At 35.8% G+C, this 72,089-nt stretch overlaps 2 protein-coding genes across 2 annotated transcripts in view; both read right to left on the bottom strand.

Annotated features, from left to right (window-relative positions):
- The window catches only part of LOC122292176 (linoleate 13S-lipoxygenase 2-1, chloroplastic-like), an 8,592-nt gene extending 7,140 nt beyond the window's left edge, over positions 1 to 1,452 (bottom strand). The window contains exon 1 of the mRNA XM_043100408.1: positions 1,021 to 1,452. Within this exon, the coding sequence (XP_042956342.1) occupies positions 1,021 to 1,390 (370 nt within the window). The 5' untranslated portion in view covers positions 1,391 to 1,452. The remainder of the gene's footprint in view (positions 1 to 1,020) is intronic.
- Positions 1,453 to 57,373: 55,921 nt separating this feature from the next.
- On the bottom strand, positions 57,374 to 66,289 carry LOC122291546 (linoleate 13S-lipoxygenase 2-1, chloroplastic-like). The gene is made up of 9 exons (XM_043099320.1): positions 66,009 to 66,289; positions 64,560 to 64,828; positions 63,029 to 63,266; positions 60,250 to 60,579; positions 60,079 to 60,164; positions 59,325 to 59,435; positions 58,879 to 59,180; positions 58,391 to 58,657; positions 57,374 to 58,245 (listed from the first exon to the last, which is right to left on the bottom strand). The coding sequence occupies exons 1-9, from the start codon at positions 66,229 to 66,231 to the stop codon at positions 57,486 to 57,488; spliced, it is 2,586 nt and encodes an 861-aa protein (XP_042955254.1). The 5' UTR covers positions 66,232 to 66,289; the 3' UTR covers positions 57,374 to 57,485.
- Between the last annotated feature and the right edge of the window lie 5,800 nt (positions 66,290 to 72,089).

Genomic DNA, 72,089 nt, shown 5'->3' with positions numbered 1-72,089 from the left:
TCGATCGCAGTAAATTTTGCCTTCTCTCTTTCTTTCTCTCCGGCCTGTATATATAATATAATAAAAGACACACCCTTTCGCTTTAAGGGGGACCATACATATATGTGAAGTGCCACCAGCTAGCTGCCAGCTTGATTGTTCTGATCTCGTTTTAGAGTCTGATACGTCACATTACATAATTTGAAAATTCACAAGCTTGATTAATGCTATATATGTCCAGCTCGCCCGTATGATATCTATTAACTTGGATACAAATAGTCATACATGCAGACACATGCATCAGTACTTAACTTACAAACATTTAGTCAGTATATATACAGTAGGATTCTGTCCCCCGGCCTGAGGTTGGTTAAGGAAATCATGTCAAGAATACAATTAGACACATATGTTGGAGATAATAATTAAAAGAAAATATATAAATTTATATAAATAAAATATCATATAAAAATGAGTAATGTTACATATAATCATAAAGTGTACAAGTGCAAGAGTTAGAGTAGGTCAACTATTAAAATATTAGTTTTTTTATATGAATTCCTATTTACTCACTCTTTTAAAAGAGATTGTATAGCGCTTACGCACTCCATGATTGCAAATATAATTTCTTCTCATAAAAATGATGAGGTAAAAACTGTTACTCAGTTAGCCAAATATTCAAAACAAATACAATTAACAAACCAATGCAAGAAGTTCTTCTCACATGAACCGACGAACTAGCCTTCAAATATATATTATTATACGTAGAACTTGCACAAAAATGAGTTGAAAATTTATGGATAATGGATACATGAGAATAAATCATTGGAGATGGAAACAAAGTTCCATTTCAAGCAGGAAAAGCATGTATAATTAAATTGAATAATGATGAACCAATTACAAATTATAAAAGAATAAATATATATTTTCATACATTAAAATGGAGGGGATCAGGGTGGAAACTAAAAAGTCGTTCTTCCAATTTACTTTATATATAATAATTAATTTGTTCGGGTGTGATTAATATTAATCATGAGTACTTACTAGGATCAAGCTGGGCGCTAACAAGCTCCAAGAGGAGTGTTTTACCAAGCCAGTCTATTATATCATCTTTGTTTAGAACAAGGACGTCGGAGAGGAAGCCACCAACAGTAAGTTTCACAGTTACAATGGCTTTGACAGAGGTTGGCTTCTCGGTAGAGCTGGTTGCTACGGCTTTAATATTGCCAGGCACGAAGGCGATTCGAACATTTTTGTTTTTCTTGTGGAATGAGTTCTGCATCGAAAATATGGGAAGGGAGGTAAACCTATTGCCGTTTCCATGGAGGAATGGCTTGTGCAAAAGGAAGCTGGAGGTTTGGGTGGAGGAGGTGGAGGAGAACTGCGACCGGAGACTTAGCTGTGGTTTCAACATGTCTGCGCAATTTTGTGGGAGAAATATTTGGCTTATGGTTAAGATGAAGCAAGCTGTTTATCAATGCTTCGTAAATATAAGAGTTGGGGGCATTTGGTTATTGCAGCAATAATGCTTACAGAAATATGTTTACCTACCATTCTAAGTCGTTTCCACGTGAAAAGTGAGTGGAAATCATGAGGCTGCTGGAATATGTTTCTTCCTAGCTACGAAATTCTGTACTTTTATGGCGGGGTAGGGATCGAGAAAATTCTAAAGACAATATATACATGGAAAAAACGAGGCAATATACATGATATTATGTGGGCCCTTGTTTTTTACTTTTCTTTTCTTTTCTTTTTTCCTCTTGCCCACGGCCTCTAGCTGGGTTTAGGAGGATAGCAAGATGGTTTAGGGTATTGGTCATGCATATAATTGATCAACTTCAAATAGTTGTGGATCGACGCTAGCTCTTGCTAATTAAGACAAGAATAATCTTCTAACCAAATTTCCTTTTCGTTTATAGTCAGAAGGAGAAATTTCTAAACCTTGGTACGTACGTAGGTGCAAGTGGGAAGAAAATTCAAAAGGCATTTGTCAAAGTATCCTTAATTATCCAGAGAATATATCTGGAGAGACAGAATGAGGCTATTTTTCAAAGTATCCTTCATTATCAGAGAATTGCGCCAGTACCACTGTAATTTAATAGGCATAAATTAGGTGGAGTACTTAGGCATGCATTGCATGCAGGTGTTCGATCAATTTAACTTTCGCCTCACGAAAAACATTTTGGCGACGTCTTTTTGTTGGAGAAAATAAAAGATTGATAAGGGTGGGAAAAAATGACACTAAAATTTAGTAGGGCTTTTATAAAGAATAATTGCATGCATTGGTGACAATTAATTTTTGGATGTACGATTTTGTTTAGTTGAATTCCTCTGCTCATATTTTATGAGATTTTGCCTTCTTCGTTGAGGATATTAGAAGGTTAATGCAAGGCTTTCAAGAGGTGCAATTTCTGCATGTTAATAGACAAGGAAACAGTGCATGTGGCTCACCTATTGGCGAGAAATGCTTGTAATTCTTCAGATATAGTGTTATATATGGTTTGATTGTCCTTCTTTTGTATCTCAAGCTGTTTGGCTTGATAAGCAATTTCTTATAAGGACTTAATTGATTATTAATGAAATGTGGTCTGTTCATCAAAAAATTTAAAAAAAGTTTGCGTGAGCAAAACACAATCTCAATGATAAATTTTTTCATTGGTACTAGTCAATTTTGCAACAATTTCAACCTCATGTTAATGTCTCATGGCTAATGTCTCTCTGACAATACGATCACACGGTTGTTTTTATGAAAGGGGAGAAAAAAGGTGAATTGACCTTATAATTACGTACAAGTTAGACAATAAAGTATTTGACTTACAGATCAGAAACTAATTTTATATTTAATATTATAATTTGTTAATTTTGACTTAAAAATATATCTACGTCAAACTAATTAAATCTCCATGAGTAATTTTGTCCATCTGCATGTTCTTGACTCGCTAAATCTAGCTAGCCCAAATTGATGATCAAATTATTTTTTTACCATAAAAATAATCTTCTGCTTGTAGGAGGCATTGCGCGCGAAGTCCCTAATTATTCAGTGAATATATAAGGCTACGAGTATATATTTAATATCCATGTTTTGCCATTTCGCTGACAATGGGCTAAGGGTAAATACTATACTACTAGCAGTAGCTTGGTGGTATATCCAAACTTGGTGGTGCAGAATGCAATATAGGAAATGGAAGATAACACCAACAGCAGTAAATATTTACTTCTTTAATTTTTTACTTTTAAAAATAAAATTTGCTTGTTCTTCTAATACAACGAATGGATGTTTATTTAAATGCCATTAACAATTTGGGAAGGCCACACATATGCTTGAAGTCGGCGTATATATAGTATTGGCAGCAATAAAAAAAAAAAGGACTGTAAAAAAATTTTCTTCGTTAGAATAATATGAATGTTAGAAAACTAATGTACATTTTTTTAATGATGAATAAATATTTCAATAACCATTAGAATTAGAATAAATGAAAATGTCAAAATTAATATTTTAATAACATAGTGATAGATTTAGAAAGTTTATTATTTGGTGTTATGGAAAAGTGACTAACTAAATTTAAAAAAGTGAATTTCCTACTAATGCTCTAAGGTGATCAGATCATCTGAAATAGTTTCGTACGGATGGATATTTTTTTATTCAAACACACACAACTTATTTCATTTAAAATGACTTCACTATTATCATCTTAAATCATCACTGTTTATTGATGAAACTTTTATTATTATTCCATCACTATAGCAACAAACCAATTATTAATGAGATCCACTATTTTTTCAAATTCTTATAAAAAAATCATATCTCAAACTTATCTTATACATCAAAACACATCTCAATGGGATCTATAAAATCCACTTAAACATCTTAACTCACCCCTAGCCTATTCACACATAAACTCAAATAATTTAAGATACTCTTAACATCATAACAGTACCTAAGTTGCTTTAATTGTGAGATCACCCTTATTATAATTAGAGTAGGCTTAACTCTGCCTCATCAATCTAATAAGTTTAATATTTAATTAATAAAATAAAATATAGAGTATTCAAAGTTCGAATTCACAATCTTTATTTTAATACTATCATGTGAAATTACGATCATCATTTATATAAAAAAATTAAAATAATAGGAAGAGGCAAATTTTATTCATTAGTTGTTATATATATATATATATATTAGCAATATTTATTTACACTAAACTATATAAGCTTCATGAATACAGGTCGATCTAGAGCCCTTTGTTAGCTAGGCTTTTCCATGCACTTCGATCTTCCGCAAGCCTTAGAAGATGGGTATATATGGAAGATTCTTACGTCCACAAATTATGTGAGTGACTTGATTTCTCTATTAATTGGTCTTATATATCGACGATCAATAGTAGATCGATGATCAGGCCGATGAACTTTAAATATACTATTAAGATCGTGATCATAGTTTTAGATTGAGACCCATCTTTATCCATTTTTTTTTTTACTCTCATATATATATAGCCATAGGCAAGTCATCTAATTTATGAATGAAGCTAAAGATCATTGCCCGACTGTACTGATATTGATGCTTATAAGAGATTTCACACGCTTAGGTTAGGGTCTAGGAAATAGGGATACTTCGTAAAAAATTTGGTATAAAACATGTAGTATACGTACAAATACTAATCCTGAATTGAGTTGCTCAAAAAAATAAAGGGATGATTTTGGGGATTACTATATATGTTGAGTTAATTTGCTTCAAAGAATTTGGTGATCAAGTGAATTAGCACTGGATTACAACGTGCTTAATGAAGCTACCTACCAGATATATATAGCGTTGGTGGCTATATAAACTGGGGATTTTAGCACCCGATTGTTGTTCCAAATGGCAAAATCTAAACTGTACAGGCCGTGGAAATTCTGCAACCGAGCCATATATTATGACACAACACCAGCTTCTTGCACATGCAGCCACAGTTAAAGTGATCTACAAGCTAGCAAAAATATATGGTTCCACACACGCACATTATATATAATTTAATATGAAAAATCAACAAGAAAAGATAGAAAATTTCATAATATCAGCCTGAATACAGAATGCTGAATGAATATGTGAGTGTAGGGAAGACATGAGAAAGGAATCATTTGAATATATAGCGCTCGGGTGAAACTGGATGGTTCCATGCATGCATACTCCAATTATTAGATTAATGATCGATCGTGACTCTGTGCCTCAATCTATGAGCCCCTTGATTTCATGTTTGGATGGTAAATTCAAAATTGTTAGCGAAGTTATTGCCATCGATGAAGATCATGAATATATACAAGATTGATTGATAGTAATTAGTATATGAGATCTTATGATTTTGATCGAACGACATATACTAATGCATGCAAATTCATGGACCCATAGACAAATATTGGTCATGACTATATATCCACATGATACTATGCGATCCCTAGTCGGAAACTGATTATATCCAAAGTGTTTGTTATTATCCACATGATATATATGAATTCATGATAAACAGTACTTGATGTTAGCTAGGTTTCCATCGGTACTCCAAGCTGCATATGGTCATATGTACCAAATATATAATAATATTCACTTTGGGTTTTTCATTGAATGATCGATTGATACACATTAATGGCAGGCTGCTAATTCTGATCACTAGCTCTGTGTCTATCCAAGAGCAATACGAGACCTTTTGCTCTCTAGAGATGAAATACTATAATCCGCTGATCGATTTACGTCGATCATGAAAGGCATGACATCACTTTCATAATAATTGATGTGTCATTAATTACTGACTCAAAAACTTATATGGTCATATTTTATGCACTTTAATACGTACCTGTGAACTTCACTGTTAAGAAACAGATTGTAGAAAATATTTTCCTTGTCTATTTATTGATTTCATACACGTATATATAAACTTGAATAGGATAATGTATACATGGAAAGAAGAATAATTTGCTATACAAAGATTGTGTAACGGCTAACTAGCTAAAAGTGTGGGATTGCTGAAACTGTGGAATCTTGCTATGATGGGAGAATTTTGATTCTGTAAAACTCCCCCTCAAGTTGGCCCATGGAGATCCATAATGCTCAACTTGTGAGATAGATTATGAAAGATATCCCTACCCAAAGCTTTGGTGAAGATGTCACTGAGTTGCTTGGAAGAGGGTAAGTGAGCAGTGGTGAGAAGATCAGAGTGGAGTTTATCATGGACAATGTAGCAATCGATCTTTATATGTTTGGTGTGTTCATGGAAGATAGGGTTGTGAGCAATGTAGAGAGAAAATTGGCTATCGCAATAGAGAGTCATGGGACCTTTGTGTGAGATGCAAAGATCATAAAGAAGTTGTTGCAACCCTACTAGTTCATAGGTGGTGACAGCCATGGCACGGTATTCTACTTTTGTAAAGGAGCAGGCGGCTGTAGTCTATTTCTTTGTGTGCCATGAAATAGAACTAGAGCCAAGAGTGATGAAAAAACCAATGGTAGAGCATCTGGTAGTAGGGCAGCTGGCCCAATCAGAATCTGTGTAGGCACAAACATGAAGATCATTTGAAGAGGAGAAAAAAATGCCTTAGCCTAAGGTGCCTTTGATGTAGTAGAGAATACAAGTGTTAGCTATCATGTGAGAAATTATGGGAGCATGCATGAACTGGCTGAGGATATTGATGACAAAGACTATATCAGGTAGGGCTGTACAGAAAACTAAGAAACTGGCCGGAACCGATCAAATCAGCTGCCGAAGCAGGGAACTAGCCGAAATCATCAGAGAACCGATCAGCCGGCGATAGGATTTAAGCCAAACCGACGTTGACTGGTTTAGTTCGCAGTTCGACCCAATGAAAACCGCTGAATAGACTGACATATGAAATCCTTATTTTTTTCAAATATATTTAAATGAAACGACGCCATTTCACTTACGCCGTTTCAGTTCACTTAAGTGAAACGGCATTGTTTTGATGACGCAGGATACAAAAAATAAATAAATGCAAATGGCACCGTTTAGTCTAGGGTTAGCCGGACTGCTTCTTCTCTTTTCTTCTTTGCGTCGTCGCCGTCACCTTTGCTCTCTCGCACCTCTGCTCTCTCTCTCTCTCTCTCTCTCTCTCTCTCTCTCTCTTCTCTACTCTGCCATCAAACCACAACCTCACATGCAACATGAGCCACCGCATCCTCCTCCCTCGCCGTTGAAGTCCCACTACACTTGGAAAGTGGAAACCGATCCCCAAACCTTCGAACCGATCGGTGCTGACTAATCAAACTCCGGCCAGTTCTCTTCTTTCCTATCGATCGGTTTCGGTCAAGATCTTTGGAGATTTAATGTGTCGGTGGTGTATCGGTTTACCACCGAAACCGACGCCGACACTTCGGTTTATAGGACTAATATCAGGTCGGGTGATGGTGAGATAAATGAGACGTCCAACTAGTCGTCAGTATGGAGCAGGATCAAGAAGTAAATCACCATCAATGTCATTGAGATTCAGGTTCTGTTCCATGGGAGATGGAGCAGGGCAAGAGCCAAGCAAACCACTATCGGCAAGGACATCCAGGGCATATTTTCGCTGATTGAGAACAATGCCTTAAGGTGATCGAGCGACTTCAAGATCAAAAAAATATTTGAGAGGTCCAAGGTTCCTGCTTTTGAACTGAGTAGAAATAATAGTCTTGAAGAAAGTGACTTGAGAGAGATCATTGTCGACAACCAAGATGCCGTCAACATATACCAAGATAATAGTGAGACTATTAGCGGTAAGCAAGGTAAATAGAGAGTAATCTGTCTGAGATTGAATAAAACTACATTAAAATGAATGAATGTTAGTTTACAATACCAATTCCAAGATACTTGCTCGAGGCTATAGAGGGACTTCTGAAGGTGATAGATGCATGTCTCCACCTTAATATAGTAGCTTGGTGAGGGTTGCATGTAAACTTTCTCGTCAAGTTCACTGTGCAAAAAGGCATTGTGAATGTCTATTTGGTGAATGATCCAATTATTGGTGGTAGCAATAACTAGAACACAGCGGACTGTTGTCATTTTGGGCACTGGAGTAAAATTTTCATGGTAGTCTATACCTTCCACCTGAGTGTAGCCTTTGGCTACAAGTCAGGTCATGTATCGCTCAATGTTACCGTCTGCAGTGAGTTTGATCTTGAAAATCCATTTGCAACCGATGGGTCTTTTACCAGGAGGGAGATGTTCAAGTGTCCAAGTGGAGTTTTTCTCAAGGGCACAGAGTTTGGAGGCCATGGCTTCACACCAGCGAGAGTGGCAATTGGCTTCAGAGTAACAAATAGTCTTAATAAATGCAGTAAGAGCAGTTAAGAATGAATGATGAGCATGTGAAAAATGAGAGTATGAAAGGAAAGCATATAAGGGATGAGAAGTACCTAAGGACTGTGCAGTGGTTGAAGAAGCAATGGACTCCGTGGAAATGGTAGGACAAACATAATCACAAAGGTAAGCAAGATAGGTGATAATGCGGTGAGGGCTAGAGGGAATAGGAGAAGTGGGGTTTGGAGAGGGAAGAGGAGAAGTCGGGTTTGGGTATGTATGTATGGCTAGTGTGGGAGTAGAAGAGGGAATAGGTTCTGGAATAGGTAAAGATGAAATTGTGGAATGACTGGTATGTGAAGTGGCAAAGTGCTGGAAAGGAAACTTGTCTTCATGAAAAGTGACATCACACGAGTAAACAATTGTGTCAGTGTCAAGGCTGTATAATTTGTAAGATTTACGGTGGCTAGGATAACTAATAAAGATACAACGAGATGCTTGGGAAGAAACTTTGTTGCGATGAGCAATAAGGGTCTGAGCATAATAGAGACAACCAGAAACACATAGATGGGTGTATGTGGGTGTAGTATTGAGAAGAATTTAAAAATGAGTTTGATTTTGAAGAGATTGACTAGGTGTCCTATTGATAAGATAAGTAGCAGTAAGAATACATTCTCCCCAAAATTTAAAAGGTAAATATGCTTGAAAACGAAGACTCTGAACAATATTCAAGAAGTGCCAATGTTTACGCTACGTAACACCATTTGTTGAGGAGTTTCAACAGTACAGGTACATTCATGAATGATGCCATAAGCATGAAAATATGTTTGAAGATTTTTTGAAAGAAATTATTGACCATTATCGGTGTGAATAATCTTAACTGTGGAGTTATATTGATTTTTGATAAGAGCGAAGAAATGCATTAAATTACTAAAATTTTATTATTTAAAACGCCTTAAAATAAATCCATGTGGTGCGAGAAAAATCAACAAATAGTCATAAAATAATGACCTCCACAAATAGAGGCGGTATGATAACCTCTCCAAATATCATAATGTAGTCGATGAAAAGGAATTAAACTTTTATTCACATGAACTGGAAAAAGTAAACGGGTGTGCTTAGAACAAGCATGGGTATCACAATGAAAAAGAGTACATGGACTATACAAAATAGTAGGAATAGTAAAGCTTGAAGGGTGACCTGGACAGCAATGCCATAAGGTCTTATTGTCAATATTTTGAACGAAGAAAGCAGTGCATTTTTGGGGCCGAAAAATGTAGAGTCTATTGCAAGCTTCACCCGCTCCAATTAGCCTCTTTAATTGAAGGTCCTGAAAAATACAATGAGAAGAAGAGAAGGTAGCAACACAAGATAAGTTAGTAGTGAGATGAGATTAAGGCAAAAATTAGGGACATAAAAGACATTGTGTATTGTGAGGGTTTCAAATAGAAAAACAGAGCCAATCCCTTCAATGGGAATGATCTCTCCCGTGGGTAACCGAATTGACCGAGCCATGGGTGGCAGTTAGAGGTGCGAGAAGGCAGATCGACAGTGGCTCATGTGGTCTGTCGCGCTAAAGTCAATAATCCAATCTTGCTGGGGGTTAAAGGTGGAGTTTGGTGTGATGGATTTACCCACGAACTATTCAGCCGAAGAAGAAGGTTGAGGAATGGCCATAAGTTGTTGGTAGTTTTTCGGTGAGAGGCCTGGTACTGGACTCGAGCTAGCACCTACAAGATTGGTAGCAGCAGGAGGCTTTCCAAGAAGAGAAGGCATGCAAGTGTTTCGAGGTTCTTAGCCAGGAGGGTAGTCGATGACGCGCCAGCAACAATGATGGAGATGGCCATCTTTGCCACACATAGTGCATTTGTGAGGTGGTTTATCAGGATGAGATGCCCAAGTAGCAAGGGCAATGTTTTCAAATGGTAGATGGGTAATATGAAGGAGTCATTGTTTTCTTCTTGGAAGAAGAGGATGGAAAAAAAACTTTGTTGAGGGGAGGGAGGGGGTCGATGGCGAGGATTTGGGTGCGAAGGGCAGTAAATGAGTCATTGAGTCCCAATAAAAACTGGAACACACGCTCGTCCTCAGCCCTCTTCTCTAAGGTATTTGCATCTGTGAGGGGTTGAAGGCTGCCAAGTTCATCCTATAATTATTTGATGCTATTATAATAATTTGGGATGGAAAGTTGATTTTGGTGAAGGTTTGATATTTCTCGTTTGAGCTGGAAGAGACAAGCATTGTTGCCATGACAAAAGAAAGACTCAAGGTCGAGCCAAACAGTGCGAGGATCATCATGGTAGTCCAAAGAGTTGGCAAGGGAAGAATTTATGGTGTTTAAAATCCAAGTGAGGATCATGTCTTTGTTCCTACTCCATTGAGCATATTCGGTGAAGGTGTTGGCTGGTGGTTTGAGAATGCCATCAACAAAACAAAGTTTGTTTTGGGCATTGAGGGCTCCGTGAAGAGCACGTTTCCATTTGGAAAAATTATCTCAAATGAGATGACATAAAACAAGTCTTAAGGCTGGAAAACTCGGAGGGATGAAGGAGATATAGTGAGGAAGAAGAGGAATCGTCAGAAGAGGAAGCTGTACAAAGGTATGGCAGGGTTGATATTTGGCTGATACCATGTTAAGAAACAGATTGTAGAAAATATTTTCTTTGTCTATTTATTGATTTCATACACATATATATAAACTTGAATAGGATAATGTATACATGGAAAGAAGAATAATTTGCTGTATAAAGATTCTGAAACGGCTAAGTAAGTGTGGGATTGCTAAAATTGTGAAATCTTGCTGGATGGGGGAATTTTGATTCGGTAATATTCACGGCCCAGATTTTCCAATGTGGTGGCAATAAGCAGTGATGATTGGTTGTAAAAGGGAAAACTAAATAAGAAAAAGCAGGCAATTATAATGTTCTCCAGGTCAATATTATTAATGCTACGAAACAAGTTGTGTTACAGCTAGCTCCTCTTTCAAATCTAGAGAAGAGTCAACATGCTCTCGCTTTCCTTTTTATTTCTTTATTGGAGCATATATCAATTTAATTGGCTTTAAAAAAAAGAACATTACACAAAAGCTAAATTGCAACGCCATGTGCCGACAGCATGACCTCATCGTCTAAAATGCACTTTAAGGCAGGTTTGGAATCAACATGAAAATTTTGAATTTGTGATAAAAATTTAAAATATTATATTATAATATTATTATTATTTTAAAATTTTAAAAAATTAAATTATTTATTATATTTTATATACAAATTTAAAAAAATTATAATAATAAAATAAAATAAAATGAAACGAAACAAAACTGATAAAAAAATTCATGTACCCTACCGGTTCTCGGCTTATCTGGGTAAATAAATTTGTGAGGCTCTGTAAGGGGCCCAGCCCTGGTAAAAAATAGAGCCTGGAAACCCTTAGGAGCCCAAACCTTCGGGCCAAGGCCTTGGATGTGCAGCCCCTTTCATTGAACTGTTTGATACACGAAAATACGTTAGGTTGTTCTCTCTTGATTTCATTTCAACTTCTCACGATTCCTCACCTCAAAATTGTCTTCCATCTAGGTATACCATATTATGTCTACATGTAGTGTGTGTCGTTGATATTATCCACTCAACTCTGATTCTACATTGTGGATTACCATTCAAATTTTATTATCTTGTCCATACTATTAGAATGAAAAATTCTACTTAATATCATTCTCACATCAAACACTATACATAAATTTTTAAATTTTTATCTTATCAAATATATATATATATAGTCTATAAATTATGAGTAAAAAAATTCAATTAATTTGCAAACGGAGCTCGATAGTAATATTGATCCATCTCCTATATTTTTCTTTCCATGCTCTTAAAATTGATGTTACTAACATCCTTTCCACACTTCCAGTTTCGACGAAAATCAACAGTGGGCTTCCCGGCCATTTTATTTTAAATGAATTGTTCTTTATTTGTCTTGTTGCCATTTGGACATCATGCATGTCATCGAACCAATTCATTCTAAATTCTTCTTTAATTGTTTGGCAGTATGCAATGCATTCAGGGATTTGCCTAAATTAAAGTACGAACCCAAAATTAATCAATTGCCGGCTTTGACCAGCTTCCGGACTTATTTATAGCACAACAGACGGGATGCATGTCCAGTACTAGTTATGCATCATGATGACGCTGAGAATATTATATATATATATATATATATATATATTTATATGACTCCAGTTACGGAGAAGCCACTATAGTGGTGCACACATTGCACTCACTACGTGATGGTTCTGTTTTATTTTTTTTATTTTTTCCTTCCTAACCAAAACGTGTGTTTTGATTCCATTTGAAAATCGATTTCTGATTTATCCCCATTCGAATTCATCCTGCGAATACCTTCATCCCTCGACAGCAATCGGCGTGCACTTCCTCTACCCAGAGCCTTCCTACAATGCCGAGTCTCTCGTTAGTGCCACCGAGGGGCACTGCTTCGTCAGCCCAGCAACGGCCGCCACAACCCGCAAGCTATATTTCAGAGTAAACGCAAATTGAATCCCGCGTAAACCCAACATCACGAACCTGCGTCGGGGTTCCTCTTCCCAAGGCCACCTCACAACAGCGTCTCTATGTTGAACGCCACCTCCCAACGCTCCTACATCCAAAACCTGCTGCAACTTCTAGCAAGTTGATTGAACGGACCAAACCAGTGAGAACTGCCCCAATAGCTACTCTGTTTCGCCAATGGTTTGCTGAGCTTCGTAGGTAAATATTTTTCATTTTCAAATCAATACTATTATGTTATTCATGTGTACATCAAGATGTGATGCTTTGTGTTTTCTGAGATGGGTAATGTGGCTTAAGGCATGGAGAAAAAAATTTCATCTTTGTGAGCATACGTGGAAGAAACCCATCTAGTTTCAGAGTGTTTATTCTCCTCTGATTTTATTATGGAAATGCTCTATTTGATGAGAAAAAAAAATCTCCGCTGCTTTTAGTATATATATCATTCTCTTTTTTAGGTAAAAGTTTTATGGCTGGGGCTTCATTTTTGATTGGTACAGCAAAATCTAAGAGTTTAAGTGTGTTGATACAGCAAAATATAAGAGGAAATGCGAATTGATACACCAAAATCTTTAGCAACATTGGGTGTAAAAATTCGTAAAAATTATTGTGAGAGTGGAGATCAGTTAGGCTTAGAAGTCTGAACTCCTTATTTATGTTTGGTAGCAGACATATTACCTCATGATCTTGGTAAAAGCCTATGTATGTTCAGCTTGGTTTGATTAAAAATATAAAAATTAAATGGTAAAAAATAATAACCCAACACGTTCAATATACATCATTTACTTACGTATTACCTCATGATCTAGGTAAAAGCCTACGTATGTTCAGCTTGGTTTGGTTAAAAATATAAAAAATAATTATTAAAAAAAATAATAACCCAACACGTTCAATATACATCATTTATTTATTAAATTAGATGGTTCAATTTTAATACTGCCCGTGAAGGATTTTCAAGCAGTGTGAACATTAACAACTTCAACCTTTTTTGATCCAACTCGATATGTTTTTAGGCATAACTGGTCATGTTAGACAGATAAGTTGCATAACAAAATGGGTATTGAATTCGATACGCAACTTTATCTTTGAGGTTGGGTAACCATATCTTTGCATGATAATGGTCTCTATCAAAGTCATGCACAATCCTTGGTCATCATTAAATGCCTTCTAATTAACTGGCCACTTCATCCTTGACAATGCAGGAAAGAAATGCGATCCTACGATAAAAAGCTTGGCTAAACTTCTATTAAACCACTGAGAGTTGCACAAAGAAATACAAGGACTTTGAGACTCTCCTTCTGCTCAATTTTAGAGCTCAAAATTTGAAGTTCTAAGAGAAACCGAGAAAATACAATCCTCATCTACTTCTTCAAACACAATCAATCAGTTGAGTTCATCAAATATGATCATTTCTTTACAAAGTGCTTATCTTTTCATATTATGCATTACGTATGAGACTTTAATCTTCCTTTTTCTTCTTTTGCCATCATGTTCTTCATCTATAAAGTCTCGGAAGACATTTGTAGTCTTAGTGCGATGGGGGAAGATGAAGATGGAATGCCACATAGTTGCTCGACGTCGACTTCGCATTCATTAATGACACCTTCAGATATTGTTTATGGCAATCCGATCGTCTACCAAGTGAGTATAGTTCTTGATGTCTTTTATTTTTTAACAAAAGTTTGATGAGGCAAGCTCATGAATAAGTGAAAATTGCATTATTGTAGCGTTATTTTGATGTAAATATGCCATACCCTCCGACAAGTAATCCGGTAGACAATCGCCCATTTGATGCTTCATTTCAAGTATGAAATCTTTGAATTTTTAAATTTCAGAAATTAACATGTGAATTTGTTTAGAGTCATTCCATTTTGCCTAACAACATACTGTTTGAATAGATGCCACATTATATGCCCTACTAGCTGAGTAATTTGGAGGACCTGAGACAAGAGGCGCCCTCATCGTCAACTGTGGCAGCTGCTGCAGAATTTGAACAAAATGTGGGCAGTACATCACCGATGATTGATGCACATTTTCATGATGCCGATGGTATTATATATCAACCTACCTTGATTATAGTTTGTGTAATATTGTTTTTATGCTAATCCATCCATATGTGAATAAATGTAGAAATGGGTTTCGATTTAAATGAAGATTTAGAGGGTACCACTATTGTCCAAGATGATGAGGGCAAAGTTGAGGTGCCAAGATCCGGGATGGAATTTGAAAGTGTGAAAGAGCTGACAACCTACTACAAGCAATATGCGAAGCAAGAGAGTTTTGGTGTACAGACATAGAGAACTAGACAAGATGATGATTGGAGACACGTGTATGTGACCATTGGTTGTGCCCGTGGTGGAAAGTACCAACCTAAGAATAGTAATATCTCAAAGCCACGGCCAACAACTAGAACAGATTGTAAAGCGAGAGTAAATGCAACGTTGAGCAAAAATGACAAATGGGTTTTCACAACTGTTGAAAATGTACACAACCACGTAACTATGAGCCCCAAGAAGACAAGACTCTTGCGATCTCACAAGTTTCTAGATGAATACAGTCAGAGGATCCTGGACCTGAATGATCGAGCAGTATAAGAATGAACAAAAATTATTATTCTCTTGTCGTTGATGCAGGGGGTTTTGAGAATCTAACCTTTCAAGAGAAAGATTGTCGGAATTTCATTGACAAGGCTAGACATTTGAGGTTGGGTTAAGGAGGTGGCGAAGCCCTTAATCAATATTTTCAAAGAATAATAGATCAAAATGATGGTTTCGTTTCTAACATGGACATGGATGATGAGGGAAGGTTACGAAATAATTTTGGGCTTACGCTCAGAGTTGAGCGTCCTATAAATATTTTGGAGATGTAACTTTCGATACAATATACCTAACAAATATGTGCGATATGCCTTTTACACCATTTGTTGGTGTTGATCATCATGGGCAGTCCATATTATTAGGGGCGGGATTGATTTCAAATGAGGACACATATACTTTTGTGTGGTTGTTTCAAATGTGGTTGGATTGCATGAATGGTCAGGCGCCCAAAGTCATCATAACCGACCAAGATCGAGCAATGAAGAGTACTATTGCTATTGTATTCCTCGAAACTCATCATAAATATTGTCTATGGCCTATCATGCACAAACTTCCATAGAAGTTGGGATCTGATGCTAAATTCAATGCGAGGTTGAAGACTGACATTGAGATTTCAGTATATGACTCACAGACCACAACAGAATTTGATGAGAGTTTGGGTGAACTACTTGCCAAGTATGATTTGATTGGCAATAAATGGTTTCAGACCTTATACGAGGAAAGGCATTTTTGGGTTCCAGCTTACAAGAAAACTATATTTTGGACTAGTATGAGTACGACTCAAAGGTCGGAGAGAATGAATGCATTTTTCGACGGGTATGTCCATTCCAAAACCACGTTGAAGGAATTCGTCGACCAATTTGATAATTCTCTTAGAAAGGAGGTCGAGGTAGAGACCATTGCTGACTTCAATTCAATCAACCAAACAGATCCTTGCATGTCTCACTTTAACATTGAGAAACAGTTTCAAAAGTTTTATACAAATACAAAGTTCAAAGAGGTCCAAAAAGAGTTACTCGGCCTAATGTGTTGTAATTGTTCATTGGTAAGCACACAAGGGTGCATTTTAAATTACAATGTGTTGGATGAAATATCTACTGAAGAGCACAACAAAACAGTCAGTTTCTCAATTTACTTTAACAAGGACGAGGTGTAGGTAAAATGCACGTGTGCACTGTTTGAGACGAGAGGGATTTTATGTAGGCATGCACTTAGAGTTTGTCAGTTGAAGAAAATAAACATGCTACCATCAGTATATGTCTTGGATCGTTGGAGAAAGGACTTAAAGACATGTTACTCAGAAGTAGTTACGATAACTAGCGGGACAGACCAGACGCACGGAATTATGAGCTTGTGGTCAAAAGATGTTCTAAATTAGCAACCAAAATATCCTCAAATAATGCAAAGTTAGTGCATTCTTACGTGTTGTTGATGAGTTTGACTCAAAATGTGAGAATTCAACGCTAGAGCCGGAGTGCGAACAAATGATTACAAAAACAAATGTGGACTTGTGTAAAAGGAAGAAGAAGATATTAAGGCCCAGCATGGTCCGAGGGAAAGGGAGACCCCCAAGTAAGAGGAAGGTTCCACCCATAGAAAAGATTGCAAGAAACAGAAAGAAACCGATAATAAATCCCTGAATTTGTATGAATTTCAATAGTTAGTTTTATGATTCTAATATATGTCTTTTCTTGTTTTGGAAATTAGACTTGCGGGAAAATATTGGTAGATGAAACAGAATTGGGTGAGAACCTGGGATCTGAACAGCACACATTTGATGATGGTGCTGTTTTGACAGAAAATGCCATTCTTACACAATCAAGATCAGGCAATGAGGTTAACTGTCTTTTTAATAATTCAATAACATGTATGACATCATGATACCTAATAATTTGGTTAAAGACCAACTGTGCTTCTGTCCTTGTTTTAATTATAGATGTTTTCTTTCAGACCTGTGGCCATAGTAATGCCCACTTGTAACTCCATGGTGATGAGAAGTATATATTTTTTTTAAGCCAATTGGAGAGCCTTTTTGGTGTAGTTTGTGGATGTGGGGGGGGGGGGGGGGTGTAAATTTTTGTACTTTGGGTTCTTAATATGGATGTGGGGGTGGGGGTTTGGTTTTTTGATGCCACATGGTTGGTGTTTACTTGTGTAACCTCTGCTATTCTATAGGACAAATGGGGGTGGGGTACAATTTTTTGTACTTTGGGTTCTTAATATGGAAAGGGTATCGAGATATGTTACAGGCTTTGATCAGTAAGCTTAAGGTCTCTTTCGGTTCCTGGCCATCTCGATAAGCTCTCTCTATATAAACTTGAATTATATGGATGAGGTTAAGTGTGTCTTTTAATGCAGGGTTGAAATTAATAGAAGTTAGGATATTACGCAGTAAACTTGGTGTTTTACTCTATGTTGATATGTATTTTGTGGACTTCAATGGTGTAGTAGGTGGAATGAGTATTGTCCGAGTCATCGTGAGCTCCAAATGCTATTAGTTGACGTGAAAGAGTTTTGATGAGCAAGAATGGAAAGTGACACTGTACAAATATTAAATTGTTTCAATCATTTGTTCTCTAAATTGTGAATAATACATGGCTGTTGTGTATAGTTTTTAATGTGTACAAGATTTGATTAGCCTACTTGAACACTAGGATTGCATGACTGGTCGGGTTTCTTCCAGTATGCTCATAAATAGGAGTTGTTTGGCGAAGCACATTGATGAAGAGGAAGGTGCTACCGAAAGGATGGGATATGGCCAGGTTTTTTGTAGTTTAGGAATGAGAAGTTGTGTATGGTTTATAATTTAGTGTTCAGGCAATGTAAATATGTCTGAAGATATGTAAAGAAAATGCAAGAAAGAAAGTGTTGTTTGAATTATTGCCATTAGTGCATTCTGCATTATCACTGGATGAGATTTGGACAAGTAGCAATTTGTTTACATGGAATTTATGTCAAAACTTGAAAGCAGGACAATTTTTGGTTGATGAGTAAGCCGAAGGCATTTAAATTTCAGAACATGCAAGACCGTCGGCAAGAGAGTATCATGAATTATGCCGATTTAACTAATGGATTTTAATTAATTTTATAAATTAATCTCTAAAATCAGAAGCTAAATAAATAATAAAAGATCATAGGAAAAACAAATTTTTATTACAAATTTGCACAATCATGACAAGTTCTTCAATTTTTGTTTATTACAAATTTGCACAATCATAGCAAAAACAAAACAATCCAAACATCTATAGAATATGCATCTCAAATAATAAGTGAAAACATAGCAAGGTTCCACACTAGACTGCTTTCATTATAGATTAAATGATCATAGTCGATCAACTAATAAGACTTGGCTAAAGTCGATTGAAGTGCAGAATTTTGTGTTCATTACACAGGTTGCTTTAGCAACATATAAGTTACATGGTTTACATCAAAACATGGTCTTAGACTCTTAACAAGCCAACCATTCAAAAACCATCTAATCTAATCCAATATACACAGGTTGCTTTAGCAACATATTAGTTACATGTTGTTCATCTAAACATGGTCTTAACAAGCCAACCATTCAAAAACCATCTAATCTAATCCATATACAACAGTATGTTTACATGGAATTTATCCAAACCAAGCAAACACTATTACAAATGTGATAACCCAATACAAAAACAACAATTTGTACTTTTTCTTTTTCAGATCCTTCGCTATCTTTCTCCCTTTATCTTCCATTTTCCGAACGTCATACTTGCAATGTAGTACATCATCCCACGTCTTCAAAGCTTATTCTCTCTTGTAGGAAAATTCTCTTCCAGCAGATAAAGTATATCTGCCCATACGAAAAATTCACACATTGCATTTCCCTATACACAGTGCAAACTCCCAATTAAGATGATAAAATACCAACCGATGCAAATATGACAAATAATTTGTTGCTTTACCATATTATAATTTGGGCAAGCAAAAAATCTCCTTCTAGGATTTTTCTTTGTATGTGACGTCTTTAATGTAGTTTTCAAACCACACCAATAAGTTGGTGACTCAATTAGAGAATCATTAACTATAGATGATGAATGAGATGATGCCATGTGTGCTTCAGAAAAACCAACGACATTTAAGAACAAATTGTGAGAAAGTAAGTGAGTGATCATCTGCAAAATGGACATATTCGAAACTGAACTAGTAATACATGATTTGTTAAACAAGATTTCAGTCACAAAATCCAGACATTTGCATCAAAATGGACAATTATCAATTATCAAACATTATTAAGTTACATTAAATCAATACATTATCATACATTTACATACATTTACATAGACCATAATTAGCATAAGGAACATGATTTTTCAGTAAACCAAAAATATATGAATCCATAATCAGATCAACTCACAGCTCTAAAAATCCGTAGTATTATGTTGGGCTACCTAGAAAACAAAGAAGCAATTGTCTATAATTATAAAGTAGAGGAGTAGACTATGAGATAGGGAATAAACCTACTCTGGAGACAAATTGTAAAATACCAACTCCATAACCAAAGAATGAGAGAGGGATTATTCCATTGTAAAATACTAAAGACAAATTGTAAAATACAGAACCAGAGACAAAATGAAAAATACAGAACCAAAGCATAGTCAACCCATGAGTCAAGGCAATCTGTAAAATTTGTGCCTACTCCACTTTCGCAATCTGTAAAATCCCTACTCCAGTTTTACAATATGTAAAATACCTTTAACAATTTAGAACATTTCGTTTAACCAAAATGTGGGGAATGAAGTAAAGGAGTAGACATCCCATGACAAAAAATTTACCTTTTTCAACAGGGAGTGAGAGAAAGGGGCTAGGTAGCAGAGCCAGCTCTAGAAGGTTTTGGTTGTTGAAATGGAGAAGGTTCAGAGGGGGGTTTCACCAGACGGCGTTGGGTTCCAGGAAGGAGAGAACATGGATGGGTTTCGAAGGTTCAGAGGGGGGTTTCACCAAACGGCGTAGGGTTTCGGGAGGGATTCGAACATGGATGGGTTTCGAGAGGGAGAGAAGGTGTAGAGAATAGGGGTTGGGGGACCTCCATCGATGGTTGTGCTTAGCCGTTGATGGCTCTGGGGGGTTGGGGGCCTTCGATGGCTCAGAGGGCTTCGGATGGCTTCGAAGCCACTTGGGGGGAAATGGAAAATTTGACCTAATGAGGGTGAGAATCTAACTGCCTCAATCTAACCAGTTCAATCATATTAATGAGCCGGTCTACACGTCATGGCTTCTATGGCTGCAACGGAATAATGGCTGCCAAGTAGATTTATTGATATATATATATATATTACACACTCTCAGAGAAGATGGGATTAAATATTAATGCTTATTATTAAAGTTTCAAAAAAGCATTTAAAACAAAAATCAGGTGTTTTTTGTTTTCGCCTCCAAAAGATGAAATCTTTCATTGATAGGAAAAAGAACCAACAAAAGTAGTAGCAAAAGAAAAGCTAAAGCGACAAAGATTAGCTAAAACAACTACTACAAATTACAAATTTTTACAAAGAGAAAACTGAAAATTGGTGGAGGATCTTTTCCACTATGAAACTCTAGCATGCAATCTAGTAACTTAATGAGGGGTATATCTCCAAATAGATTACTTAAAGATGCCCATTAGGCCAATATGTGTGCACAACGGTTCTCAGCCCAATATATTTTGATAACTTTCCACTTTTCAAAGCTATTAAGCAAAAGATGAGAATCTATTGTCTTGTCTTCAATGGACCAATCTAGAATATGATGAGGGATTTGTAGAGCTAAGATTCACTACAACAAATTTTGGTTTTTTCCACGAGGCAATTTGGTGGACATATCTGGGGGTTATGTGAGAAAAACAGCTTTTCCCACCAATTCCGTTCGTGACTCGTTGGTGGCATATAATTTATGAGCAATAACCTTTTCGCATGATATAATTAAGTGGTGGGAAAAAATCACTTTTTGTCACGACAGGTTGAGGTGGAGAAACCTGTTTCCCTTCGTGGCAAATTGACTTGCTACCTAGTCCTTTGTGATGAGAGGAACATTAGTTGTCACCAAAGCCGCAGTCCGAAAAAGCTCTATAGCCATGAGTTTCACCGTCACTCGTTTAGTCGTATAAACGTTTTAGCCACTCCCTTCATCGTGAGTATAACTAACATTTACTTACTAGCATCCTTGTCAAAAGAAGGAATTCTCCGAAAATTCTTCCATTGCAAATAAGTATTCGCCGTGATATGTATCATTGCTAATAAGTATTCCCCTCCATTTATGATACTGGGTAAAGTTCTATACTCCATGAACTTGTGCCATGAGAAAAGTAGTAGCATCACTGCAGTTGTGGTGGCTTACCCTGTTATTTCCATGAGTAACATGAGTCGGAAGAACATGACAGTTACGTGGGAATTAAGAAGTTTCCACCAATTGATGCCGTGAGAGGGTGGTGGCATATAATTCATGAACAATAACAGTTTACCACAAAAACTGCATTTGGTGGGTAAAAGTCATGTTTTTACCACGAAGAATAGGATCGGAAATACAAAATGGAATCCATTTATTACTCCATTTAGCACCAATCAATTATGGTGACAATAGGCTATATGGTCATAATTTTCCGTGGTGGCTATTAGTGAATTCGGATGGTTTCACTCGTGGATACATTTTCCTTAGCCATCGTGCAGTAGATTTTGTACCACGAAGCTAACCATGCAAATTAAATATATATTGGCACAACAAGTGTTTCCTTTATACACTAACACCTTACCTCACATTTTTGTTTCTTACCAATGATCATTGCAAAAAAGAATAGAATTCACAGTCATTAACACAAAGAATTATCATTTGACAATGGGTAAATCAGTGCAAAATTGATTCCATACCAACGTGAGTCCAAATATCTGCTGAATTTCAAAACCAATCACTAAAAACCCCACCAATCTGATACCAATGATAATTAATAACCTGTTAAGCAAAAATCATGGAGTACCATAAAGAAGCAATAATCTACCAACATCCTTAGAAATAGCATTTAATAACCAAATATGCCAACATATATATTAAACTGCTAATTACATTCCATGTAACGTACAACAAGGGAAAGACAAAATTCCAAGTACATATAGCAGGTGCTAACACAACTCCCTCTCCAACAGCATCTATTGTGAACATGAAGAATGTCCATCTATACAGCTTGCGTAGATGGACACAAAGCAAGTTGCTAAATGTTACCTTAACTTTACAAAAAGTTAAGTGTCAAACTAAGAGTATACTTCTTAATGAATGACATGGCATGGGTTGGGAATGTACTATACTAATCGTTGATAATACACTTGGGTTTATTTTTAATTAATTATACTCTAGCCCTTATAGCATATACAAATTTATTAAGGGAAAATCAAATGAATGCAATTCGCTTGTGTATGGAAAATTAAATATTCAACTCAATTGGCACATACAAAAGACCATCATTCAATCAGCATGTACAGCTACCATTAGAACTAAGCTATTGTGTTCCTGCATGCATATTCTACAAGTTGTCATAGCTATAGCAGGTCTGCCATTCACTTCATGCAATACATTAATACATGCTTAAATATATCCCTTATTTAAGAACAGCCCAATTGGTATTCTACCAATTGTTGTAGTGTTGCATGCACAAAAAAACCGACCCATATTTATACTAAGTCTCACCATCTTCCATAGCAATGGTAGATTACAGAGTATATGGAATCTCCCATATACTATCTGATTTTTTCCCACATCATCACATGACCCACAATCTGCTGTAATAATTTACCATCAACCAATCTACATATGTCAAATATCCCCAAGCTGAATTTTTGACCAAATCTCATTTAAATGCACAATCCAGTATCAGACTTACAAAATTCATATGCTGAAAACTAAGAAAATATCATTTAAAGCTACATTATTTTTGCATTATCCATAAAGTGTTGGTCAATCAGCAATACCGGATATTATACTACTTTATTATCCACACATACATGATTATTGTAGTCCATTTAAGTGGGTTTCCTTATATATCTGACATAGTTAGATAAGAGAGGGTTTCCTTATCTTATCTAACTGCTTAGTGTGAATATTTATCTATAGCATATAAACTAACTCCTTGGGCTGTTAAATTAAACCTGAAACAGATTACTGGGTGCTTTCAATGGATATTAGTGAGAAAATAGCAAACAAATACTAGAAAGAATGAAAAAAACAATCCTTATTTTAGCCCAGCTAATTACCTCTCGCTCTGAAAATGTATATCATCAGATGAGCAAACCCTGCATCTACTTTCCACGATGGACATTATGGCTGAAAGCTGGACAGTATTCTTCTAACCTGCAATTTTGAAAACACTTAAATCAACCTTCTGATTTGGAGTTTTTCTGTCAATTAAATCAAATATGAAAAAGCAATTAATCATATCTTTACTATATGACACAAATGGAACTTACCCTCTCATAACAACAACATAACTACAACTCAAAAAGTAAACCCTTCAGCTTTACATTTCCTGCACTATTAATAGATATGCACCCTAACTATAATACTAAAGTACCAAAATACATGTAAGGGACATAAGTCTTTGGCCATTGGATTGTTAAAAATGTACAACCCACAAAAAATGGAGTCCCACAAAATATTTCCCTCGACAAAAATCCTGGATATCAAGTGAGATGCCTAAGCATCTCGTTGAGTCTCTCCATGAGACTCACTACCATAAAGTTGTTGATCAGTGCTCCTATAGCTCATTAAGACCTTCTCATGCTTAGAAAAATTCCTTCTCAACTCCGCAATATCGCCCATCATTGCATCTAGTTTGCTCTTATACATTTCCACTTCACTTTTGTTCCATTCATTCTCCTCCGATAGAGGATAAATGCCCTACTATTCTTCATTGAAGGAGAGGGGTCTGGAATCACCATGTGCCCCAAGCCTACTGCATAGCCAGGTCTATTTCCCAAAACTTCTTTGAAGATTGTGTCGGCAGCTTCTTCTACATCGTCTTCAGGATCTTTTTTAGATAACCTTTCCATCATTAGATTCTGAAAATGTTATCAAAGGAAAATCAGGAGGTTGTTAAAGTTGCTTTGAAACCTGTTAAAAGATATAAAATTAAATGCAAACACTCTTACGTAATTGTGTTCGGTCGCTGCATTGATGAATTTACCCTTCGGTGTTGACCAATGTGTTTCCTTGTAGAATTCTACCACATTAGAAGCTTTCTCCCGCTAAAACACACAAATAAGAGTAACTTTATTGAACCCTATACTCATAATCTGACTTATATTATACCAAATGCAGATCACAAACCTTTTCCTCTAGTATCCGTATGAATGATTTTCGGCCACTGGTGTGTTTGGCCTTCAGCTTCTGCCTGTTTGAACTGTTCCTTTTGGATTTCTCCTGTATCCGTTTCCAATTTATTAATGCCCCTTTATAAATTACATATGGATGTATTATTTAACATGTGCGAGAAAAACACTAATCTGCATCCTAATTAAATTGGAGGTGCCTATACTATGTAGCTACAATACTATATATGTTTTTTCAGACCTTGTTATAAAGGTCTATACAAAGCAGAAACTCATGTCCCCTGGAAATACCTTGAAAGTTGCACTTGCCCACCGTTCACATAGCTTTTCCCATACAGCTTTCTCCACCTTCTCCATCCCACCACGTAGGGCCTCTTCATGTGAAGCATATTTTAAATACACTTTGTGTAATGCATAATGATATGTATTATACTTGTCGGCCAAATGTGTCTCAACCATCTCACGATGGTTGTCTCTATTCCAATCTAGAACAAAATCAGCCTGCAATATCAAAGAAGCAAAGCTGTTACATAAAGTAATGTCAAACATGAGCCAGCTTGTGGGTTGGATATGTACGCATACAGCTGATGATGTTAAAAAAAAAAAAAAACAGAGTCCTACGCTAACACGGTCAATCAGTTCTTGCTTTCCATCATCAGGTACACAACTCCAACTAGCATGCCTCATGTCGGCATGTACTTTAATGATCTCGGTTAGTCGCCCAATGAATATTGCTGCATTCTCGCAAGATGGCCCTCTATGTCCATCTTGTATAACAAGTGGTATTTTCCCCACTTTTCTCATCCTTTCAAATAGCGTGCCCTTTGCTGGCCCTTTTCCTCTTTTCTTAGGGGGTGGATCTACATCAATACAGAAAATTGTTAAAACTATATATTATATATATAGCTACCATGAACCAAGATTGCATTCTGTACTATTTGATCTTCTAGCAATTGAGTAGAACTTAGTAAATGCTATAGCTTGGATTATTACAAGGATGACATACCTGTATTAGTGATTGAATCTCCAACCTAGTTACCACCCAAAACCTCTATTGCGCCCGCTGCTCCTATATCCTGAGTTGAATCATTTGAGTTCGGCTCATCCCGCAACACGGTGCTCGGAGGCAACGTGTCTCGTACTTCTCACCATCCTTGGCTTTGCTATTGGGTGGATATCAATACTGTTTTTGCTACATCCAACTAGCAAAATATTTACAACATTAAGTACATATTTGCCGCACAAAACAGTATCAACATGTAATTAAATGATAAATAAGCCTCTAATTGTTATGTTTGCCACATTATAGTATCGATTTCCTATCATACTAATAGTATATAGCATAGCTATGAAATATTTGGTTAGTTTTTGCTCCAACTTTGACCCCATACGACAAATATTGCCCTCTGTTTTTTATGTAAAAAACACTAAGTAGCAGGCCAGCTGGTTTCACAAAACAAGGCATGTAAACCAAATCTAAGTTAGTGGGGTGGCAGACTAACCATTCCCCATGTTACTTTAATATGTCTTCTTGAAGTCATAACTCTTGGATTGTCATTTTAACAAAATATACTAACTATCCTAGGGCTCAATTTTACCAAACTGAACCTGCTGGAATGTCTTTATCAATAAGAAGTCATTAAATACTTTTTCATAGTTCTATTTTCATTATTCTACAATTTATAGCTAAATTGTAATACTGACATAATAAAATCATCTGTACCTACCCTATTACTTAACTAGTATTGAAGTGGTGTGCTAATCTTCAACTATGATGTGCACATAGGTGGAGGCTATTATGTTTTAGAAAGATAAAAGCATTTAACTTTTACTCCACCCAGAAACTACATTGATATGTAAAAACCAGCACCAACATTATTTCGCATGTTCTATAAATTGAGTCAGGTAATACTTGGAGGGAACTAAACATAAATGTCTATAAAAATTTCCTGAGTAGCGCTTACTTCAAGAAGAGAGTTCAATGCATACTAGTACAGTTTGATGTATTGAGGATGATCACTTTGGGTATTTGGTTTACCACAGCTACTACAATAGTTTACAAAACACCCATTGTGTAGCACTGTTCGAAGTGTTGCTTGCTAAAAAAAACATCATGGTTTTTTGGGAAATATAACATGCTTGTGATGTATAGTGCATCAGGAAATTTTTTGATGCAAACCGATATGTAATCAACATATGTTCTTAAATTTAACCTACCACAATTCTATCTAAGCCTAAGAAGAAGAAAAATCTATGCTTTGCATGAACGGGTGGTTGGAAAGAAGAGATTACACGCTAAAAAAACTTTTTAACTTTTGAGAATGTATAACCTAAAATCAATCAGAAGGAGTTGCACAAATATCCTTAGGTAGAGTAGCAATGTGTACCTGGTTTTTTGAAATGGCTTGCTCGGCAGATGTGAAGATGATAGAGAAGCTGTGGGGTTGTGAAGAGATATAGAGGAATGAACAGCAGCTCATAAGGGAGTCTAGGTGAACCCGTGCAGTGAAGGAAAAGGTTGAGGAAAACTCTCAGCTTTTTCTCAACTGGAAGTGTTGCTTTACGTGAACTGAGGCACCCAAGAGAAAGTATGACTCTACTTCAAACCTCTCAACTTGCTATACGATGCCACCAACTCCCCTACTGTCAATCCCTCATCAACCCACCCTGCAGTTCAGCTTTGCTGTGGACCCCATCACTGGCGCCATTTCCCAGCCAAAAGGCATCATCACAATTAAAAATATCCCGCCCTGAATATCACAATCTCCCGCTCTGTATTTTGACTTAAATTATCTATGTCCATCACTTTTCTCAATTTCATATTTTGGGTTATTAATCTGTGTTGGATGCCTTGTAGAATGTTATTTACGTGCAGTTGCAAATATACTGACCTTGCTATACAGACTGTGCAATTTTTTCGTACATATTGCACTTGTATATGTGCTGAATTCACCATTGCAAACTATGGAAACTAGAAATTAATCACTATAGGTAGCTAGGTGAGCAATAATTAATTATAGAATTATTCACCAATTCTTTGTTATAATTTATTCTGCAACTTTTTAATTTATTTTGCTTGCATTCTGATTTTATACTCACTGGAATTTGGGGGTTATTAATCAGGCATAAAAGCCTCTCCAAGAATAGGTGGATCTGGAAATACACCCTCGTTGCCCTCCACAATATATATGCTGACATTGCTATACATATAACTATATTTCTATATCCTTACATATTATTAAATGAACTACTTTTGACGAAACACTAAATATTGCTTGTTAAAGGAAAAAGTGTTATAAAAAATTGCTAGGGGATCGATTACTACTTAGTTCTTTACACCACTACCCTGTTATAGTTATATATTGCGAATGTACTTTGAGTTTAAATTTGGTTACATATTCCAATTATTCCATGCCTGCTAGTCATGAATGAATTTTGTGCCAGCATAATTGGTAGACATTTCTTTTCTTTCTTGGTCGCTGCATTAATTTAGTAACTTTGGGCAGAGTATCATAGTTAATAATCATCCACAAGCTAAGCTAGCTTGTGGATGAAATCTGAACAATGCTAAACCTTTATTATACTTAATTAATTCATTAATGGTCAATTTGCACCTAGTCAGGAACATAAGCTAGCTGGACATTGTTTCAGACAATTCAATCATATAGAAACACTTTGCTTCTTCATTTAATGCTCTGTACTTTGCTGGTTCATCTACTTTTAACTTGCACAACCACATAAGAAATATTCTCGGAAGGAGACCCCTCAAAAAAATCAGCCTACAATTATTATATGTTTGATATTCATTTTTCTGGATTGTGCTAACTTAATGATCATGGCATCTCCATCACAAATTGGGTCAGGTGTGCGAAAGAAAATGTTAATTTCCCACACATCTTGCAATGACCAATTAAGTTTGTATAACTGCCGCAACTCTTTATCTATGATTTCATTGCCCATATCATATAGGTCAGCAGTAAAACTTACCTATATCAAACTTGCAACCTAACTTTTTGTATTGGTTTGTACTTAACCCCTTAAGTAGGATTAATATTGTGTGAAACAAATGTTAAACCTCTGATTCATCCATATGGCTTTCATAAAGTGTTGTTCTTTACGTAAACGAATATGCAGAAACTTGCATTCACCATGGTGTGTGAACTTGACTAACTCGCAAACATCTTAGTACATAATATACCCTAGATGAGCATAACTAGCCGCATGTACGCCTATTATAATTAACTTTGCAGCAACTACCAATTGTTATTTCACCCCAATGGATTAATATTTATATCACTCCCCCATTCAGATGCATTATACCCTATGTCATCCATGCAACGTGCTTTTATTTCATCTTATATGGACACATCTTGTAGGTTTTGCATTCAATTTTTCCATACTAAATCCACATGAGCCAGGACAACCAGTTTCAGTTTTTAGTGGAATATAGAATTCAGTTGAGACAGTATTACGCTTTAAGGTCAAATTGTTCCCATTTGAATATCAACCTAACATTCAACTTTAACCATAGCCTAGCAATTTGTACCATTTAAATCCCAACACACTATCACAAAATATACTAACTTTCCATCGACATTTGACGTAGGTTCTCCAAGCACAACGTTAGCTTTAATGTGCAATCCCCCAAATCTGCACAAAATATGTAATGACCATCTATGAGTAACTGAACAACTTATATTTCTAAGTTAACAAAGATTATGCTAACTTATCATGTATATTTTGCCTTGTTATGTAAACCAAACTTCATACCCATGGAATACCCATCATTTAATAGGCACATAGATAATATGCCTATTAAATAATACACACTTTTGTACATCATTGTTCCATGACTTTTATTGGGTCAGGTGTGTGACAAGTATCCACAATGGAACTCATTGTGTGGCAAATCAAATTTTGATTGTCCATGCATTATAATTTTTCCAAATCACTTTGGTCATTATACGAAGCTGAATTTACTATCACACCCATTGACTTCCCTATGTTATACAGACCATTCTTCTGTCCATTCACCAATTGAGCTCTACCTTATGTTTGTCAAACAGCAACCTTTCACAACCTAACCCAAGCATTAAAAATCAATTTAATGGCCATGGGAAACCAATGACCGCATGTTTTACTTAATTTGTTCAACTTTGGCCATTGGAACATTGTTAGCTAACAACATTATATATGTTTTCATTTTAACCATATATCCCAACAAGTTCTCCTACTAGTTATAAAAAGTATTGTAAATGCATAGTATCGATCTATAATTATGGACACCTACCAAGAATATCAACATCCAAGGATTATTGAAAAACTACATGTGGCCACCAAATATTTATATGAGGAAATGTACTCCAAGAACATACCATATGCTAATTTTCTTGTCACCATTGATCTTCTAGCAAAATGGAGTCGATACCCTATGTCATTCATTGTCTGCGCATAACACACAAACATCTCCATCAGCAAGTACATTAGCTTAACTAATCACCTATAGTTTATTAGTTACAACTACAGGTGAACAACTATAAAAACAAAATGGAACCTATATTAGATTGTTAGTCTTGGTAAAACTACTAGACAGGCAATATTAGACGTACTCCTAAATTTTCTTTGCAACATCAACAAATAAACTCACTACAATCATGTCTTGGGGCACTAATCATCATCCTCCCTAGTCAGACGATGGCCGGACTCATTGTCCAAGTTGTCATCAGCACTTATGTCCTCCATTCCCATTTCATCGTCACCTGGGTCAGGATCATCATCGACATCATCGTCGACTGGTTGGGCCGAGTTTGGACACGAGATATTTATTGTCTCAACTAGCAAATGCTCTTCATCGAGTCGGTTCAATGGATCGGGCATGGCTTCATCGACATCAAGAGTAGGGGGATAGTTGTCTAGATTATTACGATCATCATCGTCTGAGTCATCCCATGATGACTCACCATCATCAAGCGCATCCCAACAGGCGTCATTACGCGAAGGTTGTAAACATTTCTACTTGTTACCTTATGGACAACCTGCCAACTTCCACCCAAAATTGGATCGGACAAATAAAATACTTGACTTGCTTGGCACACAAGGGCAAACGCTCATCTTTATACCACTGCCTAGCAGTATTCACCAACGTTAAGTGGTCCCTGACCCGTATCCCCCTTCTCGGGTCGCCAACATCATACCAACTGCATTGAAATAGATAAACCTTATGCCAACCCAGGAAGCGTATTTTTATAATATCATGCAACACCCATAGAAGTCAACTGTGGATCCTCGATGCTCGCCATGCACCGCAACCCAGCTGTTTTGAGTGCGGCGATGCCTTTCACGCTCCATTTTATGGAATTGAACACCATTCATTATACATCCAGCATAAAATGCTACCCATGGATCTGGACCACATGCTAATGCATATATGTCGTCGGATACCTCTGTTGGCCTAACTACACGTAGCTCTCGAATCTGCCAGACAAGAGGAAAGCAAAAGTGTAAATGATTACTTAATTATGGAAAATCAACGTTAACTTAACTATATGCGGCCAGAAGGAAACAAACTCTTACCCGTGCCCTGAACCATGATGGAAATTGACTCTGGTGCCTACGATCGATGTTATCAGGGTTCTCTTCTTTCATCTTGTTATAGTGCTCCCTGTCAATTCAAGTATTTTGTTAGAAGGTATCAGCAATTGCTGTTGATAACCTAAAGTATTGAACAGTAGGATGATGGACGTACTCAATGTATTGCTTAACCTCCACTCAATTATTAAGAACATACCATCGAGCCTTGACCATTAGTATGCCGGCTAATTTGTGGGAGTGCCCTATCCCCAATGGTCTAAATTTCTGTGAGAAAATCGATAAACTTGCCCTATTCCCCTCCTCAGCGGAATTGTTAAGTACATCACTATTGCGTTCGTCTCGATTAAACTTAGTTTCTATATCATGGAGGTACATAGAGCAGAATGTAAGGCACTCGAGATGCACATATGCCTCAGCAATTGAGCCTTCAAGACAGGCTCTGTTGCGGACGTATCGCTTGAACTTTCCTAAGTACCTCTCAAAAGGATACATCCATCTGTATTTCACGGGTCCTGCAAGTAGAGCCTCCTCTGGCAAGTGAATAGAAAGGTGCACCATGATATCAAAAAAAGCTGGAGGGAATATCATTTCTAGTTTGCAGAGAATCAAGGGAATATTAGCATGAAGACGATGCAACACTGGTAAGTTCAAAGTTCGGGAACATAATTCTTTGAAGAACCAAGACAATTCTAGTAAGGCTTGACGCACGTCGGCCCGTAAGAACCCACCAATCACGACCGGCAACAGTGCTTGCATAAATACGTGACAATCATGGCTCTTCATTCCACTGATCTTTCCCTCACAAACATTGACACAACGAGTAATATTCGATGCGAACCCATCAGGGAATTTAACTTTTGACAACCACTCACAAAAAGCCCTTCACTCATTTAAATTTAACATGTAGCATCCAAGACCCATGGTTATAGACTCGCCATGTTGTTGTAAATGCAATTCTTTCCTTATTCCAAGATTGGCCAAATCTTTATGTGCATTGGCAGAGTCCTTAGTTTTACCTTCAATATTCAACAATGTTCCAACAACGTTATCGCATATGTTTTTCTCTATATGCATGACGTCCAGATTATGTCTCAAACCTAAGGATAACCAGTAAGGAAGCTAAAAAAAAAAAAAAAATTGATTTTTTCGTCCAATTAAGATGATTGGGAGTTCGTTTCCTTTTCATAGAAGATTTGCCAAACTGAGCATGTGACACTTGACTTAATTGTTGTAGCAATTGCTCTTCCTGGACCCTTGATGGTTGGAGATTGTGCTCTTCATGTCCATTAAAAGCATTTTTTTTTCCGTCTCCAACTATGATCTGGGGCCAACCATCGTCGATGACCCAAATAGCAATGCTTGCGGCCATATACCAACCATTGTGAATTTGTGTCAGTCATGCAATGGGGGCATGCCATCTTGCCCTTTGCACTCCACCCAGAAAGATTCGCATATGCGGGGAAGTCATTGATTGTCCATAGTAGTGCTGCATGCAACAAAAAGTGTTGCTTGCTCTATGCATCATAGGTACGAATACCCTCTTCCCATAACTCCTTCAACTCATCAAGTAGAGGACGCAGAAAGATATCAATATCATTACCTGGTGACTTAGGGCCAGGTATTAACAACGAGAGCATAGTGTATGGTTCTTTCATGCATAGCCAGGGGGGCAAGTTGTACGACACAAGCAGTACTGGCTAAATGCTATACGGTCTACTCATGTTGTTGAATGGGTTAAACCCATCACTAGCCAAACCAAGTCTAACATTGCGAGGATCTATGGAAAATGGCATATGTTTCTTATCAAAGTCCTTCCAAGCCTTTGAATCTGATGGGTGTCGCATGCATGTCGGATCATCAACATGTCCATCTACATGCCATCTCATGTCTTTGGGCTATCTTCTTTGACATATATAGCCTCTGCATGCGCAGCTTAAGGGGAAAATGTCAGAGTACTTTTTGTGGTATCCTTCGTCCCTGAATTGTGCTTTGCTCCCACCTAGATGCTCCACATTTAGGGCAATCATTGTACGATGCATTTTCCTTCCAAAACAAGGCACAATCATTTGGGCAAACATGAATCTTTTCGTAACTAAAGCCCAATTCCCGCTCCAAGTGACGGGCATCATTATATGAGTCAGGGAATAGAGCATCAGGAAATGCCTCTTCCAAGAGCTTTATGACCATATCAAAGGATTTCACGGTCCACCCACCTATGCTCTTGATGTGAAGCAGCTTAAGGATGAATGATAGCTTTGAGAACTTAGTACATGAAGGATAAAGTGGACGTCGTGCATCAGCTACCAAGTCCTCGAAATTAGAGTTGATAGGAGGATTAGAGGTGGAGGGTTGATCACCACCATAAGACTCACCGTTATTTCTGATATGATGATCCATAAACGACCCATGATGGATGTCATCTAAAAGCTCATCGAGATCATCAATATAATCATTATGAGCCAATGTATCATCTTCTTCTTCGTCCGAAAAAGTTGAATTCTAGAATGGATCATCTTCTCCATGGAATATCCATGGAGTATAAGTTGGATCAATCCCTCTAAAGAACAAATGATCTTCAACTGTACGAATGGAGTGGAAAGCTCTATTCCGACATCTTCTACATGGACACCTAATCTGATCAGTATTAGCAGTGTGGGAAATGGCCATAGCGATGAATTGTCTAACCCCTTCAGCATACTCACTGGAATGCAATCTATCTTCAATATGCATCCAAGACTTATCCATACTATGAAACTGACCAAATGGAAGCAAACATCATATTAGGATATGGGAAATTGGCATTAAGAATTTCATAATGCAATTACAGCTATGAAACTGTCAATAGCTGTTAAATACTTGGAGACCTACAAGTATTTTAACCTTGAGGACTTCAAACTAAATATCCAACATTTAAACCTCAAAATCATCCAATAGTGTAATGTATAAGGTCAAAGATCACATACATGAAAGTATGCACAACTCCTATGGTTGTTGCGTGTAGTTAATTAATGGGAACATGCGGCATCCTCAATATTCAAGTTAGAAGGTGGTTAATAGCTGCACATTAGTGTGGTGTGTGGCTATCATGAAGAGATTGACAATGTAATGATCGCACCAATTACAAGCTGGAATGCATAGATTGTTGTTTAGGGAGAGGTTGCGGATACGGAGATAGTTATTTCACAAAATCCATTGTGATTAACTATCTACTGAAGACCAAATCAATGTGGTTATCCAATGTGTAGTCGATATGTTTTCACCTGAGTTGGGTATCTTTCCCAAAGGATTAGAAGCTAGCATCAGAATTGGAGTGTCCTGCCCTCTAACTTAGTAATGATTTTCGTTACACCTTAACTTAAATTTAAGGTGATTAGCTGCAAATTAGGTGGATCCATATGGAAGGTTTACATATGGATAACCGTAAACCTTTTTTTAGCTGAACATGTATATAGATTATCTGTGCTGGGGTTGTATTTTTTGGATATAGTTGTTGGATCATAGTTCCAAATATTTGTGTGGCGAGGGAATGGTAGGAAGGTTGAGGCAGTATTTTGACCAATATGGTCCAACAACATGTATATTTGAGAAATTTACACCTCAAATAAAATGATTCACTATGTAAGGCATATCGTGCAGGAATGTATACGGGGAGATGTCATTACAACTCTAAATATGTGAGGAAACTTGGGCTGTTAGAGAAAATAGTATATGATGAATAAGAAATATTACAAAGCCATAATATTACAAAACAATATAGACAAGGAATTAATAAGATGATGTATAACTCAAGGGTAAAAGTCAGTATGTGGGAAAACAAAAACAAAAAAAATAACACAAAAATGAGCTAATTCCTTCGAGTGATGTATGTTTAAGGATAGGATAGAGAAACTGGTGATGGCCCTCTACGTGCATGAATCCATTAAAGATTAACCAGTTTATCCGTTGAGTGAATATCAATATGAGTGATGAACCACATAATAAACTGTGAAATAAGGGATTGAATTCACCGTCTGGCAAAATCATTGATATTGAAATTTAAACACACTACATTTATATCCTTACGTCTTTGTTGAGAATTAAAATCATTTGAAGTCAAGAGAATCAGAAATCTGAATTAAATTTTTTGTGACACACAGCCTCTGCATAAATTTGACAGGAAAATCACTTCATGTATTGCTTAGGTGGGGATAATAGACAAATCATGTATCCAAAGAACATAAGCTGCTGAGGTTTCCTAATAAGTAATAGGGGATAATCTCATTTCTATGACACAAATGGCATAGAAATTCCTTGTCAAAAAATAAAACGGTTGAAAAGCTGTATTGATGATATTTGACCAAGGAAGTGGAAGGAGAAGAGAATTTACAAAACTTTTTTTACTGGAAACATACCCAAATGACATGATCAACCCTTAATAACTCCATTTACAGAAACAATAACTCTTCATCATTTTCATAGCTACAATATAGACATGATAGTGATTAATGATACATAAATAAGGTTAGCAACAAGAATAGAAAGTATAAAAGTAACATCACCTAGAAATTCCATTTGCATATCAAAGAAGCAAAGCTGAATGTTAATATATAATTTTGACTTTGAAGATGAAAAGCATTGCTGTTAATTTCGATTTGTTGCACTCTCACCATCTATGAGTTAGAAGGTTGGCATATGCAGGTCTTCTGGGTGCTATCGGGGTTGTTTCATTTGCAGTCAGTTAATGTGCCAGTTGGTATTCCAGAAGAGATATGCATATCAGTATATACATAAAGGTTAAGTGATTCCAACTAAACTATCTTATTAGAAAAGGGTACCAGCATCAGTTGAATTACTTGTCACTGGAATGGTCAATCACAGTGAGTAGAATCCTGTGTAGTTGCTAAATATTGAGTTGTATATACCATATACAACTCAATTACACACATCTAGTTAATATTCAAAGCAAAAATTATGTAGTTATAACAAACAATGGTTTATAAACTTTAGAAAGATAAATTCAGACCAATTATCTGATGTGAACATATATAGCTGAATCTACATATGCCGTTCGCTGGCCCTCTTTTCCAGTAAACATGTGTTTAATGCTTATTCACAATGAAAAAAACAATACATATGGCAAAGCTGTAGTTGCCCTGCTGCATTTGGGTTTATTTATGCACGAGGGAATGAATAAAAGCAATTTTTCATAGTTAGGTAATTCAGATTAGCACAATACTTGTTATTGCTAACACATACATTGATGTCGGACCTAACTAGATGTTATCTTCAGTGATTATATCCTAGCTAATTAAGGAAAAGCTTTACATTTGTATATAAGGGAAAATATATACGGTGAAAGACAGAAGTCCATGGTATAAAAACCAAAAAAGTGTAAATAAACATTGAAGAATCTCAAAAGTATGGTTGAGAACAACCAATAAGAAGATCAAACTCGATCAAGATAACCAACCACACTTTATTAGGACATGACATGAGACACTAAGTAGGAGAGGATATCTAGTGTGGACAACCCCTTGACCTTGGGGGGAAGCAACCTAAAGGGGTGAAACCAAAACCAACACTTTTGCCCTCTGTTTTTCCATATAATATTATATATAGGTAGAGGAGTGGGTTTGTGTGTGTGTGTGTGTGTGTGTTGGTTGGATGACCATTCCGCAATTATAGATTAGGTAGCAGGTTCAAATTATGCTAACCATGAAGCGTAAAATGAAAAATGGTTTAGGGTAATGCAGAAATGATCCAGCAAGGTAATGCAGAAATGATCCAACATAGTAATGCAGAAAAACAGACGAGTAATGCTTAATGTTTCATGAACATGTAGAGCAATGAATCTCCCCACATACATGAGATATGGGGGGAGAAATAGCTCTTATTATATTATAAGAGCTATGTTAATCTGGGCCAGTCCTAATAATACTAACCTTTTGAAGAAGAAAGTTGTGTATGAAGTACGTTAATGTAAATTTTCTTAAAGGGAGTACCTTCCAATATAGGGTTGAGAAGTCGGTTGAGGAAAGAAGGAATGAAAACAAGAAGGGTAATCTTCCATATCAACCACATGCTTTCCTAATCCCATAAGAGTTCATACCCTAGTGTATTCACAGCCCCATTAGAATATATATTCTTAGCTGACTTAACATACCAACATACAAAAGAAGAGAGATGTTGTTTCACCTAAAATCTAATCAACCCTGCACTATTAAGCTAACCGATTATTTTGACCAACAATAATCAGAACTTGTGAGGGACTGCTAGTATCAGTAAAATTGTCTGATACCAAGTTGAGAAAAAATGAAAATACCATTTAAAGCAAACCCCACTACAAGATGTTATAGTGGATCAGGGCTAGTAATCCCACTATAATTGTGATTATAGTGGAGATGTGAGTCTAGAAAAGCAAAGCACATCAACTCAATGTGAATTACGGCACATTGAGCTTCCAACAATAAGGGCAATCTTTGCTCCAGAGAACCAGCCTTAGAAGATTGCCCATATTAAAGATGCCTAAGCCCATCTCCTAAATTCTAAGATCTCTGCTAATGATTCATAGAATTTAGGAGTTAAAGAAACCAACCATAATAATGGTCAAGTGAAAATTGACCATTAGCAGTGCACCTTCGTGACAACAATCTAGTGCATTGGGAATACTAGTTGGGATCCTATTTGAACCGATTTCAGCTTTACTGCATCATGAGAACAAACACTAAAAACCAATTCCACCTTCCAATCAATAGAGTATGGGTTAAAGGAAATTTAACCACGAGTCTGGACTTCACCCATTACCATTATAACAGCACCAACAACATTTCTGTTAAGGGTTGATGCAACCATACACAATATAGGCCCCTAGCCAGAATACCTATAATCTGCATTTCCATGTACACTAAGCTATTGTGAGTAGCTGGGCATGTATGCATGTATGTCTGATAGACAAAAAAATCATGTGTGGATTCAGACAATAAGTGTGCGAAGAACTAATTAGTACTAGCTTATCATGAGCTAGCTGGTTAGATACAATCACAAGTGTGTATGTGACACCCTAACTGTATTTATGCTTTCAGACCATAGGTACTTATACTCATTCAATTAACCCAATGAGATTGTGTATAATTGGGAAACAAGAGCAATAAAGATCTCAAGGCAAATATAAAGGTTTGGGGCTGCTCACGAAATGCCAACATCTTACCTAGTCTTATTCAATACTTCAATCATGTTCTCTATTCGTATGCTTTTTCATTACAAAGAATGTCCAAAAAAAAAAACTAATATTATGTATTGAAGGCTAAAATGATGATTAATTATCATTTGTTCAATACTGTTTATAAATTCCATACAAACTAATTAGCATGTTGAATTAATGGCATTTTAAGCAACTAATTTCATTTATTATAAATCTAAATACTAAATCTAATACAAAGGTATTTTCAAAACAGAGAGTTGTTCTACCATTTCGTTAAAACACAAAAACAGTGCACCAAAATCTGATTGTTATCCTTTAGCTTTTTTTCCTGTCTAAATAGCGGGCATATGCAGAAAATTATCTCCAGAAATCTAGATTCGAAGCATCAATTACCACTCAAATCTATTGTGACAACCATATCATAATATTTTCCCACAAATCTTATACAATCATACAAAAGTTTCTATAATGGTACACAATCATACAACCAATAGATAGAGAACACGGAGGGAGAAGAGAGAGAGACTTACTGTGTATATCAATTGAGAGAGAGAGGGGACACACCCACTGATTTCTTCCTGAAGAGAGGGTTCTGGAGTGTAGGGCATGAACACGGATTTAATAGGCAACGTCGGTGAGGTTGTGAGGTCGGGTGGATCCTATGCTCCCTGCGAATTCGCCCCCATCTATAGGGAGAGGGCCATGGTGATTATCGCGAGGTTGGGTGGGGGGATGGTTGGGGAAGAAAGGAAAGGGCGTGCAGGGAAAACAAAGAAAGGGGAAAGGGAAGATGGGTCTCGCGGGGTATCGCGAGGTTTATGCCTGGTGTTTATTATTTTTCTATCAATACCGGCCACTTTTAGTCGTCGCAAAAAGCATACATCATCGTGGCAAATAAATAACTACCGACGGATACATTAATGTGAGACCCCAATAACCTTTTGCGATTAAGTCCTTATCATGGCAAAAAAAAAAAAAATTCTACGTTAAAGGATATAACCCATAAGGACCAAGTTTTTATTTTAGTTTTTTTTCCCTACTAATACAAGTGGTGGCAAAAAATATATTTGTTAGTGATAAAAATTCCTTTTCCCACTAAATTATTCACACCAAGCTAAACTCATGGTAAAAAGTATGTTTCCTTCCCACGAATGGTTTTGGAGAGAATAAGTGGATGTTTGCCACCCTCTTGTGTCATGGAGAAAGAATTCGTGGCAAAAACTTCAAATTGTTGTAGTGATTAACAATTGGGAATCTCCTTCAATTTTGATGTTTTTCCAATTCCTTTCTACTGCCAGTTTGATGCCAATGAAAGCTGTCAAAGCTTCCCCACCATTTGGGTTACAAATAGGAGTAAATTTTGTAATGCACCCCACTATCTTGCCTAGATGATCCTTATAGATTGTAGCGGCTACAATACCAAACATCCTAACCACTAAATTAAAAGCAACCGAAGTATGTCCTATTTTTGGTGGTTCCCAAGTGTGGTGTACCTGAGTGAACTTACAAACCCAAGCATTCCTATGTCTTGAAAAATCTTCAAGGTATTAGTTACAAACTAATCTATATGGGATGGCTTAGTACCATGAGTGAGTTGGTTCTATAGAACCACAAGCAGTCCATGGCTATTATAGCAAACAATTGAAAATGATGAAAAACAAGTAGTCCTGCTCAATTGCAAGAAAAAACAAGATTTATGAACCCATGTTAATTCCATAGCATCTGCTTTTCCAAGACCCATATTAGGTTTAGGTGATTTCAACACTATCATAAGTCAGAAAAATTTGGTGCAGGCCTTTTGCCAGACACTATAGGCCTAGAACATTTTATGAATCAGCAAGGATTAGGGGATCTAGGCTTTCAAGGTTCTAAATTTACTTGGACTAATAAAAGATTTGGTGGAGGACACATTAGAGAGAGGTTAGATAGAGGCATTGCAAATCCTAATTGGACTCTACTTTTCCCAGACACTAAAATAAAACACTTGCCTATCTATTCATTAGATCATGCCCCTCTACTCCTAGACACCTCTGCCTCTAAAAGGACTTGTCACTCCTTTAAATTTGAGGAGTTTTGGGCTCATGATCCAAATTGTTTTCATGTAATCAAGGAAAGCTAGGAGAACACTCTAATAGGTTCACCCCTATTCATCCTCTCCCAAAGCTCAAAGCTGTTAGGAAAGCTTTAAGATCTTGGAATAGACTAAGCTTTGGTCATATTCAAACTTCTATAAAGCAAATAAACCTTTAGCTGTCCTAGGTGCAATCCGAGGAACCTTCTAATAACAATTTGCATCTAGAGGACTATTTGAAAATGTGTCTTTCGGAACAACTGAAGCGTGAGGAAGTTCTTTGGAGATAGAAATCTAGACTTCAATTGTTGACAACCACTGATCTCCCCCTTTCCTCAAGGGAGGGCTATGCAAATATAAGTTAAAACCTAATCTATTTACAACACTAGCAGTCTTATTACCCGAAAGTAAAGTTTCTGATAGGAAAATTAAATCAAGGAAGTAAGTCCTAATTTGTGCCCTCAAACTATGCATTGCCAAAGGCCGGGCAATGCTTCTACAATTCCAGGCTAAAATCCTTATTTCTGGGGTGGTGGCAGTTTAGGGCTCATCACCTCAACCACTTCACTCCCAAAATTTTTTGCCTGAATAAAGAGGGAAGCATTACCCACCGCCTCAAGGTTCTGCTGTGGAGCTTTGTCTTTCGGTTTTAGGTCCAACTTTTCCTTTTATATCTCATTTTTCAGTCATCTCTCCTTCACAATTGTTGCAAGCGTCTTACCCACGTCCTCTATATTGCCAATGTCTTCCGGAGCTTTGGTGCATAAGACTATAGGACGATATGTATTAGCTCTCTTCTTAGGAGGAATCTCATTCTCAGCATGTTCTAGGCCTCTCTTACTATTTTGACCAACAGTTTCCAGTGAGTGCTTGATATTCTTTTAGATCATAGGTGGTTCCGATACAGGGGTTGGTTTTGGAGTTAGGGTAGATGGGTTGGGTTGGCAAGTTGCAGTGGAGGGATGGGTCATGGGTGTGGTTGGATCAACATGTTTGCTTTGGGTGATTGGAGGATCCAGCTTGGGTTCATCATTCGGGGATGTGTTTGCAGATCTTAAGGATTTCGTCAAGCTTGAGGTTAGGGAAGGATCATTTACCCCCAAAGGTGGGTTTGGGTTTAGACCAAGGTTGGCATTCAGGTTGGGCTTTTGGGGTTCTAAGTATCAATTGTTTTCATTTGGGTTTCAATTGGTTCAATATGTGAAAATGTTTTCAAAGTGGTGGGCTTGTTGGCTGAGTATGGTGGGGTTCCGAAAATGGGGCCATTGAAAATATCAAAACTTTTCAGGATTTGGTTGTAAAGTGAGTTCCCCGAGGTGTATGAGTAAGTCGACTTATGCAGAGGTGTTGGGCTTGAATTAGATTTATTAGACATTAACAATGTATGTGGACCACATGAGAAAATCCGTTTGGTTACACAGATAAGATGAGATGAGATAAACTATTTTTTTTTTAAGTTGAATAAAATATTGTTATAATATTATTTTTTCATGTTAGTGTTGTTTTGACATTTGAAAAAGTTGAATTATTTATTATATTTTATTTGAAAATTTATGTAAGTTGTAATGATCAAATGAGATGAGATGTTTTGGGTAAACAAACGATGAATTTTGCTTGATCATAGAAGCGGCTTCCTGGGGTAACTGACATTTCTTACTTGATTGCTGAGGGCCAAAAATCCCATGGGTTAATGCTGGATGGCTCAAGAAGGATCTGCTATCAGGAGGAGTTAATATTAGGCTGGTTGACATTAATGGGTTTGTAGGTATTGTTTTGGCCGCCTATTATTCACCTTCTTCCTCTTTGGCCGTTTGTTTGCTTTCAGCAACCATCGAAGACTTACTTCCAGATACACCAATCCAAGAATCCACATTTGATACTCCAGCAAAGATATTGATTGTATTTTCGCTGTTTTCAAACTTGGAATAGCAATTTACTTTGTCTACAAACATCTTCACTTTTCCCTTATTGAAAAATGTTTTCTCCATGAATGCCCTTGCCTGTGAACTATTTGTGACAGGTTCCCTTATGCGAACTGGTGGGAGTACTCCTCTGGACTGAGTTGAATTAAAGTTGGCCCTGGAACTATGAGGATCCCACGCCTCATTCAGTCTCTGGTTGCCACTTGCCTCTATGACCTAGGATGTGCTCCTCTTGAGGATGCCTAGCATTTTGCACCAGCTCTGGTTCAGCAGCTGCTAGTTGCAGTCTCAGCATGGGTGGCATTCCTTCGGCTTGATGGTTTGCTTCCTGAAGCTGCCTTGGGATCCTTCTGTAGTTTGAGCTCTCAACTTGCATCCAAGGCCCATATCTTGAAATTTCTCATATCAGAACGTGCAAGGGACATGCCTGAGCCATATGCCCCAAATGGCCACATCAATAGCAAAAATCTGAAAGCCTTTCATATTTGAGTAGAATTTTTTTGGCCACATGACTTGCCCTGTTGAGATCGAAACCATCAGGCAAAGGATTTTGAATGTTAATTTCTACTCTTATATGCATATATCTTCTCAAGGCCACGCCAAAGATTGATGCTATGTCAACTTCCAATAAATTTCCAAGAATATTGCCTATCCGCTCAGCATTCTGGTTTGTAAGCATCTCCGGAGGGAGACCAAGAACTTGAACCCAAAAGATTGACATCTTTAGACTTACCTCTTGGATGCTTAAACCAGGAGGCCAGTTCTTTAAAACCATATGAAAACCCTTGAAATTTCGTGGTCTATTTGCTAAAATTCTATCTTTACCTTATTTTGAAGGGAACGTGAATAGAAACGTATTTGTTTCTATGTCCTCTATTAGGAGACCCAGCACAAAACTCCAAACTACTTTAATCGTGGTATGGAATGTATTTTTGTTGAGTGGATTGGATGATAGCAGTTTACCAATCAGGGTTAAATTTGAGAAATGGGTTGTTGTGGTGATCTCTAGCTCTAGGTGTAGATCATCCCAGGATAACACCTCAGCTTGGATAATGAGACTTTCAATGTCTTCTTGATTTGTAGTCATTTTTCTAGTGTTTGGTAGTTTCGGACTGTGGGGTATGGGAGATAGTTTCTGGGTTGGATGACTAAGGGCGGCAACGGTCGAAAAGTTGTTGGATTGATTCCTCGAAAGGAAACTTTTGAGGTGGGATTGGGCTAGTAACCAAGCACACTTTTGGAAACTGATGTAAAAAACTACTAAGAGGGGCCCATCTCACTTATTGAGATGGGTAGCTCATGTAGAGAGAGAAAGTCTAGAGAGTGGATTGACAAAAAAATCAGGTATTTACTTCTATCATATAAATATATATATATATACACACTAAAAATTAGACAAAAATATCAACTGTTATCAACAAGAATTAGTCTAAGCATTTTCTTTACCAATTGGAACCCATACTTTAATCAAAGACGCATATTGCAGAATACAAAAAATAAAAAAATAGAACTCTTTCAAAATGTACGTTTTATTAAAGTTCTGTCGATATATATATAATGCAACGTGAAATCATTATATACCTTAAAATCTTAATTCTCTTCCTGTTCACGTGTTGATCAACATATAATTCTCACCTATTAAGAACTAAAGGAATTTCACATGCAATTCATATATCCCCTGTTCGTCCCCTGATCTTCCCCTTGATCTTTGAACTAAATCGATCGTACAATAATGCTTATAAGCTATAAAATCCAAAGTTAGCAAATACTACCAGTACTGATGGAGAATACCCATCGAAAGCACACGTACATGAATATGGCATTGTAGGGGTATCTACTCGTATTGGTTGTGGGTGCATTAACTAGTAGTACTAGCAGTAATGCTTTACTACGCCTTTTAGCTATGACGCTGCTTCGTTAAACCGCAGCAGTTTACCAAGCGGTTTCATTTTCAGAACAGCGTCGACGGCTTATCAGGTGAGTCTCCCGCCTTGTTTTCCGGCCTACTCATATTATGTATATATATATTTGCATCCATGAGATGTTAAAGTATGTATATTTTAAGCAAAATCTTAACTACCCATGATAATGTGTGTGTTGTTCAAAATTACGGTATGAAGTTGCAGCTAAAAAAGGTGGTAAAGGACCATCAAATGGGACACTTTCAGCATAGATATCCAGGTTCTCTCTCTATCTATATCTTCCTTCTCAAATGAAGTGAATTCTTTAGTTACGTACCCTTAAATGTTACAAGTTTTATTAGGGAAATACCAATAGAAAAATCTAGTTGTAAGAAATTATGAGTGAATACACACATACATCCAATGTGATTAGTTAAAAAGTAAAATTTTAATAAAAATGGTGGTAATTTGAATTTTGAATATAAAGGCAATAGTATTGGTATACAGATTGGTATACAAATTCGCTTGTACGTAGCAAAACTCAATATCAATCTCTATTACGAATCTTGATTTAGAAATCCATAGCCTAATTAGTGCTTCAAGATTGTCGACAAAGTTTTGGTTTTCATTTTTTTTTTTTCAAAAAAAAAGGAATTAAACTGATCAAGAAGCCAAATTATATGGCAACTAAAGGGGGGTAAAATACAAAATTAATCTCTATATTCTATTTCCTTGAACAATCTGTTGAAAAAGTAACATAAAAAGAAAATTCCCAATTTTAGGTGACTCGACCATGTAAAACTCCTTTATTAAATTCTTAATTATTACAATATATTTCATGACGAGATTGTACGTAAGATAGAGGATCACAGCAATGGAGATATAGTTGTTGATCAATACCATCGCTACAAGGTATATACGATAGATTCTGCTACAAATTTAAGCTTACGTAAATGTTCTCTTTGGGTGAGAACGTACCACACTTAGATAATTTGTTTTCTGATGCTTCATTGATAAATTTTGGGCTGCTTAAATAAGCAAGGCCAAGTACAAACTGCCAAAATAGAAGATAAACTAGTAGCTAACAGCTGGAAGACAAACACACGTAAAATAGAAGCATAACTAATGGAAATAAACATGTAATAGAAAAATTGTGATACCTCATATTTACATGTACTTTTATTGAATGATTATTTAAATTTTTATAATTAATGGTTCTCTTATTTTAAATTTAACGTATTAATCGTTGGACTATTTTATGATTTTTAAGTTGTGAAATTAATTTTAATGTGCTTTCTTAATAATAATTACTGGTTATTATTTGAATTGCTCTTTAAATTATATTACCTTATTGTTGGATTTATTATTTTATTTTTCTAAATCATTGCGTTTAAATTATTTTATTTAACTAGCCGTTTTAAAATTTATTTTCGTTCCCTTCCTTATTTCTTTTCCCTTTTTTGCTTTTTCTTTTCTTCTTTCTTTTACTTCTTTCTTTTCTTCTTCCTTTTCTCCCTTCCTCCCGTGTGCTCCCTTTCTCCCCCTAGTCGATTTCCTCCTCCAACTTAGCCCAGCCCCATCGCCGGCCACCTAGCCTCACCGCCGGCCACCAGCAGCTCCCCCCACTCTGGCGATCACCCCCATCGTGAATCCCTCTTCCCTGAAACCCACAACTCCTCCCCGTAATCTCTCTCTCTCTCTCTCAGGCTCTCCTCTACTGCAACCTAGCGCCACTGCTGCTACCACCCAGCACCACCACACCAGATTCCCTCATGTCGGTGGCACTCCCCAGCCCAAACCCAGCCCACTGCAAACCCTCCTCCCTCTCCCATCACGCACGTAAAACCCTTCTACAGGCACGAGTTTCTCCCCGTAGTGCTGCCGTGTGCCACCATGCCACTTCAACGCCTTCACTACAGCTTCTCTTCTCACCGATGAGTTCCGCCTAGCCTCCCCATGCCCAGTCGTGCCTCCACCTTCCCCCACTCTCTATCACTTTCCCAAGGCCTTTCTCCACCTTTCATGGCCGATCTCCACCATACACCACCACTCACGGCCAACCACCACCACCATTTGTTTCACCAACACCCCTAAGCCTACCCTAGCCTTCCTTAGTCTTCATTTGTCTCCGTTCAAATTTTGATATTTTGAGACCTACGATCATAGAGCATTTTGCATTGTGACGTTGCTGTGTCGCCACCTTTTGCAGCTCATCGATCCTTCAAAAATTATATTATAGCGGTGTAAGTATTTTTCAAATCTATAAGATTTAAATATATTTTGCATTAACAATACTTGTAAATTTGGTTGGTTGTGCCGGACTGAGTTTGAGGAGTCGGGGGTCTATTGGAATGGAGAACATAATTGCTTGTATGATTGGTTGGTGTTGTGATTTGTTGGTTGTTATATATTTGTTTTGTGTCATACATTGCATAGTACACGCATGTTCATATTTGTAAAATGAAAACTAGATTTTCGCGTAATTACATCCATGATCATGTGTATAGTTGAAAATTGGATTTTCATGTCATAAATGATTTTGGGTATGTTTGAAATGAATAGATTGAACAGTTTGAGTCAAAGGTACTATAGGAATAGTGGTAAGCAGGGACGGTGGTAGAGTCCCGCCTGTGATTCTTGCTTACGGTGCACGCAGTAGAGATGGTGGTAGAATCCTACCTGCGATTCCTGCCTAAAGATGGAGTTGTAAGGATTGTGGTAAGTAGGGATGGTGGTAGAGTCTCACATGTGATTCTTACCTACAGTGCTTTGATAGTTTGGTTAATGGGCCATTTTCTAGAAAAATGGTGGTTTTTATGTTAGACCATTTTTTTAGAAAATGGGGGATGTCTTAATGGAAAAGTTTGGGCCAAAATGGAAATTGGACGTGCGGGGAAAATTATTCATTTTCAGGAAATAATGATTTTTGGGTCTCATGCATACGGCATCATGTTAGTACATTTTGTTATTGCATAAATGTATTTTTATCTCATGGTTTGTTTGGATTATTACTTATCTACGGTTCCATTTTTTAGTACCATAAATTTTGATGCAGATGAGAATACAGAGCTTGAGGATGCGGCTTCGCCAAAGGAGTGATCGAGGATCACTTTCTAGTGGAATGAGATTTATGTCCCACTTTTAGTTATTAAATTTTGGTTTAATTATATTTTTATCTGGATAATTATAATATTTTTCTAACGCTTGTATTTAAGTGAATTTGTATTTAAAAATTCTGGTACTTAGTTGACCGAATTTAATTATTCTGCTGCATTTTTGTTGACACTTTTTGCATGTGCACACATTTGGCACTTAGCAATGGGATGCGTGACCCATATTGTCATCATCCTGAAGTCTCGATTTTTAAGTATCTGTACATGGGAGTTAGGAGCGTCACAAAAACTATGTAAAACTACATCATGCTACGAAAAACTCTCATCTACAAATGACCCAGTCCACTCCAGCGTAGCCTCCTCGTTCTTCACGTGCTCATGACCATGACCCCATCTACTTTCTTTACATACATCCAACCTTGCCCCATGCCTGCCGTGCACATTCAAGCCTCATTCTTTGATATTTGGGGTTTGGCTTTGGGTTTCTCTTAGACTTATGTGGCCTATCAATACTCCCCCTATTAAGTGGATCCTTGTCCTTAAGGTCCACAGTTAGGAACATTTGTAGTAGTTTTTTCGCCTAGCCAATTTCTGGTAGACATGGACCCATTTGAAGGTTGTTTTCTACTAGTATGGGTGCAGCATCAAAAGTACCATATTGCCGATTTCGGGCATCAAAAGTACCTTCTTGGTTGGTTGCTCTTTGGTGACATCTTTACAGATAATGTTGTCGTTGCCATCATGTCCTTCCAACATGAGTAGCAGTGACCCTTGACACTGATGACCTGTAGTAAAAAGCTCATTACAATTAAAACATAGAACTTGAGCTCGCCTCCGCTACATTTCATCCCAAGTCAGTTGCTGAACAGGAGCTACAGGTGCGGCTGTTGCCGCCTGAGTTGTTGGCGGAAGAGCTAACGAGGCTCTCACCGATGCTGGACGATGTACGAACGTCCTTTGTCTGGATAGTATATCATCTTTCACTCGCACTAAACTTATAGTGTCCTTTAACATTTGGGGCTTAAAAATTCAAATACCATCCAAAATTTCTGACTTTAGGCCATCCAAAAATGTCCCAACTAGAACCTTCTGAGTCCATCCTCTTACCTGGTTGCCTAAGCATTCAAATTCTTATTGGTAATCATGCAGAGAACCTACCTGCCTGATTCTTGAAAGAGCCTCATCAAAATCTTCGCGGAGAGGTCGTCTTCAAAATTTGCACACAAGAGAAAGCATCCTTACTCTCGGAATGTCCTGCGGATCCATTGCCACCACTGGTTGGCCTATCCTTCCAAGTGGTAGAAGGCCAAAGAAACTTTTTGGGTTTCAAGAGTATTCTAAAACTCAAAAAATTAGTTCACAATTGAACCACTCCATCGGATCATCTCCTGAGAATCGAGGAAATTCAAGCGTCACTATTTTGGAGGAGACGATCTGCTGGCCACCATCTTGGTTGTCACAATTGTGGTTACCATGGTTTGAGGACTCCTGATTTGAAAGCAACACATTTGAGAGGCGATTAAGGGTTTCCTCCAAATGGTAAAGTTTGTCAGCCATGCCAAGCTCCATCTGATGCAACCCATCCTGCACCGTACCTGGCCCGGACTCCAAATGCTCGATGTGTTCTTTGTTGGTTCCCATGAATAACCTAGCTCTAAGGTCAATGATAGATCCCGCTACAAATTTAAGCTTACGTAAATGTTCTCTTCGGATGAGAACATACCACACTTAGATAATTTGTTTTATGATACTTCATTGATAAATTTTGGGCTGCTTAAATAAGCAAGGCCACATACAAACTGCCGAAATAGAAAAGAAACTAGTAGCTATAACTGGAATACAAACACACGTAAAATAGAAGCATAACTAATAGAAATAAACATGCAACAGAAAGACTATGTAAAACTACATCAAGCTACGTCAAACTCTCAATTGCAAATGACCCAATCCACCCCTGCGTAGCCTCCTCTTTCTTCACATGCTCATGACCACGACCCCATCTACTTTCTTTACGTACATCCAACCTTGCTGCATGCATGCCATGCACATTCAAGCCTCACTCTTTGATACTTGGGGTTCGGCTTTGCGTTTCTTTTAGACTTACGTGGCCTATCAATATATGAGGAATCTAATTATCTACGAGATAGAATAAAAGTATCTAATACCCCATTGCAACAATTTTCGTTTTCTAATTGTTGAGATCAAGAAGACATAAAATAGTTCTAGGGAATTAATGTTCTTAATGAGTTTGTAATGACGTCATTGGAATATCTCTTTGCATTATGCATATATATGATATAGGAAGATGTTGAGATCATGCAACATATGGGTTTGGACGCACACAGCTTCTCAATCTACTGGTCTCAAATTTTACCAAGTAATTAAAGACTCTCATTTGCTCAGTTTTTATAATTTTATGTCATAGGAAAGGGGATCAAGGAAAAAAGACAATTGCCCACTACAACAAAATTGAGATTTAGTGACATTTTAAAATTGGTGACAGTCCCCAAACTGTCACAAAAGATTAGTTTTTGTGACGGTTTATAGAAACCGTCACTAAATCTAGATGAGAATTCGTCTGACGATCGAATGTATACAAATTTATGTTCGAATGTTACATGGACGTTTGAACATTAAAGATTTTTATGTGCAAATGTAATATTTTTTTGCACCAACATTTGAACGTTAATGAGTGATGTTCGAACATTGGATAGAGTATTTGGTAAATATGACTATAATTTAAATTTTATGTTTCTAAATAAAATAATGCATCATTTGTGAATAATCATTACAAATTTAAAGATATTGAAATTTGAAGTGCAATGATTTAATATTAAAATTGGTTAAGCTAACATGAAAGATAATTGAAATTGAAAACAATAAATACATTAAATAGTATTAACAATACATTAATACTTTTTGTTCAGCCATTAATACTATATATAGTCTAGTATATATTATATAATATATATAGTATATTATATATTATATAATAGATCGCCGTCTGTCGAAGAAGTGCAGGCTGCTCTTTGGTCTATTCTTGTAGACAACAGTCTGGGCCTGGATGGTTTTTTAGCTTTTTTCTTTTGTTTAGCTTGGGACATTGTGAAAGAGGATCTTCTAGAGATGGCAAATGATTTTTTTGCGGGGCAACCTTTCTCTAATTTCTTCGGGGCAACAAATTTGGCTTTGATTCCTAAGGTGGAAGAACCTGTGAGGTTTGGACAATTTAGGCCAATTAGCCTTTGTTTGGTGGTGTATAAAATTATGACGAAGATTATGGTTGGTCGATTGGCCACAGTGCTTGAAAAAATTATCTCTAAGGATCAGGTAGCTTTTATTCCAGGTCGAAGCATTTTTGATAATATGGCTTTGGCTCAGGAGTTGGTGCAAGGAATATATCAAAAGGTCTGAGGTGGGAATGTGATGTGGAAGATTGATATGGCAAAAGCATATGATCATGTGAACTGGAAATTTTTAATGGAAGTGTTACGTCGTTTGGGCTTTTCGAGGAATGGAGGAATCTAGTTTATAATGCTATCTCTTCCCCTTTTTATTCGGTAATGTTGAATGGTTGTTTTGAAGGTTTTTTTTCAGGCATCACACAGATCGGAATTCGGCAAGGTGATCCTTTATCAAATTATTTATTTATCTTAACTCAGGAAATTCTCTCGCTCATGTTGCACCAGCAAGTCAGATTGGGTTGTATCAAATGCTATCACCCGGGTAGAGGAACTCTCATATCTCATTTATTGTATGCGGATGATATATTGATCTTTGCTAATGGCAGCAAGGGTTCTATCAAGAGGCTAATGTCAACTTTGCATCTTTATAAGGAGATGTCTGGCCAACTAATCCAAGTGAATCAATTATTTATTTTTCATCCTCTATTGGTGTGGAACGGAAGAGGGACTTAAAATTGACATTTGGGTTTGAAGAGGGAGGTTGGCTGTATGGATACCTAGGAATTCCTTTATATGTGGGTCGGTTAAAAATAAATTTTTTTGGTGGTTTCTTGACGAGGATACAGAAAAAACTAGCAGGGTGGAAAAGTAAGATATTATCTTTTGTGGGAAAGATCATTCTTCTAAGACATGTGTTGAATAGCATGCTGATTCATATGCTTTCGGTGTTGAAAATGACTAAAGGGGTGTTTGTAATGATTAAAAGAATTTTTTCAAACTTCCTTTGGAGTTTCTCGATGGAGTCTAGAAAGCAAAAGTGGGTATCTTGGAGTGTGATTTGTAAACCTGTGGAGGAGGGGGGTCTTGGTGTTTGAGACTTGATGGAGGTGCAAGATTCTCTCTTTATGAAGTTTGCCTGGAAGTTGCTTAAGGGAGGATCTATTTGGGCGGATTTCTTCAGGAAAAAGTACCTTGGGCAAGAACATGTGTATAAGGCAATCTAGCTGCAAAATGGATCACAGTTTTGGAAGGGTGTTTTTGAGTTAATGCCTAGAGTATTACAGAATTCTAAATGGATGGTTGGAAATGAAAATTTAAATTTTTGGATGGATAATTGGATTAGGTGTGGTCCTTTGCAATATTTTTTTCCGATGATAGGTGATAGTGTCCTTTCAGTTGCTGAAGTGTTTAATGATAGGGGCCCAAAAAATGAGCTTATTTGTGATTTGGTTGGTCTGAGGTGCTGCAGCAGATTAATGAAGCTGGTGTGAGGCTGAAGACTAATAAACCAGATGTGTTGATTTGGAAGCATTAGGTGGAGGGCAACTTCACAACAAAGGAGATTTCTAGACAAAGGGGACAAACTTGTGACTGGAAAAAATGGTTATGGCAAGCCAATATCCCCAAGAAAATGTCTTTTTTATGCTGTAGGGCAAAACGAGGGGATGTGCCGACAAATGATATAGTCCAGTGTTTGGATATTCCACTTGCATCTAAATGTCATTGTTGTGTATTGCTGAGTGTGGAGTCATTGCAATATATATTGTGTGAGGGGCCGAGTGCTCAAAGGGTTTGGAGGTATCTTGCTAATAGCTGTCAAATTTGATTACCACATATCAGAAATTGGAAAGGAATGATGATGTACTGGTGGCAGAGAGCAACCAACATAACACAAGCAGGATGGATACGGGGTGCACTACCAATTTTGATTTCTTGGTCTTTATGGAAGGCTAGATGCTCAACGAGAATGGAAGGAAGTATTTTCACTATAGAAGGTACGATTCAGTATGTAAAATGTCTTCTTAAAGATGTTTCTTGTTCGCTGTAGAAGTTTCAGTAAATAAAAAAGGGAGACAACGTGGTAATGCAAACCTTCAACTTACCGATAATTCCAACGCAAAAGAAAAAAGTAAAGTATGTTAAATGGGAAATGCCACATGCGGGAATGGTAAAATTAAATGTTGATGGTGGGGCTCGTACAAATCCGAGAGAGGCAGGGGGTGGGGGTGTGATTCAGGATTCAAATGGGAGATGTATTGCTAGTTTTGCGCATTGTTATGGGAATGCTACTAATACAGTTACCGAATGTCGTGCATTATTAGATGGACTCTGACTTTGTAAATAGTTACGGTTTCAGAACGTTCTAGTAGAATCAGATTCATTGGTAGTAATGAATTGGCTAGCCTCCGGAATTTGTCATTTTTGGTTTCTTTGGAATTTTTGGGAGGAGATAAAGGAAATTTCTACAGGGATCAATGCAAGGTTTAGACACATTTATCAAGAAGCAAATATGGTAGCTGATTTTTTGGCAAAAGAAGGAACACATGGTGTAAATTCTGACTTTTTTGGCTTGGGAATTGAGAATTCACGATTGCGAGGTTTGATCCATATGGATCGGTTGGGGATGGCTTTTATTAGAGAGAAGTAATCTTTTTTGTTTTGTTTGAGATTGTTTATGGTATTCCTCCGCCACAAGTGAGGCTTTTTTAATAAGTTTGGGACAGAGCTGCTATGTGGATTGCTACCGACTCTTCTTAAAAAAATATATATTATATATATAATATTAATTATATATATAGTATATATATACTCATTATATATTATATATAATCATTACATATAATATATAATATATTATATAGTTAATATATATAGTATATATTATATAATATAGTTAATATACTATATATATTATTATATATAGTATATTATATATTATTTATAATAATAGAATACATTTTTTCCACATTCGAACATATATGCATATACGTTCGAATATGGAAAAAATGCGGAAAATTTTTCACTCATTTTTAAATAAATTTTAACGTTTGAACGTTACTTTTTAAAGGTTCAAACATATATGCATATATGCTCGAACGTGAAAAAATGTGAAAAATTTTCCACTCATTTTTAAGTAACGTTCGAATGTGAAAATATGCGAGAAATTTTTCACTCATTTTGAAATAATTTTTGAACGTTAAAATTTAACATTCGAACATTAATTTTTAAACGTTCGAACGTCATATCAAATCAGAGTGTTTTTAATGAATAAAAGCACGGGAGGAAGCATAATCATTTCTTCTGCTTCTCTCATGCATAAAAGAGAGAGTGAGGGTGAGAGAGGGTTGTGGGTTAGAGAAAGTGTGTGTTAGAGTGAGAGAGGGTTAGCATTTTTGCTCTCTCCATTGATTTTGGTAAGGAAAAACTCTTTTTTCCTTTAAATGTTTTGCAATTTTATGATATTTATTTTGTAGTTTTTATACGTATGTCTTTAACTAACTAGTATTGTGATTTTTTTGAAGGATTGGTTGTCATGAAATGTTCAAAACTTGTAATTTGTAAGAAGATATTGTGAGTGATAGGTATATTTCTAAACTTTATTAATATGTTTATATATTTTGTTGTGATTTTGTTGTGGATAATGATGAATATTTTGATGTGTATAATGTGAGTTGATTGTGGATTTTGAAAGATTAGATATGGGTATAATATTGTAAGTTGAGTAGTGAATTTTGATTGTATATATTGTGAATATGCTGTGAATTGGATATTATTGTTGAATTAGAAGGAATTGAATTGTTTATATTAATAAATTAGAATGAAATCTTTGTGATATGGATTATGTAATATAATGAATTAAAATGAAAAATTGTTGATGTATGTATGCTTATTCTTAAAATGAAAATATAAATATTGGTGTATATTTATGGATTAAAATGAATATGTTTTACAATTGTATATGTGAATTAGAAGCATATGTTGTGGTTATTTTTTGTGACTATATTTTGATATTTGTGAATTAGTTATTATTGTGCATATGTATATTTGATTTGTGAATTAGTTTAGTCTATGGGGAATATGTTTATATATTGTGAATTTGTATATTACAGTATTTATTAAAATTGTTGGAAATATGCGAAATATTGTGAATTTATTTGTGAATATGTTTATATATTGTGGAAATATATGATATCATTATGAATAAATTTGTGAACTTTTATTAAATATGTTGGGAATAATTTATTAAATTATGCAACATGTCAATAATTTAATTTTTATTTTTATTTCTTTTGAAACGTTACTTATTTTGCATTTTCTTTATCAAATGAGTATATGATGTCAAGACAGCAAAAGTTAGAGTCTCTCTTGAAGCGACAATCTGATTTAGAGACAAGTTTGCAGGAACAACAGAGAGACCAGGAGGAAAGAATGCGTAGTGAAGTCTAAGAACAAGTGCAAAGGGAGATGAGAGTCTGAATAGAGCGTGTCATGTCACTATAGCAGAATCACGATGGACAAGGAAAAAAGAAGAAATGAAATTAATTCAATTTTCTCATTGTATAGAACTTTTAATAGCTAATGAAAATAGTATTTTTTATTTGTACTTTTAATATGATGATACAATTTGTATATTTTTTAATTTTATGAAAATAGTATTTTTGATTTGTACTTTCAAATGTATATAACAAACATTCGAATGTTGGTTCACATTCGAACTAACGTTCGTACGTAATTATAAAATTACGAAATAACATTCGAATGTACGACCCAACGTTCGAACGTATTCACCCTTAAAACGAACACAACGTTCGAATTTTTAAACCATTTACGTTCGAATGTTCTGTTTGACATTCGAACGTAAATATGATACGTTCGAACTATAACCAACGAACGTCAACTTTTCTTGTTCAAATGTCAATCGGTCGGGTTAACGTTCGAACGTTACATTTTGTGACAGATTTCAACCTTCACAAAAATTTCACGTTCGAACGTGACATCAAATGAAAGACCTCCAACCGTCATCAAAAATCTGTTTTGTGACAGTTGAATAATAAACTGTTACTAATTATTTTCTATGATGGTAGTCATGATAGTTTTAAACTGTTACCAAATATTTTTAGTGACATTTTAATTATTTTTCATGTCGTTTTTTCCTATCACAAAAGACCAATTATATTGTAGTGGCCATAAAATTAGTGATACCTCATGTGTTTAATTTACATGAGGATTACGTACGTATCAATTTGACTTAAAAACAAATCTCAGAAATTAATCGTATATTTAATATTTTTGACTCAATTCTAATTTGTTGGTGCATGGCAGCTGTAAAGCTAAGTGGCCGTGTGAACAGTGAAGGAGTTAATTACTATAACAACCTCGTAAATGAGCTCTTAAACAAAGGTCACTACTCTTCATTAATTACTACATATATAATTAATGTAATTAATTAAAATAATTATTTTATATTAAAAAAAAGTGAAGCAGTTAATTATATTAATAAAATACAGTAAAAAATATATAAAAATAACTGTATATATATAAAATTTTTGTATATTATATATATAATTATCATAAAAAATCGACATTAATAGCAGTGGCTTTATTATTTAACTTTAGAATAATTAGTCAAATTGTGAACTTTTTCAATCATTCAACCTGGTCATAGGATGGACTAGAATACAGAAGAAAAAAAAAATAGATATATACTTATGTAAAAATGTTAAACCAACAAATAGAAATTTCAACAGGATCTCAATAGGGGTATTTGTTTTTTTCTTTTTTTTCTTTTTTTAACTTAGTGATTAAGGTAGTATCTTGTTAATAATATTATAAATTTTTTTAATAATTTATAATTTTTTTAATTTTTTATAAATATTGAAAAGTATTAAAAAATATATATAAAAAAAAAATTGCACTTTTTGGAATCCTAATGTATGGCTGTAGAGCCACATGCATTGTTTACTTAATACCATTCACCCCACCTATTGGCCTCACCCGATTTTCCACGGTTTGGAATCATTTGTGCAATTTATTACTTTTTTATCAAAATTCTCAGCATAGTTTTGTTTCGTAAAAAAAATGACATTTTCCGATCTGATCCAAATTAAATTGCTCCTCTCTTTGTTCTTTTGGTTTTCTTTCCCTTGTTTTTCCTACTAGTTTGGAGTAAAAATGTTTGAAATTTTTATATTGTTTAAGATATTTACTAGGGATGGTCCAGCCACATGGATCCATACACTGCGCGCCTTCCTTTTCTTTATCAATCGTACCACTATATATAGCCGTTTGCAAATTGCAATTATAGCACAATCAATTCACCGATTTGAAATATTTTGTTATTCGTAGTAATGAAAAAAAAAAAGGAAAAATATGATTTAACAAAGTGTATACAACAAAACTTCAAAAAATGGTTGTAAATGATCTCAGATTAGGTAAAGAAATGGTGTGATGAATAAAACACCAAATGTGATTAACTTGGGTATGAGAGATTGTAATATGAGATCCCCACCTTTCCTTGAAAGGAGAACATGTGTGACATGGCCTTTTTCTATATTAATAATGAACATGTCAATGGTTGTTGAAGATCATGTTGCATTAATCGAGTGTGTTAATAGTTCTTTAAAGTGGTAATTGTTTGGTGCTGCGTGCATATATATTGGTTAATTTGTTGTCGCTAAATCATTTTAGGTTTTATTCAAACTTTAAAAAATATATATGGTTCACTCCATAATATTATCTTTCAAAATATAACAACTCACACGCAAGCTCTTTATAACTTATAAAACGACATTCTTAAATATGCATTTTCCATTTCAAATGGAAATGCTATAGGGAACTCCTTTTCCAGTCACTCCAGGTTCAGAAAAGGGTTTCAAAAGCTCATAAGGCACAATCCCAGCCCCGCTTCTATTCTTCAAGTCCCTATTGGCATTCCTCTCATCAATAATTCCTTCAAGCTTCTTCAACTTCCCATTAAATCTCTCAAAGGCGGCATTTATATATGGATTCTCAGCCCATGCCGGCTCAATTGCCTTCCCTAGATACTCTTCATCTGGAGAATGATCTGATAGTACGTCCAAAACAGCCATGACTTTTGTTGCTTGAATTTTTGAAGGAAAGCATTGTAAGAGTGCACCTTCAGGCTTTCTCAAGAATTTGGTCCAAAATTCATCAGAAGGTTCTTCAGAGGGCATATTGTTCCTAGCAATAGTAGGCCGATTTGGGAAATAACCAGCGTAGGTGTATTGTCCAAAGTTCACGGCTGCATGGTGACCAGAAGTCACCCATACGATTGTTGTGATAATTTGTATAAGGTCTTTTGAGGTATTGAGGACCGGCCACCATGATTCATCCTTTTTGTCACCATGGCCAACTGTTCGGATTTCTGTCCACCATTCTTGTAGCTCTTGATCGGACTCTATGGTCGTCGCATTAGGATAATAGTAATTGACATAGTCACTAACCCACTCTTTGATGGCATCCCACAGAAGAAGGCCATCATTAGCAAAGGGATAGTCCTCAATTGTCAACTTTAGGCCATGTGGAGCAGTTGGATCTTCAACAGCGAGCCCCCTAGCAAGTAGTGAAGTCAAGAAATTAGGGAATATATTTGGATATAGATCATATTGGCTATAATGTTATTAAATTTGCCAATACATAGTATTCCCCTTGATTACTTTGATTAAACTTAAATAAGGAAATGTTAATCATAAATCACCTGTTAACTAAATCTGCTGGCAGTGCCTCGAGGTTGAATTGCCACTGCTGGTCATAAGCGACAGAGCTAAATTCCATTGAATACTTTCCGGGTGAGAATGAACTCTCAATAATCCCTCCTGCATTGATGAGAGCTTCTCGAGCGAGAGCATTAATCTCCATAGTGAACCGAAAATGAGGGAGCAATAGTCTATAAATTGGGTGGATTGCACTAAGTTGTCTGTTTGTTGCAATTATATAAGGTTCTGTGCAACAATGAGTTCGTAGCCTGAAATTGAATAGATAAAAGAATACAACATGTTAGCAATTTATTTGTACAAGTGCATTCTTTTTCCTGTTTTATAGCATTATTTGTTGAACAAAAATCATTCCAAAATATATATTTTTCTCAGCCTGATAAAAGTTAACTGATTTTTTAGTGCATGGATAGAACAAGTATTGGCATATTTCCATACAAGCTACTTGGGTTAAGGGTTGAGGAAGGTATACCAATGACTGACAAGTTGGTGATAACCGGAGTCGTGGGCTAGTACATGAGCTTTGGCAAGCCTCCACATCCAGACACCTGTAGCATCCCAACAGGGTGCGAAAACTTCTCTCCATTGTGGCTTTCCATTTAATGGTGGCCGAGTTAGCTCAATGGCCAATGGCCTTAACGTGCCCTCAGGGGTAAGAAAGAAGAGCGTCCGTGATCCATACAAAGTTGTACCTTTAATTTCTCTTACTTTGCTCACAAAGGGTAACAATAGATCATGGTAGTCTAAAATGTACAACTTCTTCTGACTTATGGCCTGCATGATTAATGTATATAGTTATAAATAACACCATATTTATATTTGAACGATAGATGATTAATTATAAGAATCAAGGGGTCATAATTTTTATCACCATATATCACATGCAAGTTATCATTTCTAAGTTATGGTGTTAATTACCTCCTCAACAGAACAAAAGCCTTTGATTTCTCGCTCAATCATTTCTGTAGTGATTGCTGATTCTTGAGGGCCATAAATCTTTGGGTCAAGCTTACTCTTCAAGGGCCATTCCTAAATCATGATGTTTAAACAAAAGTTTAGTATAAATAAATAAAAACTCACACAGTATAACTTGTGTCTTATAAGGGCCTAAGAGAATACCATACTAGTTTATCATGACATGTTTGATCATAATTAATTATATAAAGCGATGGTAATAGATCACCATCTCGCTAAACTATTTTTTTTTATTTACTTTCAAATATATATATTGCTAAAACTTACCAAAAACTTTATATGCAGTTACTTTTGCGTACTCCGCTGAAGTGATTGGTTGTGACACATTTTTTGTAATATAAAATAAATGTTGAATTCTGACACATCATTAGAATGCACAAAGAGTACGCAAAAGTGATTATATATAGCACAATTGAAAATTTATCCATTGTAGATGTATGCATGTGTTTATATCTATTATATTGAAAATATATAACGTTATACTACATCTTCATCTCACTCCTACCCTAAGTCTAATTTACTGATATGGTATATATTGTCCATTAGTCTTTGACTTAGATTTTTGTATTTTTTTTTTTTAAACAAGATTTGATCTAATAGTTGATAAATATATAATGTCATCATATTATTTCTAGAAAGAGTTATCTTAATTCTGATTTATTCAAGATTTTTCATTGTAAATAACTGCAATTCATACCGTGACCAACCGTATGCTATACGGGTTGAGACCTGCAAGAGTCTGCCTGGCAAATTCTTCATCCCTAAACCAAAAGAACTTGTCTCCTACACGTGCCAAAAAAAAAACACTTGGATAAAGATTGCATAAAATGAGAGGATCAAACGTAAGTTTATATCTTTGTTTTCTTACTATCCATTGTTTCTGGGGTCTCAAACCGCAACACATCATCTTGGGCGCCAGTAATAGCCTTGACAAGCCTTGGCAGGATGTTGAGTAGGGATACTTTGTTTTGTGATTTTTTCGGAGGAGTCAAGTCTACCCCCTCATTGAAAAGTGAATCTATGGCCGTGAAGTAAGGGAATCCGAGTTCACTGTCAACGATTGCGGCCTCTAGGGACGGTAGTAATGCATGCAAAACAGAGGATAATGCCTTTACGGAGAATGTTAGCTGCTTTACTTCTGAGAAGGATTCATCCCTTGGAATATAGACGTTGCTACTTCTTTTCTCCGACAATGGATCTAGCACAAATTAAGCAATTGTTAATAGGATAAAAAGGAATGAAGTTGCATATTAAAAAAGAATAAAGAGCTATATTTACTGTGATTATATTTATTATTCGAAGAATATTATTTTATATTTTTAATTTTATCAGCTTAAATCATATTTATTGATGTGACAAATTTATGTTTTAACTTGTGCTCTTATTCTATAATGTTATACTTCACTGTGAACCATATATAGGACAATGAAAAATCCAAGAGACTTTTCGTGCATGGACTTTCACGAGATGAATGAAAGCTTCTTAGTTATAGCATTATCATAATATTTTATTTATTTCTTTATTTTTCTATTTTCTTGTATTTTTAATTTCTTGAGCCCAACAAAATGGGAAAACCCTAAAGACATTTTAACCATAAAAAATGCTAGATACAGTCATAGAATGTGCAAGTGTCGTGCATTTCTATTGGAAAAAGTAAATAAATATGTGACTCATATAAAAATATTATTTTTTTAATAATAAATCACACTCTTTTTCAAATTGAATGCATGAAACTTCCTCCTACGTACTCGGAAGACGAGATTCCTAACAAGAATAGCATGGAGGCAATCAAAGCAGGCGTTCCGACGATGATCTAATCTTGCTATGGAAAAAGAATGTGGGTTCCTACCTCTTCAAATGATTATATGAAAACCTTCTATGAAAAATTTACAAGTAGATCATTTTGCTATTTATATTTTTTATCTCGTATATTAAACTGATAATTAAAGACAGAAAATAAATGTACACATATATAGGATGATGGTATGTAAAATAATTATTATGTGGAGAAGAGGTGAGAATTTGGAATCATATATACTTCATGTCTCAACACCAATACTAGAAATGAAAAACGGATGAACAAGAGCAAAAAGTTTTTTCGTCATCAAGAAAATTCAAACAAGATTCTAACAACAACATATTTATTTAGAAACAATTAAAATCATAAAAAATGCTCCCAAAAAAAAAAAAAAAACTCATGCTAGTTTTTTTCTTTCTTTGAAGAAAAAGAGGATAAAAAAACTCATGCTAATGACGTATTTTAGTTTGTTTTGGTAATTAGAGCTCGATCAATTGTGAGATTCAATTAAAAAGAAAAAAAAAAATACAACATCTAGCAAGCGGATCGCTCAATAAAAGATAAATTTGTAAAGAAAAAAGAGAGAAACATGAAAAATCAATTAAAGATATTGCAAATTACATAAGATTTATTCAATATTTTGATATTCTCTCGTGACCCAGTCAATTTCTCCTGATTGAGATATTTTTCTCGATGAATGAAAGATTTTATTCGGCGGGCCTTCTTCCACTAAAAGTCTTAGCTAGGCGGCTGCCTAATTAGTTGCCTAGTGGAGGAACCAGTCGCCTGCAACGTATATAGTACTACTACTAGTCAACAATCTAAAAAGTCACGACGTCGGTAATGCATGAAGAATCTCTCTCTCTCTCTCTCTCTCTCTCTCTCTCTCTCTCTCTCTCTCTCTCTCTCTCTCTCTCTCTCTCTCTCTCCATGCTAGAATGCTTTCCTGTGATCACCTTGTCCTTATCATGATCAATGACTATCGGGACCTTATCATGATCAATGACTATCTTTTGATCAAAAGATATCATAATTATATGCATACCTTTTCTTAAAAGCAAACCATAACTTGTTGTCACATATGCACAAGTGAATTGAAAGTCGTTCCAATATATATCCATATTAAATATTGTTCGCCTATGAGACGGCTTTCAGAAAAAGAAATATCGGAGAAACTAGTACAAATTGAAAATATCTCTCCGAAAGATCAATATCGAGCGATTAGAATCATGATAAGCTTGCACGCATGGATACCAACAAAGAACAAAGCAAGTCTGATATATGTTTTTCAGATATTGTGACGTCTGAACAAAATTAAGCTTAATTAAATCCATATATAGCATAATATATTGATTGAATATTAATGCACCTTATTATGTCTATCTTACATCATTATCTTCTTTTCAAAACGATCCATAAGATTAGACTTATTATTTATTGATGATCAGTGTGACATGCAGTACGTACTTCTAGATTAGACTTATATCTATATACTTAATTGGGATGGTTAGGGACCCGTCTTCTAATAAATGTTTCAAAAAACTATATAATTAAACAAATAACTGTTAATTATGCATAAATCTTTATATATATATATATATATATATTGTACGTGTGTATGTGTACATGTGTGCATGTAGTTACGTACGTATCTACCGATTACATTCCTATCTCACTTTTATCTTATTATGAGGTGTCAATATTGTTCAATAATTTTTTTTAAAAAAAAAAAGATAATAAATGATTTAAGAATGATGGAAAGTATCATATTTATAAAAATAAAATAAAAGTAAAATAATAGTGTGATATATTGTTGCTCATATAATAATAATGGACAGGATGTATGTACCTTTGTCACTGCGAGGACGTCCAGTTCTGCAACGCCTAGGATATGGGTGTTCCTTTCCACCTAGCACCGGTCTTTTAAGATCGTCACTACTATCGGGATCTCCAAGATCATTGTAGACATCGTAATCGTAAACTCTTTCGTGGGTCTTTCGTTCTCCTTCCCCATTTCCTCTCAAAGTGATAAGCTCTTGTTCTCTTAGCCTCTTCAACCCTTTGGGTGTCTCTGATGGCAAGTATGACTACAAATCCACATTCAACACATGATATACATTATTGACACAAGACAATATTATTGTAAATGTAATTCTCTAGGGAATCAAGTACTTTAAGAAATTAATTTTGAAAGCTATATGCATTATAAACTATATATGATATTTATCATGATTTTTTTATTAAAATATAATAAGGTTTAGCTGGGAATGTGAAATTTAAATAAGAAAAATTAGAAATTTTTGTAATGTAAATATATATTGGCTTCGAGTTATTCAAAAACTTGATTTTTTAAATGTATTAATTATCCGAATTAACTTTCAGATTTAAATTAAATTTGATTAAGATAAATTTACTTATAATAACTTTAGTTAATATTCATTAAATACTATGCAATTCAGATTACCTCTCTCCCAAAACAAGTTTTGGAGTACTCCCAATAGCATGCAGTTCCAAGCAGAGATCTATTCCCAATTCTTATTACAATTAAAAAAAAAAAAAAAAAAAACCAAACACACAAATACTGCTTACAGCTTTATATATATTTAAATTGACGATTGATTTCGGTGGGTGCACAACTTTTTGCAGATGAAGAATAAAATATGATACTATAATTGTCTCTACGTCCCCGTACATGAATTCTAGCTAACAATAAAAATGAATAATGCTAAATACAAATTTGAAATAAATAAACTCTGTACGTACAGGTATTTTGTCCAAAAAGATTATGTTTGTTTTAAGGTGGGGTTGCAAAAAGGGGACCAGATCAATATGTTTGTTTTAACGTGAGGTTGTAAAAAAGGGACCACATATTGTCGGAGACTGTACGAAATGAGGAATTCCAAAACAAAAATAATGTCATCTTCATGGAAAGGTATTTACTTTTATTTTAAAAAAAATTTTCAAACCAAAATATTGCATGACTCTCTGGATAAGAGTCGACGAGAACCGAAGAGGCCGTACGCCGGGTCGCTGCATGTTATTGTGAAAAGAAAATATCTAGATATTATATATATGTTTGCATATCATGGGATATTGATTCATTTTATTTTATTTATTTATTGTTAATTGGTTAAACTATTGTTGTTCTTTTCCAGGTTGTTGTTAACTTGTTTGGTCTGGGACACTTTTTTCTACAAACCTGTGCCAGACCTGCTTATAATTTTAAGCACTGATTAGCTAAAAAATAAGGCCTTAATTAATTTCCAAGCTGCATGCATATATATAAATATATATTTGTTGAAGTATATTATATGTTTTGTATATGTTCGTGTTTAATTAATTTAGTACATAGTTCAAGAAGTTGGAGGGAGCTGGCTGACCTTGTTTGCGAAGAAGACTCTCTTATAAGGATAGTCATCCTTTGAGTGAACCCATGAATCACAGCTGAAATTGACGGGGCCATTAGGGAAGCCATTAAGGGTAATATCCTTGAGATACATCTCCTTGCTGCGCTCATTCTCCACAAAAATGGCCCCAACCTCTCCGAAATCTGACGGAACTTCGAAATCTGACTCAAATTTCACCTCCCCTTCATCATGGCTTTTCTGTTGTGCGTACCCTTTGATTGTCTCCTTCTCTAATCCCGTCTCTTGAAAATTAAAAAATATATTAATACTACAATTAACAGTAATACCGCATGTTAATGGACCAGATCATAGAAATCATATTAACTTCACAAATCATATTAACAGTAATACCGCATGTTAAGCCATTAAGGGTAATATCCTAATTTCATGATAGTCGATAGCAGTCAACTCCTCCTTCTCTTTCTTTCTCTCCGGCCTATATATAAATATATATATATATATATATAATAAAACAGACCCACCTTTCGCTTTAAGGGGGACCATGCATAGATGTGAAGTGCCACCAGCTAGCTGCTAGCTGGTTTGATTGTTCTCTCGTTTTAAAGTCTGATACGTCACATTACATAATTTGAAAATTCACAAGCTTGATTAATGATATATATATCCAGCTCTCCCTTATGATATCTACTAACTCAGAAAAAAATAGTCGTATATAGTACATGCAGATATGCAGTAGTACTTGACTTAAAGACATTTAATCAGTATAAATACAGTAGGATTCTGTCCCCCTAGCTGAGCTAGGTTGGTTGAGAAAATAATGCCAAGAACACAATTTATATAAATATAATATCAAATAAAAATGCGTAATGTTATATACAATCGATGAGTGCGCAAGTGCTATGCAATTTTTTTTTAAAAAGAGTGAGATCTACTATTAAAATATTATTTTTTATGTAGGTCTCTATTTACTAACTTCTTAAAAAAGATTATGCAGCACTTATGTGCTCCAAGATTGCAAATATCATTTCTCTTCTTCTCATAAAATGATGAGGCAAAAATTGTTCCTAATGATCAGTTAGCTAAATATTCAAAACAAACACAATTAACAAACCACATGCAAGAAGTTCTTCTCACATAACCGACGAACTAGCCTTCAAATATATATTAATATACGTAGAACTTGCACAAAATGGGTTGAAAAATTATGGATAATGGATACTTGAGAATAAATAGTTGGAGATGAAACCAAAGTTCCATTTCAAGCAGCAAAAGCATGTATAATTAAATTGAATAGTAATGAACCAATATTTACAAATTACAAAAAAAGAAATATATATTTTCATACATTAAAATATATGGAGGCGATCAGGGTGGAAACCAAAAAGTCGTTCTTCCAATTTACGTTTTATATATAATAATTAAATTGTTCGGGTGTAATTAATATTAATCATGAGTACTTACTAGGATCAAGCTGGGCGCTAACAAGCTCCAAGAGGAGTGTTTTACCAAGCCAGTCTGTTATATCATCTTTGTTTAGAACAAGGACGTCGGAGAGGAAGCCACCAACAGTAAGTTTCACAGTTACAATGGCTTTGACAGAGGTTGGCTTCTCGGTAGAGCTGGTTCCTTCGGCTTTAATATTGCCAGGCACGAAGGCGATTCGAACATTTTGTGGTTTCGACATTGTCTGCGCAACTTTGTGGGAGAGATATTTGGCTTGTGGTTATAGATGAAGCAAGCTGTTTAGCAATACTTCGTATATATAAGAGTTGGGGGCATTTGATTAGTACAGCAATAATGTGTACAGAAATATGTTGACCTACTATTCTAAGTCTTTTCCACGTGAAAAGTAAGTGGAAATGAGGCTGCTGGAATAGGTTTCTTCCTACGAAATTCTGTACTTGTACGGCATCTAGAAATTAGATAATTATATATATCTAATAAGCAATGCTACATACAGTCGTGGAATTGCAAACGCCGCGTAATCGTTTTGAAAAAAAGTGGGATCTACGATTAAAAAGTTAGTTTTTTTTTCATGTGGATCCCATATTAATTCATTTTTTTCAAAGCGACTGCACGCCGCTTGCACAACCACAACTGTAAATATCATTTCTTATATCTAATACGGCGAGGTAGGGAGAAAATTCTAAAGACAATATATATACATTGAAAAAACGTGGCAATATATATGATATCATGCGGGCCCTTGTTTTTTCTTTACTTTTTTTTTTCCTTTTCCCTGGTCTTGCCCACCCTCTAGCTGGGTTTAGGAGGATAGCAAGATGCATGGTTTAGGGCATTGATCATGCATTTAATGGAGTTAGGCGGGCATGCTCCTCTTGAGTCTTGCGTGATCACATTAACTAACTTATAAATTATGATATATATTATCATCTTCAAATAGTTGTGGACGTTGAAACTTTGAGGCAAATATTTCGTCAACCATGATATCATATATACGTCGACGTACACGGTAGCTCTTGCTAATTAAGACTAGAATAATCTTCTAACCAAATTTCCTTTCCGTTTATAGTCAGGAGGAGAAATTTCTAAACCGTGGTACGTACGTAGGTGCACGCGGGAAGAAAATTCAAAAGGCATTTTTCAAAGTGTCCTTAGTACTTATCCAGATCGGATATTTTTCAAAGTATCCTTAATTATCCAGATGGGATATATATCAAAGTATCCTTAATTATCCAAAGAAAATTGCGTTGCATGCAGCTCATGTTCGATCAATTTAACTTTCAGTACGTCACGAAAAACTTTTAGGCGACATCATTTTGTTGGAGAAAATAAAAGATTAGTAACGGTGTGAAAAGATATTATTGACACTAAAACACAATTACGTACAAATTATAAAGAATAATCGTTGTGTAATTAGTTCAACGATTTCTTTTCGTTGATCATTTGTTAAAATGGTCGCGTGAGCAAAACACAGTCTCAATGATCAATTTTTTCATTGGTAGGTAATAGTCAATTCAATTTGCAACAATTTCAACCTCATGTTGCATGCAAATGGATATATCTCATGGCTAATGTCTCTTTGACAATACGATCACACGGTTGATGTTTTTATGAAAGGCGAGAAAAAAGGTGAATTGACGGCCTCATAATTACGTACAAGTTAGACAATAAAGTATTTAACTTACAGGATTTCGTATCGATTAAATATTTGACTTTAAAATAAATTTGCAGATAAGAAACTAATTTTATATTTAATATTATAATTTGTTAATTAACTCACGTCTTTGTTACTGTACTTAATTAGTGCATGGCAGCTGGAAAGCTATAATTAAATATACCAACAAGTTAACAACGCCTCATGAGTGATAAGGTGATTGGATATGAGTTAATATATAATTATATCCATTATATCCTAAACAAAGGTCACGATCATCCTAATTCGATCTAAAATCTTCATTGGTATAGTACTCAGATTGTTTCCGTTTGGTTGGTAAGGTGATTGGATCAGGCCGATAAGCTTTAATATTATTAAGATCGTGATCATATAAGTTTTAGATTGAGACCCATCTTTATCCATTTTTATTTTACTGATCTCATATATATATAGCCATAGGCAGGTCAACTAATTTATGAATATTGGAGCTAAAGATCATTGCCCGACTGTACTGATATTGATGCTTATAAGAAATTTCACGTGCTTAATTAGGTTAGGGTCTAGGAAATAGGGATACTTCGTCAAAACTTTGGTATAAATGTAGCACTAATACTAATCCTGAATTGAGTTGCTCTAAAAAATAAAGGGATAATATCGGGGACTATATTTGCTGAGCTTATTCGCTTCAAGGAATTTGGTGATCAAGTGAAGCATTGATCGCACCAGTTTGGATAGTGGAGTATTCTCAACATACTCTATTACTATTTATTATTTTATTATTATTTTTTATTTACTTTGTACTATTTTTTACTACTATTTATTTACTAAAAAACCAACATACTCCACTACTTTTTACTATTTTAGCAAATGAGCCTACCAGATATAGCGTAGGTGGCTATATACACTTGGGATTTTAGCACCCGATCGATGTTCTAAACGGCCAAACCTTAACTGTACAGGTGGAAATTCTGCGACCGAGCCATGTAGTATGAGACACCACCAGCTTCTTGCACATGCAGCCACAGTTAAAGTGATCTACATGCTAGCAAAAATATCTGGTTCCACACACATATAATTATATATAATTTGAAAATTCAACAAGAAAAGATAGAAAATTTCTTAACATCAGTCTGAATACTGAATGAATATGTGAGTGCAGGCAAGACATGATAAAGGAATCATTTGAACATGTAGCGCTCAGGTGAAACTGGTTGGTTCCATGCCTTGATATACGAACCCCTTGATTTCATGTTTGGATGGTAAATCCAAAATTGTTAGCAAAGTTCTTGCCATCGATGAAGATCATGTATATATACAAGATTGATTGAAAGTAATTAGTATATGAGATCTCATGATTTCGATTGATCGACGTATACTAATGCATTCAGGTTCGTGGACCCATTGACAAATATTGGGCATGACTATATATCCACATGTACTATGCGATCCCTAGTCATGATCAGAAACTGATTGCCCACAAAGTGGTCGTTATTATTCACATGATATATACAAATTCATGATAAACAGTACTCGATGTTAGCTAGGTTTCCATCGGTACTCCAAGCTGCATGCTACAAGAAATATGCCTTTTTTCGGCGATCCAAAGTCGCCACAAATTGCCAATTAATGGCTGCAATAAATTAATTATGGCTACATTTTTGTAGCAGGTGTGTAGGCGCGATTGTCTTGCGCTAGAAAGACAATGCTAACTTGTTTTTTATGTAATTGGAAATGGTTTTTACCAGCGGTAGAATCTCACTGCAATAGATAACGGAAACTCGCCAATGATGATCTGTACAAGTAATTATATTAGTAGCCGAGAATTTGGGGGCTTTTGTAGCGAAACAATAGCGCTGCTAAAACAAATCCCTGTGAATGATATTGGTTGGGATTGAAGTTTTCCAGCTAGATTTAGTTGCTACAATATGCCTTTAGTGATGCAAAAACTTGTAGCGGCTAGATAAAGACCTACACTGAAGTGTGTTTACAGGGGCGAGAATAAGTCAGAAAACACTTATTGCAGCATGATTTTGGTGCACTCATTCCCTTCTAATTGTGAGTAGCCAAAAAAAAAATATATTCATCAGATTTATAAATAGTACAAGTTAATTCCCAATCAGAAAATAAACAATAATATACATCATTACAGTATAGTTTGAATTGCTATTCTCATCAGCTTGCTTTCAGCATAAACAATAATAATAAAGACTTTGATTTTTTGATGAATGCAATATTCAATGTGCATTGATCATTATATATATAATAGTATGATATCCAATAGAATATTCATCTATGTTTCACACAATATTAACACAAATGAACACTATAGGTTAAATACACCTATGCCAGTTTTGATAGCAGTTATACACATGCCAACACTATAGGTTAAATGGCGTTCTTTCATTCTTTCTAACTAGTGTACCTAAGATCAGCAAGTTGTCTTCTAACATAACATTCTCAAGCCTTGTCCAACTGGGAAGCCTCTTCATGTCTTTCCAGTAGCCGCACAAACGAGGTTCTTTCACTTGTGTGGTTAGTTTGTTGCTTCTCTCTATTACATTTATTTTGCTCAAATATCCTCTGCAAGTCATGATATAACATTTTTTAGTGTCACCAGAGTCATGATATAACATAAACGGTAAGGAAAACTCACATCCATGAGTAGAATATCCATGATTTAATTATTGCATTAAGCATCATAGATTGGACAAAGTTTTGTTCATAGTGAGGTGGAATTTGTGACCCCCCAATCCCCACATACGGACACATGGAAATCGAGGCTTTGGAATGATCACAACACGGGTCAAGCATCTCATCGCCAAGTGTCAAGTGTGTGTACATGCAACACGTGTACGTCAAAAATAATTCTGTGGATAATAAAAGTCTTTCAACTAAGTAACAGCGTATCAAAACAAGCAACACTTGTTTTAAATACAACTCGCTTAAAACAAGCGTATCAAAATAATACAAGTCCCAATAATGTCACAAATCCGAATATACATAATTTGAAAGCAGAAAATAAATTCCAAAAATTATAAGTAGAGACTCCAATTACTCCTCTGACGAAGCTGCCTCCTCAGGCTCAGTCTCCTCTTCATCTGCATCAAAATCTACGGTATCAAAAACGGTATCGCAGGTAAGTAATAATTCAAGCACCCACAAGATAGAAATATGTTAAAATTTCAACAATATGCATAAACAGAATGTCATATGCATGAGATCTGAAAATATCATTTCCCAAAAATAATTCTTTTTCCAACGCATGCTAAAATTCCATTTTTTACCCACAATAATTCATTTAAAACATTTCCTCGTCATTATCCCAAATAATGGTCCAAAAAAAGAAATCCACCATTTTTTCATAAAATGATCCACGAATATCCTTTAACTAAAACTCGTCATTTTTTCAGAAAATGGCCCATATCAAAAATCAAAACCAATTTCCAATTTATTGTATACACCATGATCTTCCCTAGAGATGATCCGCACACTCTGGCTCCTATGTCACATCGCAGATAATGACTACGCATGTGACATCTATACAAGCAATATCCAGCACCGCGCCCAGCATGTACAATGACTCTAGTCCCTGCCAGCCGAGGGGCCACAAAGTCAGCACGACAGTGTTACTGTACCGTCTGACCCTATTGTAGCCCAACGACAACTCAGGGAATGTAACTCAGTATTTTTCACTCACGAGTGACCAGAGGAGCTCCACCGAGATAATACCACATCTCGACTTGGGGTTGTGATACACACGCACCCAAAAATCCATTTAAATCATAAAAATCCAGTTTTCAATTTCCAACACATGTATATGCATGCACCATGTAATGCAAATGACAAGACACAAAATACCCAACAATCCAAATCATCTAAACATAAATAACTCTATCCTCAAATCCATCCGACTCCCGACTCCTTGGACTCAGTCCGGCACAACAAACCAATCACAAATTATTGTTAAAGCAAAAATATATTTAAATCTTAAAGGAAGTTTAGAAAATACTTACACCTCTATAAAATATTTTTGAATGATCAAAGAGTTACAAAAAGGTGGCGGAAAGGCAACGTAACAATGTAAAATACATTATGGCCATGGGTCATAAAATACCCACTTTTGAATGGGAGCAAACTAAGACTTGAAATTGATAGGAAATGGCTTAGAGGTGTTAGTGAAGTTAGTGGAAGTGGTGATTGGCCATAGTTGTTGGCCAAAATGGTGGTAAAAGTCAAAAATGGCCAAATCGGAGATGGAGATGGTGAGGCTTCAAAGGTGGCGGATCGAGGCTGAGGAAATGTGGGTTAGGTAGCTGGGAGGTCCATGGTGAAGTGGTGAAAAGATGGTGGCTAGTGGTAGTGCGATGGTGGTGGGAGATGGAGAAAACCGAATGGGGAAGAAATGGGCTAGGGGCTTTCGATTT

Source organism: Carya illinoinensis, chromosome 13, assembly GCF_018687715.1.
Source record: "Carya illinoinensis cultivar Pawnee chromosome 13, C.illinoinensisPawnee_v1, whole genome shotgun sequence".
Lineage (NCBI taxonomy): Eukaryota > Viridiplantae > Streptophyta > Magnoliopsida > Fagales > Juglandaceae > Carya > Carya illinoinensis.
Note: the sequence above shows the minus strand (reverse complement) of the source record. Positions and strands in the feature narration are given on the sequence as shown.

Excerpts from the sequence above, each read along its gene's own strand:
- LOC122291546 (XM_043099320.1), bottom strand. The coding sequence starts at position 66,231 with ATGTCGAAACCACAAAATGTTCGAATCGCCTTCGTGCCTGGCAATATT. Across the intron at positions 60,165-60,249 it reads GACCCCAGAAACAATGGATA|GAGACAAGTTCTTTTGGTTT; the intron begins GTAAGAAAACAA and ends TGGCACGTGTAG. Across the intron at positions 59,436-60,078 it reads ATAGCATACGGTTGGTCACG|GAATGGCCCTTGAAGAGTAA; the intron begins GTATGAATTGCA and ends ATCATGATTTAG.